The 53,658-nt window shown below is 43.6% G+C and overlaps 1 protein-coding gene, 1 long non-coding RNA gene and 1 pseudogene across 2 annotated transcripts; 1 reads left to right on the top strand and 2 right to left on the bottom strand.

The window, feature by feature from the left end:
• Positions 1-4,142: 4,142 nt before the first annotated feature.
• LOC136311141 (large ribosomal subunit protein uL6-like) lies at positions 4,143-22,568 on the bottom strand (annotated as a pseudogene).
• A 12,319-nt stretch (positions 22,569-34,887) lies between these two features.
• On the bottom strand, positions 34,888-51,593 carry LOC136310479 (chromobox protein homolog 3). The gene is made up of 6 exons (XM_066239135.1): positions 51,437-51,593; positions 50,259-50,311; positions 44,936-45,078; positions 42,599-42,761; positions 36,775-36,869; positions 34,888-36,203 (listed from the first exon to the last, which is right to left on the bottom strand). The coding sequence occupies exons 2-6, from the start codon at positions 50,280-50,282 to the stop codon at positions 36,077-36,079; spliced, it is 552 nt and encodes a 183-aa protein (XP_066095232.1). The 5' UTR covers positions 50,283-50,311; positions 51,437-51,593; the 3' UTR covers positions 34,888-36,076.
• LOC136311073 (uncharacterized) lies at positions 41,212-42,054 on the top strand. The gene is made up of 2 exons (XR_010726681.1): positions 41,212-41,488; positions 41,881-42,054. It is a non-coding gene; the product is annotated as an uncharacterized lncRNA (long non-coding RNA).
• Positions 51,594-53,658: the final 2,065 nt, after the last annotated feature.

The raw sequence follows: 53,658 nt of genomic DNA, 5'->3' as shown, positions 1-53,658 counted from the left end.
CAAATCTTGTTCATTTTGACTATAGTTACATCTTTTATTTTTTAATTGATTTTTAGAGAGAGAGGAAGAGAGAGTGAGAGGTCAATTCATTTCCCCACTTCTTTTCTTTTTTTTTCTTCCCAAAGTTAGAAGAGGGGAGGCAGTCAGACAGATTCCAACATGCGCCGTCCAGGATCCACCCGGCATGCCCATCAGGGGGCATTGCTCTGCCCATCTGGGGCATTGTTTTGTTTCTGCAGGAGCCATTCTAGTGCCTGAGGCAGAGGTCATGGAGCTGCCCTCAGCGCCCGGGCCAACTCTACTCCAATGGAGCCTTGGCTATGGGAGGGGAAGAGAGAGAGTGAGAGAGGAGAGGTGGAAGGGTGGAGAACAGATGGGCACTTCTCTTGTGGGCCCTGGCCAGGAATTGAACCTGGGACTTCCACATGCTGGGCCAACACTCTACAGCTGAGCCAACTGGCCAGGGCCATTTTCTCACTTCCTTATGCATTCATTGCCTGATTGTTGTATCTGCTCTGACTGGGGATTGAACCCACAATCTTGGGGTATCAGGACACCACTCTCACCAAAAGAGCTATCTGGCCAAGGCTATAGTTACATCTTATTTTTTAATTCTTTTTTATTAATTTTATTTATTTATTTATTTATTTATTTTACAGGGACAGAGAGAAAGTCAGAGAGAAGGATAGACATGGACAGACCAACAGGAACAGAGAAAGATGAGAAGCATCAATCATCAGTTTTTCATTGTGACACCTTAGTTGTTCATTGATTGCTGTCTTATATGTGCCTTGACCATGGGCCTTCAGCAGACCAAGTAATCCCTTGCTCAAGCCAGCGGCCTTGGGTCCAAGCTGGTGTGCTTTTGCTCAAACCAGATGAGCCCGCGCTCAAGCTGGTGACCTCGGGGTCTTGAACCTGGGTCCTCCGCATCCCAGTCCACTGCACCACTGCCTGGTCAGGCTAATTCTTGATTCAGTATTGTCAGTAGAAAACAAACTATGTAAAAATCTTGATTATAATACTAAAATTAGTGATTTAGTTAAGATAAAATTAAAAAAAAATACTTTATAAAATAAATATATAATAATTTACAAATTTTGAATGTTTTTATTTTTATTTTTAAAAATTTTTTTTACAGGGACAGAGAGGAAGTCAGAGAGAGGGATAGATAGGGACAGACAAACAGGAATGGAGAGAAATGAGAAGCATCAATCATCAGTTTTTCGTTGCAACACCTTAGTTGTTCATTGATTGCTTTCTCATATGTACCTTGACCGTGGGCCTTCAGCAGACCGAGTAACGCCTTGCTCGAGCCAGCGACCTTGGGTCTGACCTTTTGCTCAAGCAGATGAGCCTGAGCTCAAGCTAGCGACCTTGGGGTCTCGAACCTGGGTCCTTCCGCATCCCAGTCCGACGCTCTATTCACTGCGCTACTGCCGGTCAGGCATGTTTTTGTGGGGTTGTTTTTTTTGTTTGTTTGTTTTTTTGTATTTTTCTGAAGTTGGAAACAGGGAGGCAGTCAGACAGACTCCCACATGCTCTCTACCGGGATCCACCTGGCACGCCCACCAGGGGGCGATGCTCTGCCCATCTGGGGCATTGCTCTGTTGCAACCAGAGCCATTCTAGCACCTGAGGCAGAGGCCACAGAGCCATCCTCAGCGCCCAGGCCAACTTTGCTCCAATGGATCCTTGGCTGCAGGAGGGGAAGAGAGAGACAGAGAGGAAAGAGAGGGGGAGGGGTGGAGAAGCAGATGGACGTGTCTCTTGTGTGCCCTGGCCGGGAATCGAACCCGGGACTCCTGCACGCCAGGCCGATGCTCTACCACTGAGCCAACTGGCCAGGACCCAGGCATGTTTTTATTTTTTTGCTCATACGACCTTTCTCTAGTCTCGTGATGGTGAACCTTTTTATAAAAACTGGCCACTTTTCGCCTGACCTGTGGTGGCGCAGAGGATAAAGCGTCGACCTGGAAATGCTGAGGTCACTAATTTTAAAAAAGAAAAAGAAAAAAAAAAAAGAAATGCTGAGGTCACCGGTTCGAAACCCTGTGCTTGCCTGGTCAAGGCACATATGGGAGTTGATGCTTCCAGCTCCTCCCCCTTCTCTCTCTCTGTCTCTTTCTCCCTCTCTGTCTGTCTCTCTCCTCTCCAAAAATAAATAAATAAAATTAAAAAAAATTAAAACAAAACAAAACAAAACACAGAAATCTAAAAAAAACAAACAAAAACTGGCCACTTTTGCAGTGCTGGTCAACTTGTTCCCTCCCGCCCACTAGTGGGCATTCCAGCTTTCATTGTGGGCCAATTGTGGTGCCATTTGGTTGCTATGCCCACTAGTGGGCAGGAGGAACCAGGTTGACCAGCACTGCAAAAGTTGGCGGTTTTTATAAAAAGGCTCTCCATCACGGCTTTAGTCCATCAACAGAATACCCAGACATACCCAATAATAGTTAAATGCAGTCATCTTTGATATTTACCAAATGTCAATCACATAAAAACATGACTCTGAATATACGTACTTTTCAATTTTGACGTTATGATGGTAATCTGTCAAGGTAGAAGAATAGATTATATTTTATTTAACATTTTGTCAATTTGATTTATAACTTGTAAATATTTAGACAAATGATATGCATGTCTTTTTTTTTTTTTTTTTTTTTTTTTTTTTTTTTTTTTTTTACAGAGGAGACAGAGAAAGGGACAGACAGGAACAGAGAGAGATGAGAAGCATCAATCATCAGTTTTTCATTGCAACACCTTAGTTGTTCATTGATTGCTGTCTCATATGTGCCTTGACCGTGGGCCTTCAGCAGATCAAGTAACCCCTTGCTCAAGCCAGCGACCTTGGGTCCAAGCTGGTGAACTTTGCTCAAACCAGATGAGCCCGCGCTCAAGCTGGTGGCCTCAGGGTTCAAACCCAGGTCCTCCGCATCCCAGTCCAATGCTCTATCTACTGCGCCACCGTCTGGTCAGGCTCATGTCTCTATTTTAATCTTGCCCCAGACCTGTAAATGTTAGGGGCAGGCACATTTTTAGATATATATATATATATATATATATATAGCCATAAATATATACATGGAAAATAAAATTAACATCACATCATACAGTAAAGTACAGCAAAGAAATTACAGTCAATAATATTGCAATAACTGTATGGTGTCAGGTGAGTACTAGACCTATAGGAGGGATCACTTTATAAGTTATATCAATGTCTAACCACTGTGCTGTACACCTGAAACTAATACAATATTGAATGTCAACTGTAATTAAAACTTTTCACATTACAATAAAAAATACAAAAAATTTAAAAAGAAAAAGAACAAAAATTGAAAATAAATCACAGCATACAGAAATATCATTTCAAGATGCATTTGTGACCTAAATGTGAAAGGTAAAACTATTAAGCTTCTAGATGAATATTTAGGGAGTTATTTGTACAACTTTGAGGTAGTCAAAGATTTTTTTAAAACAGGGCATAAAATTTTAATTATTAAGTAAATTTTTATTAATTGGACTACATTAAAATTAAGAAGTTCTGTTCATCGAAAGATGATATTAAAAGAGTGAAACAGTTAAGCAGAATGGAAGAAGGTATTTATAATATATAAATCTGGCAAAGGGCCTGACCAGGCGGTGGCGCAGTGGATAGAGCGTTAGACTGGGATGCAGAGGACCCAGGTTCGAGACCCCAAGGTCGCCAGCTTTAGCGCGGGCTCATCAGGTTAGAGCAAAAGCTCACCAGCTTGGACCCAAGGTCACTGGCTTGAGCAAGGGGTTCCTCGGTCTGCTGTAGCCCCACAGTCAAGGCACATATGAGAAAGCAATCAATGAACAACTAAGGTGTTGCAATGCACAACGAAAAACTAATGATTGATGCTTCTCATCTCTCCGTTCCTGTCTGCTGTCCCTATCACTCTCTCTCTGTCTCTGTAAAAAAAAAAAAAAAAAAAAAAAATCTGACAAAGGACTTGTAAGCAGAATATATAAACAACTCCTTAAAATCAGTTTGTTTTCCCCAATCAATATATGGCTTTTATTGCATCTTTAAAATATCACAAATAAGTCTGAGGAATCATTTAGCATCTTGCTCTTTCTGTAGCTGGACAACTGGATCTTATTCGTCAGCCTGCTGATCTGTTCCTTTTTCAGAAACATAGACACCATCCAAAAATGTTCTGGTTTCCTTGTTTTCAACTGTAGTGGCCTACTGAATCAAAGCAGCTGAATTTAATACAAGTTCAATATCATTTCCTTCAAGAATCAATTCATCTTTCTGGGCTTAAGATACTGAATAAGCCATTCCTGACCTCATCCGAACCTTGTGGTTGTATTTTTTGCCCAAGTAATTTCTGATTTCAACAAGAGAACGATTCTCCTGAATCACGACGTTGATGGGGAAGTGAGCATACACAGACTTCACCTTGTAACAGAAGCCCAATAGAACCCCCTGGACAGTGTTCTATACATGACCACAGACAGTGCACATGGTGGCTAGTTCTATTTCCCCGCCATTTACCAACCCAGAGCCTCTTCTTTTTCTTTACAAAGAGACTGAGTTCAACACTGATGTGATTGAAGTTTTTCCACACGGTGCTTCTGTGGTTCTTCACAATAACTGTGTCCATTCAGGGTGACGTCCACATTTTCTGGGACGTCGACCATCTGATTGCTGAGAATGGTCTTTATCCTCGCAGTAGATGTGGCAAAGAACTAGAATCAATTTTTTAAAAATCAGACAACCTAATAGACAAATGAGCACATTCTTGAACTCCCAGAAGATAATATCCAAATAAACAATAAACATATAACAAGATGGTCAACCTTATTATTTACCACGAAAACAGTCATTAAAACTGCTGACCATAATAAGACTAACAATCTAAATTTTCCTGGGATGTGAAGCAACTGGCATTCCCATAATTCACCTTGGAAAATCCTTTGTTACTATCCGCCAAAGCTGAACATACACATACCCTATGGCCGAATAAATGCACCTGAATATATGCCCAACATAAATGCACATATATGTTTGCTAAATATGTATAAGGATGTATAGATAAAAATGTTTGTAGCAACACTGTTCATAATATTCCCAGGCTGTCAACAACCCAAATGGTCATTAACATTGAGAATAAATTGTGTATTCATACAACACTGAGAGTGAATGTACCCATTGCTCAGCACAGCAACGTGGTTAACTTCTACAGCATAATGTGCAGTGAAAGGAGCCAAACATTAAAGAGTACATAAAAGACAAAATGGGCAAAAGTCACCTGTAGCATTAATTAGTCATGGCAATGGGAGGTGGTGACTGGACGAGGCATGAAATAATATTCTATTTCTTTTTTTTTATTATTTTTTATTTTTTACAGAGACAGAGAGAGAGTCAGAGAGAGGGATAGACAGGGACAGACAGATAGGAACGGAGAGAGATGAGAAACATCAATCATTAGTTTTTCATTGCGCATTGCAACATTTTAGTTGTTCATTGATTGCTTTCTCATATGTGCCTTGACCGTGGGCCTTCAGCAGACTGAGTAACCCCTTGCTGGAGCCAGCGACCTTGGGTTCAAGCTAGTGGGCTTCTTGCTCAAACCAGATGAGCCCGCGCTCAAGCTGGTGACCTCGAGGCCTCGAACCTGGGTTCTCTGCATCCCAGTTCGACGCTCTAGCCACTGCGCCACCACCTGGTCAGGCTATTCTATTTCTTGATCTGGCTAGTGTTCACACAATTGCATAGGGGGAGGATGCACAGGGGAAAGAACGGGTCTGATTTGATTCCCCTCTCAAATCGTGCAGTTCAGTCCCTGCCAGGCCAAGAGAATAATGTGTATAATCTTCCTTCTGTAAACTCTTTATATTCCCTACAAAGGTTCTTCCCAGAACTCTCTTGGGAATGGGAAACTGTTGGCTTCTAGCAGAAACATTTCGCTAATTTTCCAGGACTAACTCCCCAGGGAGGATTGATGTCATGTCAAAAATTGCTTCACTGTGTGTAATTTCTTCCCTTATACTCTATTGCACCCTGGAATAATCACTGAAGTCAAGTCTGGGGCTTTGCTAGACCTGACAATGGTCCCGGCCTCCCCTTTGTGAGACTATGTTTTCGTTGCTTCAGTGTTTGGCCAATTTTTTTTCACTGCCTCCCAAGTGTCTTAAGAAGCATCACTGGCAAATACAGATGGAGCTTCAAGCATTGGCCTGCTCCACACTTACAAAAGCATCGCTTACAATCATAAGAACTTGAGTAATATTAAGGTGACCAACTTTTTTTTTTTTTTTTTTTTTTTTTTTAGAGAGGAGAGGGAGAGACAGAGAGAGAGAGAGGAGAGACAGAGAGAGAGAAGGTGGGGAGGAGCTGGAAGCATCAACTCCCATATGTGCCTTGACCAGGCAAGCCCAGGGTTTCGAACCGGCGACCTCAGCATTTCCAGGTCGATGCTTTATCCACTGCACCACCACAGGTCAGGCCAAAGTGACCAACTTTTTTACAATGAAAAGGAGGACAAAAATAAATTGAAGAAAACAATATCGTAAATAAAAGAAACATTTTATTCATTGCAATAATAATATACTATAATATGATAAATGCATAATGAAAACATTTGTAACATTTTATATTGTAATTATGCTTATATGCCTATTAATTTTTAATAATGACTGTAAGGCCTGACCTCTGGTGGCGCAGTGGATAAAGCGTCGACCTGGGAACATTGAGGTTGCCGGTTCAAAACCCTGCACTTGTCTGGTCAAGGCACATATGGGAGTTGATGCTTCCTGCTCCTCTCCCCTTTCTCTCTCTCTCTCTCTTCCTCTCCCTCCCTCCTCTCTAAAATGAATAAATAAAAAAAATAAATAAATAATGACTGTAAGAAAAAAGTACTCATTTAGTAAAACTAAATATCAAACAAAACCACTAATTTGGAGTGATATTCAGGTGTATTTATCATTTTTTAATTTAAAAAGTCTGTTTTATGCAACTATTTGATCAAAATGTATTATTAATAAATATGGTTTGAGTTTAGATTTCCACTTTAAAACTCAAATTTCGGGAAAATACTTGTAAATAAAATTATACGTATTTGGAAATTATTAAATAGATAATGAATTAATAAGACGTAAATTGTGCTTACCTGTCTATGACTGAGTATTCACTGAGAAATAATCGTGAGTCTGCAATGTCATATGTGCCGTATCGTGTTTCAGTAAGAAGTACACAAAGCCAATTGCATGCTCAGTATATCACATGCTCTCTCAAGGTCTCCCGTGCGAAGTGCATGCGTCTCATAATCGCGTCTCACCGCACTGTACTGATCCTTGATGAATCATCATGTCAAATACAAATACATTACATCACACACAATGGATCAACTCTGCATCCATCAAATACGAACATTTACAGATTAGTCTTCCAATATAAAAAAGGAGGACATGTATAAATAAAATAAAATAAAAAGGAGGACATGTAGGAGGACACTTTTCGAGGGAAAATGGAACTTACAAAAGAAGGACTGTCCTCCCTAAAGGAGGAGGATTGGTCACCTTACTAATATGACTTTCATGAAGGCCTACATTTACCCCACTAGAATTCTCCTTGGGCTAACATAGCCCTGAGGGGGCTGAAAAAGAAGATTATTCTCACATTTTAAAGGTATGTTATTACAGACATTATTGTAGATGCAAAAAGATAACAGACAGGCTTGATTAAGGTTAAAAAAGAACCTCATTAGAGAAAAATACCACCCTAGGGCATGACTACTGATAGATATATGAATTTACCAGAAATTCCAACTGCCTTTTGGTTGTTCCGCCTGACTGCCTGACCTCACCCTTACTTACTGGATAATCGCCCCTGAGGCAGTAGAGTTCCAAGAAGCTGGTCAAGCCTGACCAGGCGGTGGCGCAGTGGATAGAGCATCAGACGAGGATGCAGAAGGCCTGGGTTCGAGACCCCGAGATCACCAGCTTGAGTGCAGGCTCCTCTGGTTTGAGGAAAAGTCCACCAGCTTGAACCCAAGGTCGCTGGCTCCAGCAAGGGGTTACTCGGTCTGCTGAAGGCCCACAGTCAAGGCACATATGAGAAAGCAATCAATGAACAACTAAGGTGTTGCAACACGCAATGAAAAACTAGTGATTGATGCTTCTCATCTCTCTCCGTTCCTGTCTGTCTGTCCCTGTCTATCCCTCTCTCTGACTCACTCTCTGTAATTTTTTTAATTAATTAATTAAAAAAAAAAAGAAGCTGGTCAACCGCCCTAAGGAGGAGCGTTCTAGAAAGCCCCAACTGTAAATCCGCAGGAGACATACCAGAACTTCTGACTCAGTACCTCCTCAGGCTCTCCCAAACCCTATAAAAATTCGCCCCCTAGTCTGTACCAGTACCCTTCTCCGGGAGAAGTGCCCCAGCAGGTCTTTCTCCTCTAATAAAGCCTGCACATCTGGTGTTCGAGTGTCGTCTCATTCTTACAACTACCCATCATGAATTGCTTTTAGTTAGAAAGTTTTAGTTTGGGGCCTGACCTGTGGTGGTGCAGTGGATAAAGCGTCGACCTGGAATGCTGAGGTCGCCGGTTTGAAACCCTGGGCTTGCCTGGTCAAGGCACATATGGGAATTGATGCTTCCAGCTCCTCCCCCCTTCTCTCTCTCTGTCTCTCTATCCTCTCTCTCTCTGTCTCTCTCTCTCTCCTCTAAAAATGAATAAATTAAAAAAAAAAAAAAAAAAAAAAAGAAAGTTTTAGTTTCAGACTGTCCTGTGTGGTTACTTTAGATCTTTGAGTTTACAAGGCCACCATGCAGGCCTCTCCTGAGATCGTCAGGTTCGGTGTGTGGTCCCTCTTTTATTTACAGTATCATGGGCTTTTAGCATGAGTGACTCCCTTTTGGGCATGTGGTTTTTTGTTTACAGTAATTAATTTGTACAGATGTGCTACAGATGCACGAGGGTTTAAGATAACCCCAGGTGAATACCCCAAATGATCTCCATCTGTAAGTATAAAATATGGCACAGCTTGGCCTGTGGTGGTGCAGTGGATAAAGCCTCGACCTGGAACACTGAAGTTGCCGGTTTGAAACCCCAGGATTGCCCAGTCAAGGCATATATAGGAGTTGATGCTTCCTGCTCATCCCCTTCTCTCTCTGTCTCTCTCCCCTTTCTAAAAATGAATAAATAAATAAATAATTTTTAAAATATGGCACATCTACATTAATGCTTAAATCATAAAGCTTTGAGTTGTCACCTGCTTGAGAGTAGAATCTCAGCTTCTCTTTTCCTAGACCCTCTCTTCCAGCTATCTTTGGAAGCCTCCAAAGGTGCCCTCATGTGCTATAAACCTCAGTTTCCGCCTGGTATCACCATTTTCTTCTGATAGATACATGAATTCCAAACTGCTCTCTTGATGTCCGCTTATCTGTCAGACCTCACTCTTACTGAACTATTGCCCCTGAGACAGAGGAATTCCAAGAAGCTGACAAGCTACCCCAAGGAGAAGCATTCCGGACATACCAGGACTTTTTTTTTTTTTTGTATTTTTCTGAAGCTGGAAACGGGGAGAGACAGTCAGACAGACTCCCGCATGCGCCCGACCGGGATCCACCCGGCACGCCCACCAGGGCTGATGCTCTGCCCACCAGGGGGCGATGCTCTGCCCCTCCGGGGCGTCGCTCTGCCGCGACCAGAGCCACTCTAGCGCCTGGGGCAGAGGCCAAGGAGCCATCCCCAGCGCCCGGGCCATCTTTGCTCCAATGGAACCTCAGCTGCGGGAGGGGAAGAGAGAGACAGAGAGGAAGAAGGAGGGGGTGGAGAAGCAAATGGGTGCTTCTCCTATGTGCCCTGGCCGGGAATCAAACCCGGGTCCCCCCGCATGCCAGGCCGACGCTCTACCGCTGAGCCAACCGGCCAGGGCCCATACCAGGACTTTTAATTCAACACCCACTTGCTCGAGACTCTCCTTTTACCCTATAAATGTATCCCCCCAGCTTGTACTGGTGCCCTTCTTTCGGAGAAGTGCCCGGCAGGTCTTTCTCCTCTAATAAAGCCTGCACACCTGGTGTTTGAGTGCCGTCTCATCCTTACATCTGGTGCTGAAACCCGGGACAGGGTTCTAACTGCCTGGACGATCCCTCTTTGCCGTCCAAACTTACAACCAGGGAAGCAATGGGCAATGGCAGCTCATCCCAGGCTTACTCCCTGATTCTCTTTGGACGTGTAATTGTAGGTTAATTGGCCAGCAGTCTAACCCTGTCCTGAACCTCTGCTGGATCAGAAGGTAAGGAGTTTCTCCCTTCCCTTCCCTGGTTGGCCTCCAAATTTCTCTCTAAAAACACCCCTTCCTGGTCAGATGGTTTTGACTTCGGACTCCATATTTATGAGTGGTCTGCCTCTACTCCTTTATGGACTTCTACGAAAGTCTAGGCGTGCCTAGCCAGGCCCTCTCCTATGTCCTGGGATCTTGGCCTTGGGGTGACGACCTCTTGTCTGAGACTCTCTTTCTACAGAGGTTTTCTCCTCTCAGAACTGTGACTGAAGGCGGGGACGCCCCCTTCTCTCGCCAGTCTCCTCTACTGTGTGCTTCTCCCAGTCCAAACCGTCCAGCCAGGCTCCCCTCGGAACATGGGCTCCTCCCAATCTCAGGCCTCAGAGACTACTCCTCTACTCCTTCGGGACTCCTCTACTCCTCTACTTCTTTGGGACTCACTCTACTCTCTGAGGTTCACAGTTTGGGAGGTTTCTACTCCAAGCGGCTAGCTTCTATGGACTTCCTCGAAAGTCTAGGCGCCTAGCCAGGTTGCTTTCTACTACCATTACAATATCCTAAGAGATCTTGACAAATTTTGCCACCGACGGAAAGGGCATCAGAGATTCCTTACGTGCAGGCTTTTCTTCTCCCTTCGCTCCTGTCCTTAATTTCTGTGCTTTCTGTTCTACTCGCAGGCTGTTTTTGGCCAGAGAAACCTCATCTAAAACCTCTGCTCCTAATCTTTCCTTCTCTGTGGACTCCCAACTCTCTCTCTCCCTCCTGCCTGACCCCTGGGGCACCCCTCTCTTGGGACCTGTTGGGCAGATAAAATGTATTATGCTCACTTTGTTAAAGACAGCGCTGCCCACGAGGAGGTCATCGCCCAGGTGATATTAATGTGTGTCTCTGGGCAGGTGGAATCCTTGTAGCCTGGACCTTGGTTTTGGGATTAAGCCTTTCCCACCCGTTTTGATGTGGGGTGGTACAATCCAATCATGCCTCAGAGAAGTGTCTTTGTATTAGAGACTTCCCTATTTTGTATATTGGATTAAAGGTTTGGAATCTACACTATAAAATAGGGGCAGAACGGGAGATTGCTCTCTTGGTTCCTGGGATGATTAGCATGAGAGAGCAGAGGGAGCAGAACAGAGAGCAGAAAGAGGCCATGTGGCCAGGAGAAGCAGCCAAGATGGCGGAGTGCTGAGTGAGATGCCAGTTTGTGCAGAGTTTGTATCTGGGATAAGGAAGGAGATGGGGAACTGAGGAGAATAAGGCTGGTGAGCTAGAAACCTTTGATTCTAGGAAACTCGGATAAGTCAGTGGCTTTGTGAGCACTGAATGTGAGTGGGTTTTGGAGCCCAGTGTGTGTTTTTACTTGCCCGCCGGGTGCAAGCTAGAATTAAAGAAAATGGCCTATCAGTTTTTGGCTCCATTGTCTCTTTACCGACTGTCCGAATCCAATGCGAACCTGCATGGGCCAGGCTGCTGTGATGGTGGCCGTGGCTCCTGGCTTTACAGGACCCCTCTCTGGTTTCTCTGCAAATCTCTTTCTCTCAAGTCTCTTCCCTCCAGAAAGCCCCCTCTCTTAGCAATATCCTGTTTTCTCATTCACCTGCAAATACCAGTCTTTCTCCTCCCCTGCTGGCCAGGGGCCCCTCTCTTCTCCACCGTGTTCTTAAACCCTCCTCGCTCCTTACAGACTGGCAGCTCTGTCTCTTTTTCTTCTTTGACCCCCCCCCCCACCGGCTTCAGCTGTCTTTTTTTCTTCTTCCTCCCATCCTTACCCTTCCTCAGAGACTGACTGCCTTCCACTACCCCTCGTCCTCTCCTCTCTCTTCAGAATTCTAAATCTTTTTACTCCTCTGACCACGTGGTGCCACACCAGTACTTCAACCTCCTCCTCCTCCTCCTGCAGATTCTGACCTTTCTTCTTCTGCATCCAGCTGCTCACACTGTCCATCCATCTGCTTTCTCTCTTCCTCCCCTCTACGCTGATAACTCCCTGCCATCTCGAAAAGCTAAAACAAAAACAAAAACAGAATTGTCTATTGAGCTATGTGAGTGAATAATCTGTTTTGTCTCTTTATCAGAAAACACCTCTAGTATAATTTTAATTGAAACAAGTAAAGCATGCTCGTTTAAATTCCTTAATTCATAATGTGTATCTGAAGTCTTTGTTTAATGTGTAACTGTGTGTTTCTAAGGCCTTAGACCAATAATTACCCACCTCTTAAATCAAGGTTTATTCATCCCCACGAACTCTCCCTGAAATACCCCCCATCCTTCCTGTTCAAAAACCTTCAGGGGCTTATCGCCTCATACAAGCCTTATGCCTAAACAATGAGACAGTAATTCCCCTCCATCCAGTAGTCCCTAATTTCTACAAATTACTGTCACACATTCCCTCAAACACCACTCACTTCACAATCCAAGACCTCAAGAATGCCTTCTTTACCATTCCTCTACACCCTGACTCTTACTTTCTGTTTGCCTTTACCTGATGTAAAGCCAGTATCCAGGGCCACCATCACAGCTGCCTGGCCCATGCAGGTTCACATTGGAGTTGGACAGTCGGTAAAGAAACAACAGAGCTAAAAACTAATGGGCCATCTTCTTTAATCCTAGCTTGCAACCAGTGGGCAAGTAAAAACACACACTGGGCTTCAAAACCCACTCATTCAGTGCTCACAAAGCTACTGACTTTATCCGAGTTTCCTAGAATCAAAGGTTTCTAGCTCACCAGACTATTCACCTCTGTTTCCCATCTCCTTCCTTCTCCCTGCACAAACTGGCTTTTCCTTTAGCACTCTGCCATCTTGGCTGCTTCTCCTGGCCTCCTCCATGTGGCCTTTCTCTGCTCTGCTCTCTGCTCTCTCATTCTGCCCCCATTTTATAGTGTATAAATCAAAACCTTTAATCCAATATACAAAATAGGGAAGTCTCTAATACAAAGTCACTTATCTGAGGCATGATGGGATTGTACCACCCCACATCAGAAAAGGGTGGAAAAGGCTTAGTCCCAAAACCAAGCCCCAGGCTACAAGGATCCTGCCTGCCCACAGCCCACCCCCAACACACATTAATATAATCACACCCATCCGAAGCAATCACCTGGGCACAGGCTTCCATGTGGGCAGTGCCATCTTTAACAAAGTGAGCATAATATATTTTATCTACCCAACACCCGTACACTAATGCAGCCCAGCAACTTACATGGACTGTCTTACCCCAGGGGATCAAAAACAGCCCACACCTGTTTGGGCAGACAGTAGCTCAGGATTTAGCAGCATGCAAGCTCAAAACTAGTACTCTCTACAATATGTAGATAACCTACTCCTCTGCAGCCCCTCCCTGCCTGCCTCAAGGAGACACACCTCCACCCTTCTTAACTTCCTCACTGTGAAGGGATATCCCGTCTTCTCTGCTAAGGCTCAACTTCACTCTTAGTCCATAGTCTATCTGGGCATCGCCTTAACCACCATGACCTGAAGTCTCACCCTAGATCAAACTCAGACCCTCCACAGTCTCCAACCACCTACGACCAAATCTTTTCTTTCCGCAGTCTAATAGACCTCTTTAGACACTGGATTTCTAATTTAGCTCTCTTAGTCAAGCCCCTCAGTGAGATCTTTTGAGCATGGCTTTTTTTTTTTTTTTTTTTTTTTTTTACAGGGGCAGAGAGAAGGATAGATAGGGACAGACAGACAGGAACGGAGAGAGATGAGAAGCATCAATCATCAGGTTTTCGTTGGTACACCTTAGTAGTTGTTCATTGATTGCTTTCTCATATGTGCCTTGACCCGGAGGTTTCAGCAGACTGAGTAACCCCTTGCTTGAGCTAGCGACCTTGGGTCCAAGCTGGTGAGCTTTTTTTTTTTTTTTTTTTGCTCAAGCCAGATGAGCCCGAGTTCAAGCTGGCCTTGGGGTCTCGAACCTGGGTCCTCTGCATCCCAATCCAATGCTCTATCCACTGCGCCACTGCCTGGTCAGGCTTGAGATTGGCTTTTAAGATCTATAATGGCCAAGGAAGTAACAGAAAAGTCAAATAAGGCCCAAAGAAGTTAGGAAATACCAGCTTTTGACATTTGCTCTTAAAGGCTCCAGCACCCTAAAGGGCTTCATAAGACTCCATCAGGACCCTGCTCCAGAGTGGGGAAAAAATGTCATTGAACTCAAGCCTGCCAGGCTTCCTGGCCCCACTGATTGACACGACTGTGCTGTGGAAAGAGGGACACGAGAAGGTAAGCTGCTCCCTTGCTCCATGGAGGGAGGGTTTAGTCTCTTCTAGCCCTGCTCCAGCTACCTGTGACCTTCCCTTGCCCAATATGCTGGGAATTGCCACTGAAGGCCCAAGGACATCATTCACGAGCCTAAGGTATTTCTTCCAAATAGCAGACAAACTAATCTCATTTCTTATAAACACAAGGGCCATCTACTATGCCTTGCCTGAATATTTGAGTATTATTTATCCCTCAAAGATCTCTACTGTGGGTATTGACAGTCTGGTTTTGTTGTTTTATTTAATATCAAGTATCTCTTTTATTCCTCTTGTCTCAATGCCCCATGCCTATTGTAGGCTGGGACCTGCTGCTAATTCCAGCTAGAAGCAATGATCACTAGGACTTAAACTCTAACTGCAAAGTGTAGAAATGTAACCACCCTTTCCCTAAGTACTTGCAGGATTTACAGGTTACTCAGCAAACTGTTCAAAGACTGTCCAAGAGGCGCTTCCAGCAGTACATCACCCAAGAACTGATTTTCACGTGGACAGGTCCACACACTGTGATCCTGACAACTCCCACTTCTGTTAATGGTAACTCTTTCCTCCACCCTGACCATCTGGAGCTCAAAAACAGAAACAAAACCGACCCTTTGTCCATCTATTCTTTATTCACCTCTCAGCCTGCCTCACCCAATCAGGGGCTTTCTACTTGTGTGGGACCAACACCTATATGTGTCTCCCTACTAATTGGACAAAAACCTGTACCCTAATATATCTCACCCCAAATATCAACCTAATCCCACCTCATGAGCCTCTTCCAGTTCCTAGTACACTACACGTCAATCTAAGGACCAAACGAGCTATACAGGTAATTTCTCTTCTTGTTGCCTTAAAATTTTCTATAGCCTGACCAGGTGGTAGCACAGTGGGTAAAGCACCGGACTGGGATGTGAAGGAGCTGGGTTCAAGACCCCGAGGTCGCCAGCTTGAGCGCAAGCTCATCTGGTTTGAGCAAGGCTCACCAGCTTGAGCCAAGGTTACTGGCTCGAGCAAGGGGCACTCAGTCTGCTGTAGCCCCCCAGTCAAGGCACGTATAAGAAATCAATCAATGAACAATTAAGGAACCACAACGAAGAACTGATGTTTCTCATCTCTCTCCCTTCCTGTCTGTTTGTCCCTCTCTGACTCTCTCTATCTCTCCCACAAGAATAAAAAAAAAAAATTCTATAAAAGTAGGTCTAAGGGCAGGGGGACTGGCCACCTCTCTGTCTTCTTTCTACTCTCTCTCTCACTCACTCTCTCTCTCTCTCTCTCTCTCTCTGAAGCCCAGAAAATTTGTAAACATGGACTCAGTGGCCTGACTGGGTGGTGGCGCAGTGGATAGGGCATCGAACTGGGATGCAGAAGGACCCAGGTTCGAGACCCCGAGGTCACCAGCTTGAACGCGGGCTCATCTGGTTTGAGCAAAGCTCACCAGCTTGGACCCAAGGTCGCTGGCTTGAGCAAGGGGTTACTCGGTCTGCTGAAGGCCTGCGGCCAAGGCACATATGAGAAAGCAGTCAATGAACAACCAAGGTGTCGCAACGAAAAACTGATGATTGATACTTCTCATCTCTCTCCATTCCTGTTTGTCTGTCCCCATCTATCCCTCTCTCTGACTCTCTCTCTCTGTCTCTGTAAAAAACAAACAAATAAACAAAAACAAAAATGGAATCAGTGGCTTCACACAAACTGGATGTCTTGACTATATAGCCTTTCATTAGTCCACTCACTATCCTATTTATTTTTCTAACTTTTGGACCCTGCCTCTTACGTTTGTTCACTAGTTTCTTACAGAACTGCCAATCAGAAAATTGGAAAAATCTACCTAACCCTACACACCAACCCTGAAACCTGCCCTCGCGAAACAGAAAAATCTGAAACCCTATATCAGCAAACCGCCTAAATCCTATCTTTCAACCCCTACAGGTCCCCTAACCCTAAAGCTCTCCTGTATCCCTGAAGAACTAAGAGAATAAATAGCATTCACCTCTTAATGCTTCTCAGTCTTTTTACCCTTCACATAGTAAGAGGACAAGATAGCTGGGTCTTCTTGGCTGAAGAAGAGCCTACAAACGGACATAAAACATTTCTTTTAGCTCAAACTAACTGCTCTCTCCAGGGCTGCCAGGAAAGAATATCTCTATTCTTGAGAAGCTTTACCATGGAAGAACTTTCACCCTGCTATACAACCCTCCTTATCCAAATACTTGCCCCCTTCCTTATCAAGTTCCTACAGGCCCAGATGAGAGAAATTACCTACAATCAAATGCTCCTACACTCCTATTCCCCAATACCCCAAGGAGAACTTCACGAGGGAAGTATCAAATAGGTAGGGATGACAGCAGGAGGAAGCCGCCCCTCAGCCCGAGAAGTTTCCTCCTGAATGTTCTCCGAACCCCCTTCCTTTTAAACCACACATATTCAGTCTTTCTAAAACTTACACCAACAGATTCCCTGTTTCTAAAAATCTTTACATGCCCTCCCATTCGAGAGGAACCAGACCAGCACGTCTCATGAGGCTCATCCAGGAGACCATGTATCACCATGTCACCCTGTTCAATTGGCACTTGCAACAAGCAACTAACAATTATTACCTCGCAAGATTTTTTACTTCCTCACTCAGGTTTTCAAAGACATCGCCTGGTTCAGACCTTACAGCACGGAAATTGACGACCTCCTTAACTGGATGGGGGACTTGGCTTGGCAAGGTTCTTTTCTTGAGTTCTCTCCAGAAGAAGCAATAATTTTCCAATTTTTTCTCCTCTTTCTCCTCATCACCCCTCACCGTATATTATAAAATTAATAACTGCCTTTCTTTTATATGTAACCACAGAGTTGAGAAATGATAGATACGTGAATTCCAAACTGCTCTCTTGCTGTTCTGCCTATCTGTCAGACCTCACCCTTACCGGACTATCGCCCCTGAGACAGAGGAATTCCAAGAAGCTGACAAGCCACCCCAAGGAGAAGCATTCCGGACATACCAGGACTTTTTTTTTTTTTAGTTGATTTTATTGATTTTTTTTTTTAATTTATTTTTTACAGAGACAGAGAGTGAGTCAGAGAGAGTGATAGACAGAGACAGAGAGACAGGAACGGAGAGATGAGAAGCATCAATCATTAGTTTTTCATTGCGCGTTGCAACACCTTAGCTGTTCATTGACTGCCCTCTCATATGTGCCTTGACCTCGGGCCTTCAGCAGACCGAGTAACCCCTTGCTGAAGCCAGCGACCTTGGGTCCAAGCTGGTGGGATTTTGCTCAAACCAGATGAGCCCGTGCTCAAGCTGGCGACCGCGGGGTCTCGAACCTGGGTCCTCCGCATCCCAGTCCGACGCTCTATCCACTGCGCCACCGCCTGGTCAGACCATACCAGGACTTTTTTTTTTTTCCAGAGACAGAGAGAGAGTCAGAGAAATAGACAGGGACAGACAGACAGGAATGGAGACAGATGAGAAGCATCAATCATTAGTTTTTTGTTGCGCGTTGTGACTTCTTAGTTGTTCATTGATTGCTTTCTCATATGTGCCTTGAGTGCGGGCCTTCAGCAGACTGAGTAACCCCTTGCTGGAGCCAGCGACCCTGGGTCCAAGCTGGTGAGCTTTTGCTCAAGCCAGATGAGCCCGCACTCAAGCTGGCGACCTCGGGGTCTCAAACCTGGGTCCTTCCACATCCCAGTCCAACGCTCTATCCACTGCGCCACTGCCTGGTCAGGCCATACCAGGACTTTTAATTCAACACCCACATGCTCGAAATTCTTCCTTGCCCTATAAGATTCACCCCTAATCTGTAACTGGTGCTCTCCTCTCCGGGAGAAGTGCCCGGCAGGATTCCTTTCTTCCTTTCAATAAAGCCTGTTACTCTGGTCTTTTTGGACTCCCATGGATTCCAACATCTTCCTCTCCTGCTCCCACAATCACATGTTGCTGTCCATTGCCCATGAAGTAACTTTAAGGAAGTGCTCATTCATTGCTGTAATGAAGGCTGTTAAAAAAAAATTCAGCCTGCCTGACCTGTGGTGACGCAATGGGTAAAAGTGTTGACCTGGAATGCTGAGGTTGCCAGTTCGAAACCCTGGGCTTCCCTGATCAAGGCACATATGGGAGTTGATGCTTCCTGCTCTTCCCTCCCTTATCTATCTGTCTGTCTCTCTCTCTCTCTCTGTCTTTTCTCTCTAAAATGAATAAATAAAATCTAAAATAAATATATAATTAAAAAAAAATTCAGCCTTGTTGTAAAGCCAGGAGCCATGGCCAGGGCCACCATCAGAGCAGCCTGGCCTATGCAGGTTCGCATTGGATTCGGACAGTCGGTAAAGAAACAACGGAGCCAAGAACTGATGGGTCTTCATCTTTAATCCTAGCTTGCACCCGGCGGGCAAGTAAAAAATACACACTGGGCTCCAAAACCCAATCACATTCAGTGCTCACAAAGCTACTGATTTATATGAGTTTCCTAGAATCAAAGGTTTCTAGCTCACCAGCCTTATTCTCTTCAGTTCCCCATCTCCTTCCTTATCCCAGATACAAACTCTACACAAACTGGCCTCTCACTCAACACTCCGCCATCTTGGCTGCTTCTCCTGGCCTTCTCCACGTGGCCTCCTTCTGCTCTCTGCTCTGCTCTCTCCTCTAATGTCAGGAACCAAGCGCCAAGTCCCGTTCTGCCCCCATTTTATAGTGTAGCTTCACAACCTTTAATCCAATATACAAAATAGGGAAGTCTCTAATACAAAGTCACTTCTCTGAGGCATGATTGGATTGCACCGTCCCACATCAAAAAGGGTGGGAAAGGCTTAATCCCAAAACCAAGCCCCAGGCTACAAAGATCCTGCCTGCCCAGAGACACACATTAATTTCACCTGGGCAACGCCATCTTTAACAAAGTGAGCATAATATTTATCTGCCCAACACTTGGCTGGTTAGCTCAGTCGATTAGAGCCTCCTCTCAAAACGAGGCTGCAGTGGGTTTGATCTCTGGTCAGGGCACATACCCGAAGCAACCAATGAATGCACAACTAGCTGGAACGACAGATGAATGCTTTTCTCTCTCTCCCTTTCTCTCTTTCTCTAAAAAAAATAATCAATCATGTAAAAAAAAAATCCACTTCAACCCAGTAAATTTGGATGACTCCGGCAGCATCCAATCTAGCAACAAGTGGGGTGCTCTGGAGAGGTTGTATAAAATGGAAGGTTTTTTGCCCTGGCCGGTTGGCTCAGTGGTAGAGTGTTGGCCTGGCGTGCGGGGGACCCGGATTCAATTCCCGGCCAGGGTACATAGGAGAAGCGCCCATCTGCTTCTCCACCCCCCCCCTCCTTCCTCTCTGTCTCTCTCTTCCCCTCCTGCAGCCAAGGCTTCATTGGAGCAAAGATGGCCCGGGCGCTGGGGATGGCTCCTTGGCCTCTGCCCCAGGCTCTAGAGTGGCTCTGGTCGCAGCAGAGCGTCGCCCCGGAGGGGCAGAGCATCGCCCCCTGGTGGGCAGAGCATCGCCCCTGGTGGGCGTGCCGGGTGGATCCCGGTCGGGCGCATGCGGGAGTCTGTCTGACTGTCTCTCCCTGTTTCCAGCTTCAGAAAAAATACAAAAATAATAATAATAATAAAATAAAATGGAAGGTTTTTACTGGCAGAGAGTGGGACTAAGAAGTTAAGAGTGAGTTTATTTCAGGCAAGGACTCCACCCTTTAGAAGGCAGAGGTCTTATCAGGCCGATTACTTCCCCAGGGTGATCAGGAAATTCCAGGCTGATTGGTTCAAAATTCCACTCCTGGGAGAGGTAGAAGTGATGAGGTTAAGCATTAACTCTATATTTGGTATCTTGGGCTTTCAGACCCAATTTGGGGACTGTGTGTGGTTTTTTGTTTCGTTTTGTTGTGTTTTACAAGGCAAGTTGGGAGAGAACCTTTGTCTCTTTACTCCTCATGTGAGTGTTAGCCCTGACCCAGCTCTGATGTCCGCCCACACTGCTCCCCAGTGCATGAGGAGTCCACCCACAATCAAGTCCACCCACACACAGCTCTATCACTGCACAGGACAAGCCTCTGAGCTTCTGATGTGATGTGATTAGAAATACACACCATCGCAATGCAGTATTCTTTCTTAAATTAATTAATTATAACGGAATTTATTGGGGTGACACTGGTTAACAAAAGTACTGTATACGGGTTTCAGGAGCACAAGTCTGTAACACCTTCTGTCCACTGCCTTGTGTGTTCACCCCTCCCCCAAGTCAAGTCTCTGTCCATCACCAACTAGCACAGTTTCACGGGTAAAATAAAAATCCTTTGAAGATGAAACGGATGTTACTACTTCATTCCTCCTTAAAGAATTATTCACTTGCTTGATTTTCTCTCCTAGGTTTATTTTTCCCCCATGTTCATATTTTGTCAGAATAGCAAAACAATGTAGTTTCATCCGGTCTCCTAAGACTGTTCTTTGTGGAAGACAAGAAAGGCATCTGTATTTGTTATCTATTGCTGCATAACGAATTACTCTAAAACCAGCAGCTTGAAACCAGAGCGTGGGGCAGGGCCCTCAGTGGAGCACACCTGCGCCTCAGGCCCCTGCTTTCCCCAGGGAGTGCTCTTCCCTTCGGGCCCTCCCCCTCCCCATGCCTCTCTCCTCCTTTTTCCCTCCCCTAAGAGGAGTATCCCTCTTTCTCCTCAGCTCCAAGGGCCCTTCTACTCCATCTGTAATTTTCTTTTTTTTTTTTAATTTTTTTATGTAAAGCCAGGAGCCAAGGCCGGAGCCACCATCACAGCAGCCCGGCCAATGCAGGTTCGCATTGGATTCGGACAGTCGGCAAAGAAACCATGGAGCCAAAAACTGGTGGGCCATAGTCTTTAATCTAGCTTGCACCCGGCGAGCAAGTAAAAATACACACTGGGCTCCAAAACCCAGTCACATTCAGTGCTCACAAAGCTACTGATTTATCCAAGTTTCCTAGAATCAAAGGTTTCTAGCTCACCAGCCTTATTCTCCTCAGTTCCCCATCTCCTTCCTTATCCCAGATACAAACTGTACAAACTGGCATCTCACTCAGCACTCCGCCATCTTGGCTGCCTTTCCTGGCCTTCTCCACGTGGCCTCCTCCCGCTGCTGGCTCTATTCTCTCTGCTCTCTCATGCTAACCTCAGGAACCAAGAGACCAAACTCTCATTCCGTCCCCATTTTATAGTGTAGAAATCCAAACCCTTAATCCAATATACAAAACAGGGAAGTCTCTAATACAAAGTCACCCTCTGAGGCATGATAGGATTGTACCGCCCTACATCAAAAAGGGTAGGAAAGGCTTAATCCCAAAACCAAGCACCAGGCTACAAGGATTCTGCCTGCCTTTAGCCCACCCCAACACACATTAATATCACCTGGGTGACGGCCTCCTCCTGTTATCTTTAACAAAGTGAGCATAATACATTTTATCTGCCCAACATTTTAAAAATTTTATTTATTCATTTTAGAGAGGAGAGAGAGGGGGGGAGAGAGAGAGAGAGAGAGAGAGAGAGAGAGAGAGAGAGAGAGAGAGAGACAGGGGGGAGGAGCTGGAAGCATCAACTCCCATATGTGCCTTGACCAGGCAAGCCCAGGGTTTCGAAACGGCGAACTAAGCATTTCCAGGTCGATGCTTTATCCACTGCGCCACCACTGTAATTTTTTATATAAACGTGTGTGTGTGTGTGTGTGTGTCAGAGACAATTACTTACCTTATAATTAAAAACAAACCAAGAAACTTTTGTAATCTCACAGTTTCTGAGAGTCAAGAATCCAGGAGTGGCATATCAAGTCGTTCTGAGACTCTCCGGGGACATTGCAGTCACGTTGTTGGCTGGAGCTGCCATCGGTGAAGAGAGGATCCACCTTCAAGCTCATTCACAAGGCTGTCAGCAGCCCTAGGGGCCTCACTGGAGGGAAGCTTCAGCCCCTCACCGGGCAGGCCTCTCCAGAGGACTGCTGCCCACCTGGCAACTCGCTCACCCCAGAGGAAGAGATCTGAGGTCGTGGTTGGGCATGAAGAGCACCCAGACTGACTGCATCTTTTAACCTGTCTTGGAGGTGACTTGCCATCTTTTCGGCTGTCTGCTTTTGGACCCACAGACCAAGGCTGATACAGTGCAGGAGAGAACGACCTCGGGGCATGAATGCCAGGAGGCAGCCTCTGGGGGCCCTCTGGGAGGCTGGCACCCATAGCACCATACCAGTGCGCTCCTTGCCTCCTGAAGATGGGTAGAAACCCGGAACACAGCTTCATTTTTATTTTCCCCCCACAATTTTACTTTTTAAACGAGTACCCAGTCCCTCTGCAAACGGTAAACTTAGCAGTGGTTTGTACAGGCTCATGTGTCTGGGAATATAAATTTTCTCGCTCTCTTAGTGGTATTTATTTTATTTATTTGTTTTTAATGTATTCATTTCAGAGAGGAGAAAGAGTGAGAGAGAGAGAGAGAGTGAAATAGGGGGGAGGAGCAGGAAGCATCAACTCCCACATGTGCCTTGACTAGACAAGTGCAGGGTTTTGAACCACCAACCTCAGCGTTCCAGATCAACACTTTATCCACTGCGTCACTACAGGTCAGGCCTCTTAGTGATATTTAATGGGCATTTTGCCACACGTTCTGTTGTGCTTATCTCACATCTAGACATTGTACACAAGGTACTGGTGATATTAGTTACTTCATTATAGATCTCTATTTTCCCATTGAAGTAACTAACCTTCCATAAAATCCCACCAGCTCTTCACTTACAAGATTACTGGTGTGTGTGTGTGTGTGTGTGTGTGTGTGTTGACATTAAATGTGCTTTTTCACCGCTGAAGGTTTCCAACTTTTTAAAAATAATTTTAATAATCATGACATTTTTGGAGGGTGTTTTATTGTGGGTACAAATTTATATACCCCAGTGTATGTTAGAGAGGAAACATACCATTGTGGGCATTTGAGCACATATAAGAATGCAGCTATACAATTTACTCTTTAAAAAAAAAAATTATTGATTTTAGAGAGAAAATAAAGGAGAGAGAGAAACATCTGTTTCTATATGTGCCCTGACCAGGAATTGAACCAGCAACCTTTGCATATTGGGACAATGCTCCAACCAACCAAACTAAACTATCTGACCAGAGCTACAATTTACTCTTTTTTTTTTTTTTTTTTTTTTTTTTACAGAAACAGAGAGTCAGAGAGAGGGATAGATAGAGACAGACAGACAGACAGAAACGGGGAGAGATGAGAAGCATCAATCATCAGTTTTTCGTTGCGACTCCTTAGTTGTTCATTGATTGCTTTCTCATGTGTGCCTTGACTGTGGGGCTACAGATGACCGAGTAACCCCTTGCTCAAGCCAGAGACCTAGGGTTCAAACTGGTGAGCTTTTATTTTTTTTGCTCAAACCAGATGAGCCCGCACTCAAGCTGGCGACCTCAAGGTCTCTAACCTGGGTCCTCCGCATCCCAATCCGTTGCTCTATCCACTGCACTACTGCCTGGTCAGGCACAATTTACTCTTAAATTTGCCTATACCTGCTGACCAGGCGGTGGCGCAGTGGATGGAGCGCCGGACTGGGATGCGGAAGGACCCAGGTTAGAGACTCCGAGATCACCAGTTTGAGGGCGGGCTCATCTTGCTTGAGCAAAAAGCTCACCGACTTGGACCCAAGGTCACTGGCTCCAGCAAGGGGTTACTCGGTCTGCTGAAGGCCCCCGGTCAAGGCACATATGATAAAGCAATCAGTGAACAACTAAGGTGTCACAAGGAAAGACTGATGATTGATGCTTCTCATCTCTCCCCGTTTCTGTCTGTCTGTCCCTATCTATCCCTCTCTCTGATTCTCTCTCTGTCCCTGTAAAAAAAAAAAAAAAAAAAAAAAAAAATTGCCTATGCCTAAATAAAACTTAATCTACAATTTTATTTTATTTTTAATTTTTTTAAATTTAGCCTATACTTTTAAAATACTGTAAATTCAGCAATTTATCCTTCCTCCCAATTTGTTTTTTAGAAGAGTAGATTCTTTATGGCTTTTTGGGCATCTCTCTCATGTTTATAGATGATTCTTCCTGAACAATGGAATTCTGTATGCAAGAACAAATGGGCTATGAATTATTGATATAGTCAACAAATAATCAGACTAGTGTTTCCTTTGTTGCTATGATACAGTAACACTGTGATCTAGATATACTGTTATATTAGAGATATTATTTGAAATAATATGCATATATGAATTGCACCTGTCCAGGGCTGGAAGTATCTGGTTTGTGAAGTGAGTTGAATTTTTGGCCAATGGCAGGTCAGGACATTGCAAAGAACGAGTCTGTAGACTTAGGCAGAAATAGTCTTTAAGCTCTCGGAGTGCATGGATGTGTGTGGTGCTTAAATAGGTAGCCAGTTGAGATTTTACTCACATCTTTGTGCACAGAGGCTCAAACAGTGAACAAGACTCAGTTCCTGTCCCCTAGGAGCTTGTCAGGGAAAGACAGGCAAATGAAGTAGCAATTACAATACCATGAGGAGCGGTATGATGGGGTAGACAGGAAGCTCATGGCAGGAAGTCTAACTCATAAATTTATTTTTACGAGGGAAATGTAAATTAGTAAGTAGAGGGTAATTGAAGGCAGAATGTAGGTAATGTGAATGAAGAAAGGGCTTCAATGGAAAGTAACTTCACAGGGTGATCGAATTGTAAATTCACTTACCCATCTGTCCCATAGGTCATGATGGGTAAGTCACGCCCCAGGCATATAATTTTTTTTTTTATTGATTTTTTAATTGATTTTTAGAGAGAGGGGAGAGAGAGAGAAGGGGGAGGAGCAGGAAGCATCAACTCCCATATGTGCCTTGACCAGGCAAGCCCAGGGTTTCGAACCGGCAACCTCAGTGTTCCAGGTCGACGCTTTATCCCACTGCGCCACCACAGGTCAGGCCCAGGCATATAATTTTTTACTGAAAGGTTTATCTGTGCCTGGGGTGAGCCCTGCCCATTGTTACTGTGCATGTAGGTCAGCACACCTTTAAATTAGCACATAATCTTGTGAACTATCTGTAACTCAGTCCCTGCCTTGCTTTCTCTTACCTCCATGTAATCTTCCTTAATTTTTTTTCCTTAATTTCAAATGCACAGAAGATGCAAAACTGTTACTCTTCGGAGCACTTGAGATCTTGCTCCCTGCCATATGTTGGGAGATTGGCTCATAAACTCATAAACCTTCTCTACAGGTTTGGATATTTCTCACATTGACAGTAAGAAACAGAGCAGGAAAAAGGATGGAGAGATCACAGGACAGCAGGGCATGTATAAGACTGTACAGTGAAACTCTGAGTATGTATTTTAGGACACTGTAAAGGGGAATATATATTAAAAGGGTGGGAAAGGAGGACAGAAACTTTTCAGTTTACCTATTTTACCTTGAACAAATAGTATTTTTGGGTGTGGGGCTAAGAAATATATAACTTTATTTTAACATAGTAATTTAACTCCACCAAAGAATGAGAATATGGGGTTCTGTTCTTTTTTTCCACTTAATAAATACAAATGAATAATAATACTTTCTTTTGCAAGGAGACTGCCTTTCTTCTACAACTTCATGGAAGCCCCTGTGGTCACTTGATGTGGCTACAATGGCCAGTTCAGCTATAGTGGTGTCTACATCCTCTCACACAACCCCTTCCCCTCAGTGGAGAAGACTGCATCTCCTTTAATATGCCAGCAAATCCTACTTAGATCTGGCTCTGAAAGGTAGGAAATAGGATAGGGTGGTTTGAAGAAAGCTACAGAAAAGAACTGAAACAGGCAAGACCAGGCGGTGGAGCAGTGGATAGAGGGTTGGACTAGGATGCGGAAGACCCAGGTTCGAGACCCTGAGCTCATCAGTTTGAGCACGGGCTCATCTGGTTGAGCAAAAGCTCATCAGCTTGGACCCAAGGTCGCTGGCTTGAGCAAGGGGTCACTCAGTCTGCTGTAGCCCCACAGTCAAGGCACATACGAGAAAAAATCAATGAACAACTAAAGTGCCATAATGAAGAATTGATACTTCTCATCTCTTTCAGTTCCTGTATGTTTGTCCCTATCTATCCCTCTCTCTGACTCTCTGTCTCTGTCAAAAAAAATAAAAAATAACTGAAACAGTAGTTTTAAACAAACTTTTGGTCATGGAAATGTTTGAGAATAGTTTGCAATTATGGACTATTTCCCTAGAAACACACACATACACACACACACACACCCAACCTACAAAGTTTATTTAAAATATTTTTTATTGCCTGACCAGGCAGTGGCGCAGTGGATAGAGCATTGGTCTGGGATGCAGAGGACCCAGATTCAAGACCCTGAGGTCGCCAGCTTGAGCGTGGGCTCATCTGGTTTGAGCAAAAAAAAAAAAAGTCCACCAGCTTGAACCCAAGGTTGCTGGCTCCAGCAAGGGGTTACTCGGTCTGCTGAAGGCCCACGGGCAAGGCACATATGAGAAAGCAATCAATGAACAACTAAGGTGTTGCAACATGCAATGAAAAACTGATGATTGATGCTTCTCATCTCTCTCCGTTCCTGTCTGTCTGTCCCTATCTATCCCTCTCTCTGACTCACTCTCTCTGTAAAAATAAATAAATAATATTTTTTTTAAATATATTTTTTATTGATTTTAGAGAGAGAAGAGAGAAAAAGAGAGAGAAACAAAAACATTGGTCTGTTTTTGTATGTGGCCTGACCAGGGAGCAAACACGCAACCTTGGTATATCGGGACCATGTTCTAAACAACAGACCCATCGGGCCAGGGCACAGAGTTTTGCATTAAATTCTTGGGGCCTCTGGCATCAGGTTAAAGGTTCATGGTTTAAAGCATAGGTGTGGGTAGTCCCCAGTGAGGTGTCATGGAGGAGGCAGCTGTAGAGGAACCAGCAAAGGGGAAAGGAAATCCCTGGAAGTTAGGAGGAGGTGCTCAAATAGAAATCTCCCGATTTTACCAACATTGTACGTGTAAGGCAATTGTGTACTATTATGAAAAGATGCTCTGCCATGCTGAAAATGTAAGGTAAACATTCTTAACCATTCTTTTAGAGAATGTTTATACCACTTAATGCCATAGACCAGGGATTGGCTAACTACAACCTTTCTGGCCAATTTTGCCTGTTTTTCTGTGATCCAAAAGCAAAGGATAGTTTTTGCCTTTTTATTTATTTATTTATTTATTTATTTATTTATTTATTTATTTAACAGAGACAGAGAGAGAGAGAGAGAGTCAGAGAGAGGGATAGGTAGGGACAGACAGGAACAGAGAGAGATGAGAAGCATCAATCATTAGTTTTTTGTTGCGACACCTTAGTTGTTCATTGATTGCTTTTTCATATGTGCCTTGACTGGGGGCCTTCAGCAGACCAAGTAACCTCCTGCTCGAGCCAGCGACCTTGGGTCCAAGCTGGTGAGCTTTGCTTAAACCATATGAGTCTGCACTCAAGCTGGAGACGTCGGGGTCTCGAACCTGGGTCCTCCGCATCCCAGTCCAATGCTCTATCCACTGTGCCACTGCCTGGTCAGGCGGATTTTGCCTTTTTAAGTGGTTGGAAAAAAAAATATCAACTAAAGAATATTTCATGACTTGTGAAAAGTACATGAAATGCATATTTCGATGTCAATGGTTTCATTGAAACATCACACTCATTCATCTCAGGTGGTTTTCCTGCTTGCTACAGCATCAGAGTTGATAATTACAACAGAAATTATATGGCCTACAAAAGCCTAATATATGTACTAAGTGGTCTTTTACCGGAAGTGTCCTGGCCTTTCCTTTAAAATAAAGCAAGTAGGCATCAAAAGGCCTACATGGTAATGGGAGTTATTTGGGGTCAATATCAATAAAATAATTATTGCCCATAAAAACAGATCATCTACTTCCATTTTCTTTTTTAGATCGCCTAATTTCTTATACAGCAGTTGGACTATAGATTTTTTAAAAGATCTCATGTACTCACATTTATATTAATTTTTTTTTCAGCAAGAAAGCAAGAGAGAAGGGTGGTAGACGGACAGGGACCGACAGGAAGGGAAAGAGATGAGAAGCATCAGCTCATAGTTGTGGCACCTTAGTTCATTGATTGGTTTCTTATATGTGTCTTGACTGGGGTCTACAGCAGAGCGAGTGACCCTTTGCTAAAGCCAGTGACCTTGGGCTCAAACCAGCAACCATGGGGTCATGTCTATTATAAACCCATGCTCAAACCAACAACCTGGTGTTCAAGCTAGTGAGCCCATGCTCAAACCAGATGAGCCTGCATTTAAGCCGGTGACCTTGGTGATAAAAACCTGGTTCCTCAGCGTCGCAGGCCGACGCTGTATCCACTGTGCCACCAACTGGTCAGGCAAAATGAATATTTTAATGGCTTTAGATATATTCACAGGTTTGTGCAGCCAGAAGCATGGCTCTTAAATGTGGTCTGTTCTTTCTCTTGGCTGACTGCACCAAGTGTCACAGTTGCATGTCTGTTTTATGCAATCCTTTATCTTCAGGTCAATCTGACTGAATGTTCTCATCAGAGTTCATCTTAAAATGTAAATTCCACCTGAACAGGCAGTGGCACAGTGGATAGAGCATCGGACTGGGATGCAGAGGACCCAGGTTCGAAACCCCGAGTCACTGGCTTGAACACAGTCTCATCCGGCTTAAGCGTGGGGTCACTGGCATGAGTGTGGGATCATAGACATGATCCCATGATCACTGGCTTGAGCAAGGGGTCACTCGGTCTGATGTAGTCCCTGGGTCAAGACACATATGCATGAACAATCATTTAACAACTAAAGTGCCGCAATGAAGACTTGATGCTTCTCATCTCTCTCCCTTCCTGTCTGTCCCTCTCTCTGTCTCTGTTGCAAAAAAAAAAAAAATTAAAAAAATATTTTAAAAAAAGTAAATTCCACCAGGAAGAAAAGTGTGTCTGTCTGATATAGACCTGAGTCCAACACCAAACAAGAACAGAGCAAATTTGCAATACTTACATCATAATAATAGTACCACTTATAATTTTAGCCTGTTTGTTGGAAGTAATGATAGTAATTCCATCATGGATTTACTTCATACCTAAAAATGAACATGCACTCATAATCTCTGAATTCTTCTCTCTTCTATTCCTTCATCCCACTTCTTTCAGGTTAAAATAGCAAAATAGGACCAATCCAGTCCATGTCTCCCAGAATGTACCATATTTCCCCATGTAGTAGATGCTCCCATGTATAAGAAGCATCATAATTTTGGGGCTCGAAATTTGAAAAAAATGTACGTATTACATGAAGTTATTGAACTCAAGTTTTTTTTTTAATTTTATCTATCTATTTATTTATTTATTTTTATTTTTTACAGAGACTGAGAGTGAGTCAGAGAAAGGGATAGACAGGGACAGACAGAAGCATCAATCATTAGTTTTTCATTGCGCGTTGCAACACCTTAGTTGTTCATTGATTGCTTTCTCATATGTGCCTTGACCGTGGGCCTTCAGCAGACCGAGTAACCCCTTGCTCGAGCCAGCGACCTTGGGCTCAAGCTGGTGAGCTTTGATCAAATCAGATGAGCCTGCGCTCAGGCTGGCGACCTTGGGGTCTCAAATCTGGGTCCTCTGCATCCCTGTTCGATGCTCTATCCACTGCGCCACTGCCTGGTCAGGCTGAACTCAAGTTTTTTTGTATTTTGTTTTTTTTTATTTTTCTGAAGCTGGAAACGGGGAGAGACAGTCAGACAGACTCCCGCATGCGCCCGACCGGGATCCACCCAGCACGCCCACCAGGGGCGACGCTCTGCCCACCAGGGGACGATGCTCTGCCCCTCCGGGGCCTCGCTCTGCCGCGACCAGAGCCACTCCAGCGCCTGGGGCAGAGGCCAAGGAGCCATCCCCAGCGCCCGGGCCATCTTTGCTCCAATGGAGCTTTGGCTGCAGGAGGAGAAGAGAGAGACAGAGAGGAAGGAGGGGGGGAGGGTGGAAAAGCAGATGGGCGCTTCTCCTATGTGCCCTGGCTGGGAATCGAACCTGGGTCCCCCGCACACCAGGCCGACGCTCTACCACTGAGCCAACCGGCCAGGGCCTGAACTCAAGTTTTATTCATTATAAAATACTTACAAGCGTGAAAAAGTGGGAAAATGCAAGTAAAAAAATCTACAACCACTGTATAAAACGCACCTAGTTTTTAGGCCCCAAATTTTTCAAAAAGGGTGTGTCTATCCATGGGGAAATATGGTACATGCTAAATGAGGAATACATATTTGCTACTGAAGACAAATCCTTATGTTTTTAGTTAGACAACTGAGAATAACCGGAGAGATTGTCAACAGTTTAGAAAACAACAATAAACACAAGGGAGGCTATTGCAAATTATGCGGGTACATTTAAAGTACGCTTCTGGATTTGGGGGGAAAAGTAAAGAGTGTACATTCCCACCTCTGTTTTATGAATTCAGGCTCTTGATACCCAAACAATAGCACTTAACATTTCCCTTTCCAGCCTTCGTATGTCCATACACTGAGCTGGCCTTAACTTAGGGGTGTAGTCTTCCTTTAGCAGGTCGCTTTTGAGTTTCAGAATGGTAGAAATGCTGTATTTGAACCCCAATTTAATACCAGAGCCCTCCTTCCCTCCTTAAATTGATACCAGGTCATCTTCTCCGTGCTAGGGATCCAGCACTGAAAGTCAAATGCTGGCCCCTGTGCGTTCACATTCTAGAAGAGGGAGAAAGCAAAAGCTGGAGTCCTCTTCTGCCCTCGTTTCGTAAGCACCACCTGTAGAGAGATCAGTATCCTGTTTATTTATGAGAATACACGAGAGCAGTGTAACTGGAGAATCCTCTCCTTTAGACCCAAGGCTCTGGTGCTGGGCAGGTGCTGAGCACGGCTTCCTATGAGCTTGATAACAAACTGCGAGGAAAGGCTGCAGCATTCCCTCTGCAAACTTGTACCTTTTCGGCACATCAGACACAAGTTGCTATTACTCAGAGAGTTTTCCTGGTGCAGAGGAATCAGATAGCCATGAAAGCTAAACAAAGAGCCCGGAGGACTGAGAAGGTTTAACAGGAACCTTTTTGTGCCCACATTTGCTAGAAAGATGGATTCACTTCACAGCGAGTTCATCTGGGGATCTATCCAAAGGTATTCTGTCACTGAAATACCAAAAAGGCCTCGTGAAGGGTGACATGGGTCCTGGTTGTAAGCTCTGTCTTCTACAATCTCCCAATGTCTACTGTCATCTGGACTTGCCCCTGGGCCTCTGCCCTTTGTTTCTCTTCCCACTCCTCTCCCTCCTACTGCTCATCGGAGCGGCTCAGGGCCGGGAGAAAAAACCGGAAGTGGCTTTGGAGCTCTAAGAACATCAGCGTAACAGTGAACAGTACCGGACTGTACACTTAGAATTTTGTTAAGGATGACTTCTTGTGTTATGTCTATTTTTATCATAAAAATGAATAAAAAACACAAATGTAATAAAGATTTTAGCTTAATGTAGCAGAATGACCAGTTCATAATATTAACTAACGGTGTTATCAATATCCAATAAATGCACCAGGGGAATAGGTGGGAGTTAGTGACACTACAGAGTTTGATCCTTATAGTAGATATTGAAATATGATTTTTTTAAAAAAAGATCGCGATGAAATGTCAGCTAATATTAGTTTTTGCCATTTTTTAAATTGTTTTTTCAATTCATTGATTTCAGCAAGAGAGGAAAGGGGGGAGAGAGAGAGGAACATTGATCTGTGCCTGTTGATGCCCTGACCAGGTATTGAAGCAGCAGCCTCTGCATTTCTGGATGATGCTCTAAGCAGTGGAGCTATCTGGCCAGGGCTGTTATTTCTTTTCTTTAAGAAGTTAAAATGCAGAACTTTTGAATAAAATTGAAAGGTTGAATCTATGATTATTATCATTATTTTTAAAAAACATTTATTTTTAAGACTTGATTTATTCATTTTAGAGAGAAGAGAGAGAGAAGGGGGAGGAGCAGGAAGCATCAACTCCCATATGTAACTTGACCAGGCAAACCCAGGGCTTGAAAACGGCAACCTCAGCATTCCAGGTCGATGCTTTATCCACCACAGGTCAGGCTGTGATTTTATTTTTAAAAAAGTAAAAATTATGGGCCTGACCAGATGACTCAGTACATAAAGCATCTTCCCAGAGTGTGGAGATCACAGTATGGGTTCAACCCCTGGTCAGGGCATGTACAAGAAGCAATGAATGAATACACTACTAAATGGGAGAACTAAGTGGAACAATGGGTTGATGCTTCTCTTTCACTCTTTCAAATCAATGGGAAAAACATTTTTTTTTTTTTTTTTTGTATTTTTCTGAGGTTTGAAACGGGAAGACAGACAGACTCCCGCATGCACCGACTGGGATCCACCCGGCATGCCCACCAGGGGGCAATGCTCTGCCCCTCTGGGGTGTCGCTCTGTTGCATCCAGAGCCATTCTAGCGCCTAAGGCAGAGGCCACAGAGCCATCCTAAGTGCCCGGGCCATCTTTGCTCCAATGGAGCCTCGGCTGCTGGAGGGGAAGAGAGAGACAGAGAGGAAGGAGAGGGGGAGGGGTGGAGAAGCAGATGGACACTTCTCCTGTGTGCCCTGGCCGGGAATTGAACCCGGGACTCCTGCATGCCAGGCCGACACTCTACCACTGAGCCAACCGGCCAGGGCCTCTAGGTGTTTTTCATGTTTCTCACTTAACCCTGAAAATCCCATGAAATAAATACCATCATCATCATCTCAGTTTTATAGAATATTGAGGCATACACAGGGAGGTTAAGTAAATACAATAAATAGCTGAGCTGGAAAAGAAAAAAAAAACACCTTAAAAATGTTTGCCCTGGGTAGGTAGATTTACTGGTTTGAGTTTCATCCCTATTGGCCACGGTTGTAGGATCAGAGACTGGTACACATGCAGGCATCAACCAGTGCATGGATGGGTGAAATAAATCATCTTTTCCTCTTTCTCTGTCTCCAAAATCAATGAACACAAATTAAAACAAAGCACTGCCCAGATAGATCGGTAGTTAGGGCATCGACCACAATCAGAGGTTGCCAGTTTGATCCCAGGTCAGGGCACATACAGGGACAGACTGATGTTCCTGTCTCTTTTTCTCTTCCTCTCTAAAACCAATGACAAATGGAGGTACAGTGGATGGAGCATTGACCTGAGATGCTGGAGTCCAGCTTCAAATCCCTGAGTTTGCTGGCTTGAGTGCTGGTTGCCGGCCTGAGCGTGGGGTCATCTATATAATCCCATGGTCGTTGACATGAAGCCCAAGGTCGCTGGCTTCAACAAGGGGTCACTGGCTTGGCTTGAGCCCCCTGGTCAAGGCATGTATGAGAAAGCAATCAATAAACAACTAAAGTGCTGCAACTATGAGCTGATGCTTCTCAGCTTCCTGTCTGTTGCTCAAAAAAATAAAAGCAAATTTGAGTTGGGTATGTCCCACTTTCAGCCAAATTATGTAATATGTATTGTAGAAATACTAAGTACAGTTGACCCTTGAACAATGGAGGGGTTGGGGCACTTACACCGCCCGTCAAAAATCCACATACAGCTTTTGACTCCCCTAAAGTTGTTTCTTGGTATTTCACAAGAGATTGATCCAAGGACCCCCTTGAGGATTCTAGTATCTGCAGATGTCCAGTTCCCCTGAATCAATGCATACAGTAAGAATTCTGCATCAGTAGACCCCCCAACTAGGGATCGAAAACAGTCCAAGAGCCATAAATATTAGCATAGATCCCTGGCAGGTTGGCTCCGTGGTAGAGCGTCGGCCTGGCGTGCAGGAGTCCTGGGTTCGATTCCCAGCCAGGGCACACAGGAGAAGTGCCCATCTGCTTCTCCACCCCTCCCCCTCTCCTTCCTCTCTGTCTTTTCCCTCCCGCAGCCAAGGCTCCATTGGAGCAAAGTTGGCCCGGGCGCTGAGGATGGCTCTGTGGCCTCTGCCTCAGGTGCTAGAATGGCTCTGGATGCAACAGAGCATCGCCCCCTGGTGAGCATGCCAGGTGGATCCTGGTCGGGCACATGCGGGAATCTGACTGCCTCATTTCCAACTTCAGAAAAATACTATATATATATATATATATATATATATTTATTTATTTATTAGCATATTTTTTTAAACTGAGGTGTAATTGACACAAACGTTATGTTGGTTTGTATATATTGTGAAATGATTTCCTTTTCTCTGTATGAATTTTGGAAATTATAGAACTAGAGTTAGTACAACCAGATCGGTCTTAACAGACCTGTTTTTCCCAAGGCAGTTTTAACAAGCTGGATTCTAAGTATCAAAATTTCACACGCAAGTAATTTTTATCCCCTTACCCCAAGAAAGCATTTCTGTGGAAAGAAGTGTCTGCTAGAAAGGCAATCACATAAAGAAAAAAGGGAATCACATAAATGAATATAAAACTATTTATTAACCACTGTTTACCAGTATTTACAATAAAGTAAACAATATACAGTTGGATAATATTCTGTTTACTACAAAGTTATTGTTTTTCCTGGCTTCTGCTGAACCAAGAGTCCAAATACTGGGACTGAGCCTACATGTAAGGAATGCGCTGGAGGTAAGAGAAAACATGCAGGTCGAGTTTAGATTACAAAAGTTTGTTCATTTATTCCAGCACGTCCGAAATTGCCACGGTCTGTAACAATCGGATTCGGTTTCATGAATAAAGTCTTAAACATTCCACAATCATAACTTTTTAGTCAATAAAGCACAGGGATTTCAACCTCTGGAAAGAAACGGTTTGTATGTCTTGTGTTCCTAATTAGTCCCACCAGAATTTGTCTCATTTTCTCATTTGGGTGGAGAGGTTGCTGGCAGCAATACAATTTTCCTTTCAGGGGTTTTCCAAATAAACTTGCATTTATGATTATAGATATGGATATGAATTCTGACATGGATGCTTTTTAAATTGTCCAATTTAAACTGCTGACATATTTAAAATGTCCAATTAATTACTAATTATCTATTTAATTTAAAAGGTTAAAGCTTCAGGAAAAATTTCAATTTAACCTGAAGTGACTTATTACTTAGGTTGCTGAAAATGATCACAGCCCAGAAACATGAGCTTATCTATGGTTGAGAAATGCTGTTTTTGTTTTGGTAAAAAAAGAAAAAAAAAAGGCAAGAAGATGAAAAAGAAAACAAAACCATTTACATATGTATACACACCAAACACCCCCAAATAAACAAAACATCCCCAAAGACCCTTAGCCATAATGAGTTAAACTGACAATGGTCCTTAGGCATATGAGTTAAACACAGATTGACTGAGTAATGACTATGGAGAGTTCTCCCAACACTTAGAAAAGCTGTTCTCTAATACAGAGGAAAAGATATACCAAGGTATCAAATGTTCTTCTGTTAAAGGAAGCAACTACACAGTAAGCTTTTGTTCAGAGTAACCAGTGCTACAGACGCAAACTGCCCCCCAACAATCCCCAGTACTACTTCAAAACAAACATAGCAAACTTGATTTTCATTCGAACGTAGTTATTTCTTCACGCTAATAAATCAAAAAACCAAGATCCAGAGATTTTTATATATATATATAAATATATATAAAAAGCAATGCAAACAATTATTGGGCTTCGTCTTCTGGACAAGAATGCCAAGTTAGTCTCTCTTCATAAAAAGCAATTACAATTTGAGGACACTTCATATTTGCCTCTTTCGCCAGCACCAAATCCGCCTCATCTGAATCTTTCCTGTTGTAAGGAAAAAAAAAATCAGTTAAATGTAATGTCTTTTTGTCAAACATGGTGAAGGACTGAAGCAAAGGAAACAAAGACTTCCAGACACAGAGAACAGTGTGGGGACTGCAGGAGGGGCTGGGGCAGGGTGAGGAGGGCAGCAGGGGACTGCTGGCGAAGGAACACGACTTGGGGGAGGGACACACAATGCAACATACAGATGATGTATTGTAGAACTGTGCACCTGTCATTTTATTCACCAATATCACCCCAGTTCAATAAAAAACTAAAAAAGAGTTTTTAATCAAAGGTTATTTAATGCTTCAGGAGGTGTATGCAGTACTTGTGCCGGGTTTCAATAAAATTTCATTTTACAAAAGAGGCCACAGTTCGCCAATCTCTGTATTGAAATATCATTAGCAAAAGTAACTAGAATCATCCTTTCAGCAGATAATTATTCTCTGTATCTAATGAAAGAAACTATTTATTAAATCTTTTCTAGATTTTAAAGCCTCACAAAATTTTTTTAAAAACATGCCCATTTATTACTACTGTCTAATGTAACAGCAATCACCCACACACTTACCACTTCATAAGAAACATTAATTCTCCACTGCTGTCCGTTGCACCAATTATTCGCTCAGGATCAAGACCTCTGGCAAAGCCTCTTGGTTTATCAGCCTGTTTAAGAGAGGTTAAAGGATTACTTACATAGACGTTTTCACACATTTCCATATAGCAAACTAATCATAACTTCTGATTTGTATTCATGATATATCTTAAATAAAAACCTTCTAACGTGAAACACATAAATGACTAGAACACAGCCCATATTCAGGACTAAAACACATCATATTACCCATTAACCATAAAAGCAGATAATAACAAATCTTGATGTCAAAAGTATTGTGAATCATAGGTTAAGAAAACAAGAAAATAATTCAAAACAAAAAAACAGAGAAAATAATCCCTTTATTTCTGGTAACTTCACAGGAAACTATAATTAGTAATTATAAGTACTTAAAGTTAGCATTTCAAATCACTTCCAGGAATTAGTCTAAATTACCCACATGTAATTGTAAAGCACATCCAGTGATTCTAAAAATGTGGTCTGAGGATTCCTGGGAAATAACTGAGACATTTAGGGGTGTCTGCGTATCTGTAAATTCCTCTCTTTTCATGTATCAGTGACTTTAGATTGTTTTCACATACCTCCACCAAACATAGCACAGCAAATCGCAGAACAATCTGGGAAGCCAGACACTGATAGGACTTGCAACAATGTAAATACCACTCTCCATAATTAAAGTTATTTTTCATAGTTACAAATAACACTCAATAGGTTTCATCATTCTTAAATGAATACAAAACTATTTTACAAATTTTTATTTTAATTCCAACTACAGATATTTATAGGTATAGCCCATATAAAACAAAATTCTTCAGATCCTCAATATTTTTCTGGAGACCATAAAAGTTTAAGAGCTACTTAGATCAACAAGTCCTTTTTTTCCTTTCCAGACTTTTACATCAATATCCCAGCCTCCGAAATCAGATGCCTAGGTGAGTTAGAATGGTTCTAAACTTCACTAGCTGTGTGGCTTTGGGGAAGTTACCTTCATGGTTTAGACCAGTGGTAGTCAACCTGGTCCCTACCGCCCACTAGTGGGTGTTCCAGCTTTCATGGTGGGCAGTAGTGGAGCAACCAAACGGTTCTGCGATTACATACTAATAGACTAACTGTTAACCAGTCAAGATCAGGACAGCAGTGAGACTCCGTTACAGGGCATTTATATTGGACCGCACCCGACCTCTTTCACGACCACCGGGCCCGCATCCATGAGCAGCCAGGTATCTGACCCCGGGTCCACACCCACTGCCCAATCAGGCAGGCAGTTTATGTCCACTATTGTTGCCCCAAAACTAGCAGTTCGTTGTTTCATTACCCAGTAGACAAAGAATTCCATAGTTCGACACTTCTTTCTATGACAGAAACTACCAGACAATGGAAACACCAATTAACTCATATTTCCGTCTCGATTCCCAGATTTTAGGGTTACAGGGTGACATTCTAAGAACCCCCCCCCCTTGCACTGCCAAAACTAGCTGATGTCTTGCTACTTCGCCCCGATTGCAAAGAAGTGATGCCACTGGCCAACACCTGCTACATAAAATTTTATAAAACGCACAACCACGGATACTCAGTCTCGCCTCTAGAAACTCTCACTCAACCACACTTGTAACGTCGCAACCACGCAACAGACTTCAAGCACATAAGTTCTGTTCACCTTACGTAAGTGAAGCTAAATTGTTACATAATCAAAACTAAAGTCAGTCCGTAGTTAGATTTCTGAGAGCAAGCACGTGCTTACAGCTTCAAACAAAATATTGTGAAATATCGTGAGCTCATGTCTCAAGAAATAAAATACACACACGGCTATTCGCCAGAATATCTGAATATGCATTTCATAAAATCTGTTGCAAATAAACAACATTCAATGTGTTTATTGTGCCATAAAACATTATCCAATAAGGCAATGAAGCCAAGTCGATTGAGAGAACATCTTTCTACAAAGCAACCAAGTGACAAGGACAAGCCACTGAATATTTTCAGAAAATATAAAAAATTTCAAATTTGTTGAACTATCATTGCATCATTTAAGAAACGATACAATGAACGAAGATGGATTAACTGCCACTTATCGCATTTCACAAATAATTGCAAAAAATGGTAAAAGCTATAATATTGGAGAAACTGTAATAATACCCTCTATAAAATAATTTATCTCAACAGTAATGCATCCGGATATACCTCAAATTTTAAAAACGTTGCCCCTAAGTGAAAGCACAGTAAAGCAACAAATTGAGGAAATGGCAGTTAATGTTGAAAACAAACTTTAAGTACTCTCTAAAACTCTTCGTTTTCCATGCAATTGGACAAATCTACCATTGCAGATAGCAGATAATGATGCTTTATTGGTGGCATATGTACGCTATTTTGATGAAAACAATATATTACAAGAAAAAATGCTATTCGCAATAAATCTCATCTCAGATACAAAAGGACAATTTATATTTAATACTGTGAGAACATACTTTACAAAAAATAATGTTCCTTTGAATAATATTGTTGCATGCGCTACTGATGGAGCACCATCAATGGTAGGTCACTATCGTGGATTTGTTGCTTATTTGAAGCAGGAAGTGCCAAATGTTTTATGTATTCATTGTGTGGTGCACAAACAGCATCTTGTAGGAAAACATCTAAGTACAAGTCTCTATTCATCATTAACTATATAATTCGAGCCGTAAACAAGATCAAATCCAATGCAAAGAATGAAAGAATGTTTCAGCATCTTTGCCAGGACAATAATGAAGATTTTATTAAGTTACTTTTGCACACAGAAGTTCGGTGGCTGTCAAAGGGTACATCTTTGGCTAGATTTGTAGCATTATATGATAGTGTCATACAATTTCTTTAAAGTAATAATGAGACCAATCTGTGTCAACAGTTAAAAACAGTAAAGAATGATGCCTTTTACTTGGTAGATATTTTCAAGAGATTTAACAATGTCAATTTACAGCTTCAAGGAACTAATAAAACTCTTACAGGTTGCCAAAGAATTGTGCTATTATTTATTGACAAACTTGAACTACTTCGTCATAATCTATTAAAGAGAGAATTTCATCAGTTTCCTAAATTATCATCTATAAAAGATGATGCAACTCCAGAGGATATTGACAGATTCAGTAGCCACCTCAACGAACTTAAATTGGACATGGAAAAACGATTTGAAGATATTTTGAAATTGAAGGTGTATGACTGGATGAAAAACCCTTTTACTGCAAATATTGAAGAGGCTGATACAACTTGCCAAGAAGAACTGTTAAAAATTGGATATGAGGAAGAAAGTAAACATAAATTTGACAGTGGTGGATATGAAAACCTATCGCAAAATAAAAAAATGCCGGTCTTATAATCAAATATGTGGTAAATGGTATTCAGTTTATTGATACCTTTCCCTACACCTCATCTTGTGGAATCAGGATTTAGTGCTGTTAATCATATTATGACAAAAGAAAGAAACCGCCTGAATATTTCCAAAAGGGGAGACCTTCGTTTGTTCCTCACAAAAATTGAACCAGATATTCAATATTTAGTTTCCCAGCATCAGCGTCAGGGACCCATCCCACTAATAATTCAATTAACTAATGTAATTTCTATGTATGCAAAGTATAAATAAAAAGATAGATTTACTATATAGTAAGTTGTTTTATAAAGATTTATTCTGCCAAACTTAGTAAAAATTCGACATAAAGTACTTGGTTAGTAATTATTATTATATGCTTTAACTTGCTGTAACTCTGCTTTATAAATTTTATAAAGTAAAGTTACCTCCCTACTTTATAAATCACCATTACTGTGGAACCAGTGGGCAGTTAGAAAATTATACTACTAACAGATACAAAAGTGGGCGGCAGGTATACCCCTGGTTTAGACTATCTAATAAATAGGAATAATACTATCTGTCTCAGACTTTTCATGCAAAATAAGTTATTTAGAAGTATGCTTGGCACACATAAGGGCACAATACATGATAACTAACTGCTGTTATTAAACAGTTCTTCTGTTGGTTGACTTTTTTTTTTTTCTTTTTCATTTTGTTGGTTGACTTTTAAATACGTTCAAGACCCAACAGATGCTTGAAACTCTGATACTACTAAATCCTACAAACTATGTTTTCCCCTATACATACATACCTATAATCAAGTTTAATTTATAAACTGGGCACAGTAAGAGATTAACACTAATAACAAAATAGAAAAATTACAATAACAATGTAATAGAAGTTACATGAATGTGGTCTCTCTCAAACTATCTTGTATTGTACTCACCGTCCTTGTGATGTGAACAATGATAAAATGCCTACACGATGAGGTGAATGACATAGGCATTGTCATGTAGCATTCAGCCACTAATGTTTGGATGGTATGTCAGAAGCAGACTATGTCATTGGATGAGGAAATTTAATAGTTTCAGAACTCAGGTGACCACAGGTACCGAAACTGCGGATGTGCGAGGACTACTGTATGTGTGAGAACTGACGCTTAACATTGCTAATTTTGGTTTGGCTGCTGAAGTGTCTAGAACCAAATCTATAGCCAACCTCTGCTTCTCATCTGTAAAATGGGGATAATACCTGTAATCTTAGTAAAGATGTCATGAAGATCTAATGGATTATATGTAAAGTACCTCACTCACATCTAGTTCAAATAATCCGATTTTAAATGCAAATGTCGTATCAAGAAATCTATTGTAGGCCCTGGCCGGTTGGCTCAGCGGTAGAGCGTCGGCCTGGCGTGCGGGGAACCCGGGTTCGATTCCCAGCCAGGGCACATAGGAAAACTGCCCATTTGCTTCTCCACCCGTCCCTCCTTCCTCTCTGTCTCTTTCTTCCCCTCCCGCAGCCAAGGCTCCATTGGAGCAAAGATGGCCCGGGCACTGGGGATGGCTCCTAGGCCTCTGCCCCAGGCGCTAGAGTGGCTCTGGTTGCAGCAGAGCGACGCCCCGGAGGGGCAGAGCATCGCCCCGATGGGCATGCCGGTGGATCCCGGTCGGGCGCATGTGGGAGTCTGTCTGACTGTCTCTCCCCATTTCCAGCTTCAGAAAAATACAAAAAAAAAGAAAAAGAAAAAAAGAAATCTATTGTATGTTTAGTCCTCAGGTCTAAACACTAAATCAGAACCAAGACCCTTTCCGAAATTGCCCTGCCTACTATGCAGGGCAAGTATAATTTATTTTGAAGTTGAGGGTAGAAGCAGTTATGTGATTTGCCCAAAGCCCCAGAGACACCGGGGAAGCAAAGGCTGGATCAAAACACACATGTAGTGAATAAATCAACTGTCTCAATTCATGCAAGAAAAACATAAAAAACAAAAATTTTATTATCAAAGATTATATACTTCAAAATCAAAGTACTGTGTAGAAATACTTTGATAATACAAGGATCAAAAACCAAAGTACTGTCTTGTGGTCAATGCCCTGAACTGTCAATAATTAGGATGTGCTACGTAGATTTTCCGTGTACTGGAAGGAATTTCAATGATCTAATGTTAGTGTTCTTTGTATGTAGGACTGTTAGTCTTGGGACCATAGGAAACTGTGCGATCAGGTACCATATCCAAGAGTCTACCCAAAATAATACACAACAATTTAAGTGGTATAACCACTCAACTAAATTTATACAATGTAGGCTAAACCAAGCCTATCCTTTTTGTCCTAAATAGAAAGGATTTAAAAATGGCTTTAAAAAAAAAGACATTTTAGAAAGTATCTTAACAGTGTTTAAAAAATCAAGCCATCAACCTTTTACAGAAAGCCCGTTTGGTGGGCAATATTTTATACTTACAGCATCTCTTTTCTTCTTTGATTTGCTATCATCAGATTCACTGTCAGATAAAGACTTTCTTTTTGTACCATCTTTTTCTTTACCAGCTTTTTGAGAATTAAGAAATGCTTCAATTAATTCTGGACAATCTAAATTTTCTTCAGGTTCCCAAGTATTGTCAGCACTGCATTCAGTGGGGAAAAGAGTTCATTCAATTAAACATGGTTTATCACCACCACACAGATCCATCTAATATATACCTGAAAACATGTGCTAACATACTTAACACAATCTGATCATACTTCCCTCTGTGTCTTCTTTCACAGTCCTACCCGGGGGGGCAATCTGCTATACTACCCCCAAGTTAACTCAACCTGATTCTAGCAGAATAACTGGAGCTAATACTTTTCCAAATTATGAAAACAACACACTTCAGAATTTCTCTGGAAGGGCTTTTGAAAAACATGGATTCCTAACTCATATCTTAAATTATATTATAAGATTAATTGGAATATAACTAGGGTTAGGGCCTCCAATTCCATTTTAAAATAATTGAGGGGTTCTCAAACACAAAACAGTACCTTCAAGTTGGAAAATGATATAAAAGAGTCAGCAACCCAAAAGTCAAATTCTGTTTTTCAGATGGCTGGCAAACTAAGAAAAGCTTTTTACACTTTATACTGGTTAAAAAAAAATATTTCATAATGAAAATTAAAAATTTTGAATTTCAGGGCCCTTAAACAAGGGCTGGAAAGAAAATAAATATCAATGACCGAATGTGAAAGTAATCTAACCCTTTACTAGTGAATGGTTTGCAAGCTTTATGTGCTCTAATCCAAAACCCTCTGCACAGGATACAATGAAATGAATCCTCCTAGTGATGCTTGGGGACAGACACAGGCCTCTGGTTACAACTCGGTTTGCTGACATTCCAAGAATCCAAAATTGGCAAAACTTAAGAGGGTGAAGTAGACTGTTGTGTATTGTTGTTTTTATTATAGCCTTCTCCATTACCTAACACACTGTACCACACACAGTAGGTTCTCAATCATAGCAGTGACTGGAAAAGAAAGAATTCTTTTCTTGGGGGGAAAGAATTTAAAGAGGACTTAGCCTGACCTATGGTGGTACAGTGCATAAAGGGTTGACCTGGAATGCCAAAGTTCCTGGTTCGAAACCCCGGGCTTGCTGGGTCAAGGCATGTACAGGAAGCAACCACTACAAGTTGATGCTTCCTGCCCTCCCCCTTTCTCTCTCTCCTCTCTCTAAAATCAATAAATAAAATCTTTAAAAAAGGTTTCATTTCCTAACACTTAATGGGTAGGACATAGAGACAAATGGCTTTTAATGCCCCAACGGGTTAAAATAACCAAAGCAGATTAACAGCAAAAACCGACTGTCTACCACATGACGGTTATCAATTCTTTGGTAAACTGCAGAATCTAATTTAAAAGTAGGTCAGACTTATTTGCTTGGTTCAACTATCTGTAGGAAATTTTTTAGAAGTAAATTATGAACTTATGATCTATACTTAAGCTCAGCCAAGTATACTATAAAAATAAGACAGAATAACCTAAAGCTTCAACTCATTCTTCCCAAATTGCTCCGGAGAGTGCATTAAAATGTGAGAGCACAGATATGTAGATGAAGCCTAATAATTTGACTATGACACTCCTCATCTCCACCATGCTCAGAATTTTGTAAGATCTCTACCTATCCATTACCAATTGTTGCTGTCCAGATAAATTCAGTCTTTGTGGTTTAAGATGGGAGAATCCAAGCAGATGAGCACATGACAAACGTTAAGAGTCGAATTTCTGCATGTGCCGGGAAGTTATTCACAAGACAACTAATATTACAAAGCAGTTATGAGAGCAGCTAGTAACAAGGAACCTAAAAAACCAGGGAGTTTAATACAAAATGTAGATTCTAGATTATGTGGTAAGCCCAGTGTAAGAACTGGATTTTAATAAGCACTTCTGTGCAAGACCTACTGGTCTACATTAGATTGTTCCCATGTTTTTAGTGTCCTCTTTATGTAGGGAATGATGCAAATTAGGTCTTCCAATTAGTACAATATGGAGGTACATTTAGATGCATTACACGGTAAACTACACTGTACAATAAATAATTCTATGAACGGGACTCTTCAAGGTAACCAACTAGTCTCAAATTTGATTGGCTACACTGTAAGCTAACTTCTTGGTTCCTTTAAAACACAACTCAAACATGCTACCCTGGTTTAAAATTGTCTCTTAATTTAGAGAAACTTATGGGAAACTGATAAAGATCTCAGGTTTAAAATAAGTTTTAAACGCCACTTGCACGCACTGAAACATAACAAAATGGATCACTTACTCTGTGAACCCCTTCCACTTCAGGAAATACTCCACCTTCCCGTTCACCACACGGCGGTCCAATACTTTCTCCACTACAAACTCCTCAGGCTCCGCCTCTTCAACTTTTTTACTCTTTCCATTCTGCTTCTTGCCTATTTTTTGCTAAAACAAAACATAAAGAATTAAGAAACAAGGCCCTGGCCGGTTGGCTCAGCGGTAGAGCGTCGGCCTAGCGTGCGGAGGACGCGGGTTCGATTCCCAGCCAGGGCACACAGGAGAAGCGCCCATTTGCTTCTCCACCCCTCCGCCGCGCTTTCATCCCTGTCTCTCTCTTCCCCTCCCGCAGCCAAGGCTCCTTTGGAGCAAGGATGGCCCGGGCGCTGGGCATGGCTCTGTGGCCTCTGCCTCAGGCGCTAGAGTGGCTCTGGTCGCAACATGGCACGCCCAGGATGGGCAGAGCATCGCCCCCTGGTGGGCAGAGCGTTGCCCCTAATGGGCGTGCCGGGTGGATCCCGGTCGGGCGCATGTGGGAGTCTGTCTGACTGTCTCTCCCTGTTTCCAGCTTCAGAAAAAATGAAGAAAAAAAAAAAAATTAAGAAACATTTTTTTTTATTTGGGGGTACATTAAAAAGTCTAAATTGCTTACATTATTGTTGAATTTGACATCTAAACTTTTACTTCTATGTCCCAGGATAGACACCATCTCAAAAAATAAAAGCCAACAGGTAACTAATAAAAAACAAAGGAATACTGGCCCTGGGTGGTTGGCTAGTGGTAGAGTGTAGGCCTGGTGTGCAGGAGTCCCGGGTTCGATTCCCAGCCAGGGCACACAGGAGAAGCGCCCATCTGCTTCTTCACCCCTCCCCCTCTCCTTCCTCTCTGTCTCTCTCTTCCCCTCCAGCAGCCGGGGCTCCATTGGAGCAAAGTTGGCCCGGGCCCTGAGGATGGCTATGGCCTCTGCCTCAGGCACTAGAATGGGCCTGGTTGCAACAGAGCGACACCCCAGATGGGCAGAGCATCGCCCTGTGGTGGGCATGACGGGTGGATCCCGGTCGGGTGGATCCCGGTCGGGCGGATCCCGGTCGGGCGCATGCAGGCATCTGACTGCCTCCCGTTTCCAGCTTCGGAAAAATACAAAAAAAAAAAAAAAAAAGGAATACTAAATTTTGTCACCCACCACACTTCAATGAAATACAGTCAAAAACACTCTCTGGAAAACACTGTTGTTGTCTTTTCCTGATCTCATCTAATACCTAAATAGATTTGTTATGAGAGGACTGAAAATAAATACATTCTAAAAACCCCACAAAATTAAAGGGTTAATTAGAAAAGAATGAGAGAAAATCCCAAACATTATGCTCATTTATAATCACTTCATATTAAAATAGGTGCTATTAAATATATTAAATAACCTAGTTACTAACTTCATTCTTCAATACAGCATGCAAACAGAAAAAGGTAACAGCAATGCCACAAGATTGCAAAATGACATTAAAACTATGCAGTCATTTAGAAGTGTACACACACATTACTTGGGCATTGTACCCAGTCAGTTTTCTGCTTCTGTACGTTATAAGGAAGGAAAATATGGTAATGGGAAGAGTAAAATAAAATTGGTGTGAACAAAATCTTATTAGATACTGATCTGAAATGACAAACAAAATACATAGCTAGGTCTGTTAAAGAAAGAATAAACAATAAAAAAGATGACAAAATTAAACACAGAAAACGAAAAGGATAAACCTTAAGATGAAAAAAAACTGGCATAGAAATATTACAATAGCACTCATAAGCTGGTTTGAAGTGCTCATCCTTTTCTTTTTTAAAGAAAAGCTACCCACTTTCCCACTTTGTTATAGCACTGTTATCTCACAACACAAATGCAAGTATTTTAAAATAACAGTTAAAAAACGTGTGTGCAAAACCAATTTAATTTTAACAGAAGCATTTATTTGCTTTCTGTATCCAGACTCAGCCTCAAAGCACCAGGCAGAGCCAGGTCCTTTCCCATCCAGTACTTGCACATAGATGACTGTAAAGTCAATTCAATTATGTAACCTTTGATAAACTGATTATGGTACTTGGACAGTTCCATCCTGAAGGGGCACAGAAGATACTTTGTGCTTTCCCCCTGAGGGCTTTGAGGAGAATCATTTGTGCCACAGACACTGACCAGACAGGCTTTATTTTCCCAGATTACTTTATTTAAATGTGCAATCTAATGACACAAGTTATAAATTACCAACCTGCCCTTTACTGCAAAATCCAAGGGGAGAAATAACAAACCCAAACCAAATGTTGTGTTCTATTTAGATGTTAACACTCACCTTGACATGCTTGCAATGATTATTAACGCAGTTACAATACTATGGGAACTGTGACTGTGATTTAATGATTCTTATGCAAATATTCCAGTGCCTGTTTTTTCTTTTTTTTTACAGGGACACTGAGAGAGTCAGAGAAAAGGATAGATAGGGACAGACAGACAGGAACGGAGAGAGATGAGAAGCATCAATCATCAGTTTTTCTTGGCGACACCTTAGTTGTTCATTAATTGCTTTCTCGTATGTGCCTTGACCGCCGGACTTCAGCAGACCGAGCAATCCCTTGCTCAGCCAGCAACCTCGGGTCCAAGCTGGTAAGCTTTTTTGCTCAAGCCAGATGAGCCCGCTCTCAAGCTGGTGACCTCCGGGTCTCAAACCTGGGTCCTCAGCATCCCAGTCCGACACTCTATCCACTGCACCACCACCTGGTCAGGTCCAGTGCCTGTTTTAAATTTGTAACTTGACTGAATATATATGTATGTCTTCACACACTTGTGGAACTTCAAAGAAGACCATAAACTCTGAGTTTAAGAAAGTGTTGACAGAAAAAAATGAACTGTTCAGAAGTTATCAACAGTCTACTCTTCCCTCCTTCCTGGGCATATGTGCACTTTGGTTTATTTTGTATATTAAAAAAATTAAAACTGCAATGATTAAAATTTAAGGCCTGTTGCCCTAGCCAGATAGCTTGATGGGTTAGAGCAGGGGTCCCCAAACTGCGGCCCCCTGAGGTCATTTATCCGGCCCCCGCCGCACTTCTGGAAAGGGCACCTCTTTCATTGGTGGTCAGTGAGAGGAGCATAGTTCCCATTGAAATACTGGTCAGGGTCCTGGCCGGTTGGCTCAGCGGTAGAGCGTCGGCCTAGCGTGCGGAGGACCCGGGTTCGATTCCCGCCCAGGGCACACAGGAGAAGCGCCCATTTGCTTCTCCACCCCTCCGCCGCGCTTTCATCCCTGTCTCTCTCTTCCCCTCCCGCAGCCAAGGCTCCATTGGAGCAAAGATGGCCCGCGCACTGGGGATGGCTCTGTGGCCTCTGCCTCAGGCGCTAGAGTGGCTCTAGTCGCAACATGGCAACGCCCCGGAAGGGCAGAGCACCACCCCCTGGTGGGCAGAGCGTTGCCCCATGGTGGGCGTGCCGGGTGGATCCCAGTCGGGCGTATGCGGGAGTCTGTCTGACTGTCTCTCCCTGATTCCAGCTTCAGAAAAATTAAAAAAAAAAAAAAAAATTAAAAAAAAAAAATACTGGTCAGTTTGTCGATTTAAATTTACTTGTTCTTTATTTTAAATATTGTATTTGTTCCCGTTTTGTTTTTTTACTTTAAAATAAGATATGTGCAGTGTGCATAGGGATTTGTTCATAGTTTTTTTTATAGTCCGGCCCTCCAATGGTCTGAGAATCAGTGAACTGGCCCCCTGTGTAAAAAGTTTGGGGACCCCTGGGTTAGAGCGTCGTCCCAAAGTGCAGTTTGCTGGTTCGATCCTGGTCAAGGCACATACAGGAACAGATCATATTCCTATCTCTCTCATGTTCCCTCCCTTCCACTCTCCAAAATCAATAAAATAAACATGCTCTGGCCGGTTGGCTCAGCGGTAGAGCGTTGGCCTGGCGTGCGAGCGACCCAGGTTCAATTCCCGGCCAGGGCACATAGGAGAAGCGCCCATTTGCTTCTCCACCCCCCACTCCTTCCTCTCTGTCTCTCTCTTCCCCTCCCGCAGCCAAGGTTCCATTGGAGCAAAGATGGCCCGGGCGCTGGGGATGGCTCCTTGGCCTCTGCCCCAGGCGCTAGAGTGGCTCTGGTTGCGGCAGAGCGACGCCCCGGAGGGGCAGAGCATCGCCCCCTTGTGGGCAGAGCCTCGCCCCTGGTGGGCGTGCCGGGTGAATCCCGGCCGGGCACATGCGGGAGTCTGTCTGACTCTCTCCCCATTTCCAGCTTCAGAAAATCGAAAAAAAATAAAATAAACATTAAAAAAATAAAAATTTAAGGCCTGTATTTCAGAATAAGTTTGAAATATGACAAAGCGCTCAAAGTATTTGAAAAGTTTAACAAATTCTGTTCCAGTTTCAGTGTACTGTACAAGGTACCTGTTCTTTAAACTGGTCAATACGGCAAATACTTGACTTTTCTAAAATTCAGTACAGGGTAAGTTAGGTAATATTACGTCAATCAAGGGCTTTATTGCTTTGTGCCCATGCTTACAGCATATTCTTCCATGTTAAATTTGTACACTTTCATTTCAAAATATACCTATAAAAAAAGAATACAAGTGGTCCCTCATCCATCGCCGGGGTTAGGTTCCAGAACACACCGCGATAGGTGAAAATCCACGAAGTAGTGACCTTATATTTATTTTATTATTTACATATTATTTTAAGGCTTTATAAAACCTCATCACACTTTTATAAACCTTTCCCACACTACTATTAACCTTTCCACAATCTTACAAACACTTCCTATGCTCTTAAAACACTTTCTGCACTCTTAAACCTACACAATTTTAACACATAAAATTCTATATGGATACTCACCAGTGAATATACAGTAATACTTTTAATATTTAATAATTTTTATATTGTTTTTAATTTTTTTTACTAGAAAATGCTTATTTTACCACAAAGGTAATTAAAATATATAAAAATACCTACATTCTCCCAAACCTGGCAAAATAGCTAAAAATCCGCAATACAAAATTAGATCTATACAATTTGAAAATCCATGATACAGTGAGACCGCAAAAAAGTGAATTACAATGTGGCGAGGGACGACTCTAAATATACTTAGTAACACTCATACTATTCTCTCAAGATGAGTTTCATTTGATTAAGATGCTATTGAGCCACACAGTATCTCAATGTAATGACTTCGTTTTTGACTTCTAATTTTCTCCATAACGCTGGGGGGAGAAGACACTGGGAAATACAAACCGGTGTATATTTCTCAACCATCGAGATACAAAATTACAATTCTGAGGGGGGAAAATTGAATTAGATCCTTACACATTTTAGGTTATTAACTTACCAATGTAGTTTTATTGGAGGCCATTTTTTTATTGCAGACTTCAAGAGCTATTACTAGAAAAATGCATGACAGTTAAAAGAAAGTTTGCAAGACATAAAAAGATAGCTAAGCACAGTTCTGTTAGGATTCCAACACACATCCATGTAGCACATAGTAGCAAACATGAATACAAATCCAGAGGAGATCTGAATTCCTGCACTAGTTTTAGTGACGTATGCCTGATAGCATAGCAGTATGCTAACCATGTGAGTCTTAGAGACCTTACTGGGGAGGGACGTTGGTATCTAACAGCTTTACAGGGCAGAAAAATAGCAGTTCTTTTCCAATTCAAGTCCCATCTTCAGCACTTACTTTAAAACGGCCAAATATTTTGGTTCAAAACCCAGACACAATTACCCAGTCAAAATGGCAAACTATCGTGAATTTTGCCTCTTTAACAGTCTTAATAAGAGTCACCTAGGTAATCCCAACTTGGTTTCTTCTTAGAAACCCTCCCTCTTTCCAGTCACTCCTTAAGAAACTAAAGGAAAACCTACAAGACGCCTTAGTTTCATTCCGTGCCACTAAAAACAAAATCGCCGTCTTGGGGTGTCCAGCCGCCCCCCCTAAGACCCAGGTCCCACCGGCTCGAAGCTTAAGCGCCCGGCCCCGCCCCCCCACCCGGGAGCTCGGGCCGCGTGGTCAGCGCATCCGCGGGGAGAAACAAAGGCCGCGACGCGAGGGTTGAAGGGCGCTGCGCCATGGGGCCCCCGCCCCGCGGCGGCCACGTAACGGGCCGCCCGCCGCAGCCTCCGGCCAGCGGCCGCGCTGATGCCGGGAGAACGCGCCGCCCTCCCAGAGGAGGCCCCGGTGGCCGATCAAGCCCGGAACGGGAGGCGGGCCTCTCATTCTGATCGGGGTGGGGGAGGGGAGAAGTCGCCGCGCTTTGTCTAAAAATAAGGCGGCTGCAGCCGCGGCTCTCCCGGCTCTCAAGGACAGTCTCATCCCAACACACTGCAGGCGGCGGCACCGCGCCGGCCCACGGCGGGGTCTCGGCCTCTCCCCTTCCTCCTCCCCCTCTGGGTCGGCCGGGGATGAGTGGGAGCCGGCAACTGGGTGGCGATGGGGTCCCTGGGGCGCAGCCGAAGCGCCACCTCCGCGTGCTCGCTAGAGAGAAAGAAAGAAAGAAAGACACCGACTTCACCGCCTCCGTGCTTCTCCGGGTCCCGCGGCTCCGGCGTCTCCGGCCCTGCGCGCCTTCAGCTCGAGCCACATCCGAGGGGGAGGGGGCCGGGGACACGCGCGCGCGGAACCGCGGCCGCGAGCGGGGGGTTGGCACCGCCCACGCCGGGGGACCGCGAGGGGCGGGGCAGGGGCGGGCGCGCGCCCGGCGCGGGGGAGGGGCGGCGGCCCGCGCTGTGCCCGCCGGGAGCGCGAGCGCGCGGTCAGGGGCGGGCGGTGGCCGCAGCGCAGTTGACCATTCGAGCAGTGGCGGCTGGTGGTCCCCGGAGGGGCGGGAGGAGGGAGGAAGGCGAACAGGGCCTTCTCGGAGGAGGCGTTCTCGCTTCGCAGCTGCGGCGCTGGCGCCAAAACTGGACTCCGCCCACCTGCTCGCTCCGGGCTGGGTGCCTCTAACCGCTGGGGGGTGTGGGGGCGAATCCGGCTCGGAAAGCGTCCGGAACTAAGACCTGTGCCCCTTTGGCCCCCAACGCGCGCCAGGTGTAGTTTGGTGGCTAGCAGTCGCTCTGGGTGTCCCGGAAGGGGCCAGTGAGTCCTTGGCTCCGGGGGAAAGGGAAAACGCAATGGGGAGCCTACAGAATGTTTCTAGCAGGAGAACGTAAGGCGAGGGCATTAGCAAGGCATTGCTGAGCAGCTGAGCCCCTGGCTGTGGGTTAAGGTCCAGCGACCGTTTCTAACCGCCCTGCGCTAAGGCGGGCGCTGGAGCCAATTCACAAACCGGGACATAAGCTGACTCGAGCCTTCCGCCATTCACTGATCGCATTTACGCAAGTGACGTCAAAGCCTCCGCGGGCCCTAAGGAGGGAGGAGTGCGTATTCTGCGTAGGGGGGGGGCGTAGTTCCCGCCATTGGTGACCGTTGGGGCGTTTACGCAACGTCCTGACGTAAAGACGCGTTAGTTGGAGGGGAAGGTTCTAGAAAAGCGGCGGCAGCGGCTCTAGCGGCAGTAGTAGCAGCGCCGGCTCGCCGTGCGGAGGTTCTCCCAGCGTTGTTGTTTCTCCAGCGGCGGCAGTTCTCACTACAGCGCCAGGACGAGTCCGGTTCGCGTCCGACCGCGGAGACCTCTCTCATCTCGCTCGGCTGCGGGCAATCGGGCTGAAGCGACTGAGTCCGCGATGGAGGTAACGGGTTTGAAATCAATGAGTTCTCGGAAACGGCATGGCGAGGCCGCCGGCGCCCCAGTGGAAGGCGGTCCCCGGCCTCGTGGGAGTGCGGCCGTGAAATGTCCATACGTAACTACAAGCACTGCAGCAGAAATCACTGGACAAACAATATGGTGCACGTGAAAAAAGCTGCGTTAGCCCACCTATCCGTGATTCACCACCATGAGAAACGGGGGAGATGTGACCTAATAATACTGTGTCTCAAATCGTAGTATATTACAACTGCTTCCAAGGAAACCCATTCTGAATGTGACTTCACACCACACCAACGACTCTGTAAGAACCTTGCCCACATCTTAGATGCTGAGGACACAAGGCCTAATTGAAGACCACCACGAAATCTCCGTTTGGCTTCCATTTTTGAAGTTAACTATTAGGAAATTCTGCAGCTCTTGCTAACCAGTATAAGCAAAGACTTAAATGTCTTTTCAAAGTTTCCAGTAAAATGAAAAGACTGAAAGTAATAAAAACAGCTTCCATTTACAAGTGTCAGCTATGTGCTGGCACTGTGCTGAGGATATTGTGAGCATTGCCTCATTTAAATCTCACAAACCCCCATTTTACAGATGGAGACACTAAGGCAGGGATCCCCAAACTTTTTACACAGGGGGCCAGTTCACTGTCCCTCAGACCGTTGGAGGGCCGGACTATAAAAAAAACTATGAACAAATCCCTATGCACACTGCACATACCTTATTTTAAAGTAAAAAAACAAAACGGGAACAAATATTTAAAATAAAGAACAAGTAAATTTAAATCAACAAACTGACCAGTATTTCAATGGGAACTATGGGTTTGCTTTTGGCTAATGAGATGGTCAATGTGCTCCTCTCACTGACACCAATGAAAGAGGTGCTTCTTCCAGAAGTGCGGCGGGGGCCGGATAAATAGCCTCGAGGCCGCATGCGGCCCGCGGGCCGTAGTTTGGGGACCCCTGCACTAAGGCTTACTGAGGTGAAGTAAGTTGCTCGAGTTCACCAACTTGCCCAAAGCCAATGCTGGGATTCAAATCCATCTGT

This window comes from Saccopteryx bilineata, chromosome 7 (assembly GCF_036850765.1).
Source record: "Saccopteryx bilineata isolate mSacBil1 chromosome 7, mSacBil1_pri_phased_curated, whole genome shotgun sequence".
Lineage (NCBI taxonomy): Eukaryota > Metazoa > Chordata > Mammalia > Chiroptera > Emballonuridae > Saccopteryx > Saccopteryx bilineata.
The sequence above is the reverse complement of the archived record's forward strand: the minus strand, read 5'-3'. Positions and strand labels throughout refer to the sequence as shown.

Excerpts from the sequence above, each read along its gene's own strand:
- LOC136310479 (XM_066239135.1), bottom strand. The coding sequence starts at position 50,282 with ATGGCCTCCAATAAAACTACATTG. Across the intron at positions 42,762-44,935 it reads AAGTGGAAGGGGTTCACAGA|TGCTGACAATACTTGGGAAC; the intron begins GTAAGTGATCCA and ends CACTGAATGCAG. Across the intron at positions 36,204-36,774 it reads TTAATGTTTCTTATGAAGTG|GAAAGATTCAGATGAGGCGG; the intron begins GTAAGTGTGTGG and ends TCCTTACAACAG.